Raw genomic sequence first — 52956 nt, 5'->3', positions numbered from 1 at the left:
GTACTCAGGAAAAGGGTGCATCTAGCTGGCTTACTGCTCCTCTACCTATGCAAGTATTTGCCTTTTCCCTCTAGAAGACTGCCTTTTGGGATGCTTTTGCTATGGATGGCTCATCTCAAACACTTTCTAATGATGTATGTGGCACTGGGGAGAGAAACCACCATTTTATAATGAAACAAATGAACAAAATTACTTACAAGTGTGGTGCATCCCTGGTCACACGCAACCACAACATGGCAAAAGTCAAAAGTGCATGCATGGGCATGGCAAGGAAATTATATATAAATACAATTAACTATAAATTAATTATGCGTCCACTCCAAACAGCTTCTAGCAAAAATCTTCTGTGAAACTGAGATAGAAAATCCTGCTGCCTTATTAAGTAGTCTCCTCTACATATTGAGCTTTGAGATAGTTTGGTGGAAATATATAGTGAACAGTTTTACGCAGCGATGTTATTGTAGATGGCAAGCAGTGACCCAATATACTAAACTCAATTGTGTCATAATGGGGAGGAATTCCCAAATGATCTAACTCAGACAGAATTTGATAGTGCTCCTCCTTAGATTGCTTATGATTCTTGCAGCTTCCAAATGCTGCATGGAATCCAAAGGACAAATTAACTCAAGGGATGCCACAAAATTGCATGTTTCATTGTGGCAATATCTGGACTGTAAGGAGTTACCATAAATGATGAAGAAATAGTTCCCTGAGGAGACTCGCTTTTCCGCCCAGTAGATCATGCATGCTCTCATGAGGGGGTCAATATGTCACAATCATGTACAACACCTCACAGCTGAACTGCTGACTGAAGTGTGCTGTGATGTAAACTGACTTACACTGAGCCACTGAATGATGGAACATTTCAATACCATGCAACTGAGAATTGCTAATGTCCAGGATGCACATGGTTCTTGTTTAAAGTTGGATGTCTCAATGAACAGCTTTTGGGGTGGTCATTATGCTGATATTCAAGACTTTAAAACTCACTTGCTTTTCCAACAGCGGGTCCAGGCTCCAGTCTTGTTACTGTAACAAAGCCAGCTAAATGGTGAAGAAGTGGGCTTATGAATCACAAATCTGGGAATCACGAGAGAATAATAATATAGCTAAATCAATAATAAATGCTCAAACAGTAGGCAAAGAGGTACTGTCTGATGAGTGGAATGAACCATGTGCTGCTGTACAATAGCCTGAAACTGAATGGGTGCCAGCTCTGCTATACTGAACTAGCTACCTACAATGTAGTAAAAAGAGCCAGTGTACAGCCTGTAACGGACTCCTGTGAAACAGTTAATTAATCCCTCAGTTTTTTCCCACTTTATTTAATTGTGTGATTAATAGCTGTATAGAGGTTTTGCAGGAGTGTTCACCGATCACGTGAGAATACTTGTTAGTGGATTGAGGGAGTAGGGCAAAATACCCAGGGATGTCCCCCAGATACCCGAATACATTAGAAAACTCGCAACTCGATCAGATTTTCTCGAGCCTCGGAATTGGTTGCTTTTTTTTTTTTTTTTCTAACCCGAGCTTGATGGACTGCCCCTGCCTACCACCCCCAGCACAAAGAAAGGCACGTGCTGGACAACTGTAAAAGACAAAAGAAAAACAGAGTAACACAGCCAGCATGTTTAATACTCGATCTGACAGGCGGGACTCCACTTACACTAAATCCACAGACTACAGAAAGCTCGAGCCTCGGTATTAGGCCACTCCACTGAATTGGTAATTATGTTTCTGGTCCACCGCCCGCATCCTTTTTTGGAGAATGTGAAATTTCAGAAATACATGGGTAAAATGCCCGCATGAGCTTTTTGAAAAACCTAATTTTCAGAAACAAATATTGGGCTGCAACAAGTAGCTATGCTAAATCTAACTATCTAAGTCGTTATAATTTGTATTCATAATCAGTGAAAACCTGCAAGAAATAGGCAAAGTGCATAGTACGGATCGATATATTCTAATAGAACAGTCAGTAAATCACAAAAAAATACTCTAATTGAGCAGTCGCTTTGTTGCTGAATTCCGCCCGCCCGCACCTAAAACTAATTTTCAAAGGACCAGAAACATAATTACCAATTGGAGTGGCCTTAGGGTAAGGTATATACTATCTATGGTATTATTTGCTCTATAGACTACAGAAAGCCTCTGTACCTGCTATAAAATTTTAATAATAACTGTAGAACTCACTGTAGAACGCTCCATTTTGTTTACTCATTACACGAAAAAATCCGAAGTTAATCCGTATTCGTATGCATACACGTGACTCGGGAACGCCTACTGCGTGGATCATTGATTCCCAGGATCCCTAACCATAGACACCACGTTGTGTACGTTCCCCTTGTGTACGTGGGTGTAACAGGAGTACGATAATCTATGGTGGGAGTTGGTAGAGTAGTCAAAGGAAGTATTAATCAAGCGTTGTAGTGGCAGCCGGGGAGGTCGAAGTATGTTTGACAGATATTTACGGACTATGCAACTATGCATTACCGGGATGGTATGCGTAGTGGTGGTGGTATTACTAACGTATGACTGGTCTCCGGAATCATCGTCATCAGTATTTGTTCATTCTGTAAGTGTATCACACGTACATGGTTGGGCCTAATAGGTGCCCAACCCTTATTATGGCACCTATTAGGCCTCTATTTGGTGATTATTAGTTTCTCATCCACCGCCCGCATCCTTCTTAAGCTACCGCATGGTAAGCCATGAGAGAATAAACGTCTTAATGATTAAGACAAAATATACATTACAAGCATACAGGGGTCTTGACACAGGGGTACCATGTGCTGATGGATCAGTACAGGAGCCTTGGCAAGACTTACATTAACTAAAGGTAAATTAAATTACAATAAACAAAAAAAAGCTATATCTACATATATGTAATACTTAAAGTTTACCTAAGGTGGTCTAAAAGATCCCAGCCTGGGGAGGCTCTAGAATTAAAAATTCTGTAAGAACAGGACACGGCAATGCGAGCTGCCTGCTCAAACAAGGATCTTATGGTTTTCTTTGGCACTTCACAAGCAGTAGCCATTTGAGCAATTGTTTCTGACAAAAAGTGGCCTAAACAACCAATTTCAATATTTACTCTGAGCATGCTCAGAAGAACACGTGATACCAAACTGTTATAATTTTTGTTGATGAACGCTACAATGCGCTATATATCACCAGGAGAACTGTTGTTTTCCTTAGCAAACTGCTGCAGTGCCAGTTGCAATCGTGCTCTATCGACTTCAAAGCAGGCTTTCAGTTGACTGTCGAAAAACAGTTGGCGATCACGAAAAGTGGTGAAGGAAATGTTTGTAGTAAGAAAGAAAGACAATTTGGACAAGGTCTGTACATCAGTGTGTTAATATTATAAAATAATGGCCTAATGGTAGTACCCTCCCACCCGCATCATGATAATTAGAAAGGCTGGATGAGAAACTAATAATCACCGAATAGGGGCCTTACTGGGAAAGTGACATTTTTCAAAAATCAAATTCCCCACCCGTGGGGCATGACGAGTAGTCAAATCCCGTACTTTGGGAAAGTAGGTTATTCTTGCAGGAGGTGCATAGCTTAGGCCACTCCAAATAAATTCTCTGTTTCCCGTCCTGGACTCAAGCATATTTGTATGCGGGCGGGCAGTTCATTTCCATTATTTCATTATAAGATTGGCAGCTTTTCAAGCCATTATTTTCCTGGCACAACCATAAAAAGCTACACAAAAGCATGCTTCAGCTTTTCAAGTTGCAAAAATGGTGCAAACGTGAAGTTTGTGCCAACTCGATAGCACTGCTGGCACGTGAGCTGACACTGTTTCAAGATGGCTTTTACTATGCCTCTCAGTATGCAAGAATAACCAGAAAATAATGGAAGAATACAGAATAATGGAATATTTAGAGCTGTCAGTAAATAGATGCGGGTGGTGGATGGGAAGCAGAGAATTTATTTGGAGTGGCCTTATAAGCGTCAAGCAAGTGTTAAAATTTTTGAACAGTCAAATGCCCCACTAGTGAGGCCATTTTTAAGATCTAATTGAATCAAATCCCCCACTATTCCCCCATGTATGTCTGGGAGGGGGGTAGTGGGGCTTATATGTATTGCCCCACCACCCCCCCTTTCCCTCTCGGGCGTAAGTGGGGCTTTACAGGGGGAATTGACACAAAACTTGCTGTCCCACTATAGGGCATTTGACGATTGTTCATTAAGCACCCAAGTATTTTTGTTGTAACTTTCCGACTATGCTATGTCAAATCCCGAGTAAAATCCCCGTGTTGCAACTGGGGCCAACAGTGGGGATTTGACACAATAGGTTTGCTCTACTATGGGGCATTTGACATTAGGCTGTGTCAAATCCCCACTACAGCCCCATATATGCCCGAGGGGGAGGGGTGGGGCAGTACATTGATAGGTGCATTATTAAGTGATCTGAAAAGTGTAGGCTGCGCCAGACTAAGATTACTAAATAGCTATTTCAAGGGGAAATATTTTTGAGGTTGCAATATTTGCAAACAATTCCAAATACAATTTTAATAGAGAGGTCAAATGGTTTTTTACCAGTAGAATTAACTACAACATCTTGTAGAGCTGCATAGGTTTGCCACAATTGCTTTTGTAATGGCTTAACATAGGTGGTTCTCCAGATATCAGTCTTATTATGCTCCATTGGTAGCCATGGCATAGAACAATAACAAGTAACGTATGTGTGATTACGTCACTAATTGCATATAGCATTACCAGTAAGCTAATTATAGCTGAATAGATCTCAATGACCAAAAACCATTCTGTTCATCAGCTGGAACACTTTACTATGTGGCGAATTATGAAGCATAAACCTTTCTGCTGTGATTGCCTTACCATAAGAGCACCACCTTAACCAGGTCTATGCTATGAATAAATCTAGCTACGTAAGCCATCTACAGAACATGTCTATAATTGTGACCACTGAGGTAGCACTGGGTTTGAATGAAGATAATTTAATACTACGGTACTAAAATAGTACTTAACGTAAGGCAGTAATATTATAAATCACTCTGGTAAAGCCAGATGAGGTAGAATTTCAGTGTTTGAGAAATTACACAGCTTAAGAGAGGCCCAAGCAGATTGGCAGTGATTTCAATCAATCCAACATGTATATGAAACTGTTAGCTTACAACAAAATGACTTTCAAGTATATTTCTCACTTTTGATAGAACAGCTATTTATGTGTAATAATCTTATTATCACAAAGCTATCACTACTGGTAAAGCCTACATTCCATGCAGTATATGGCTGTGACAGAATTCTGTTTACACCGAGTAAAAAAGCAGTGGGAAGTCCTAGTTACAAAACTGTAATGTGTTGTTCTGACAATCTCTATATTAGAATATTATATCGTCAAGATTGAGACACCCTAATAGAGCAGTCAGATAGTTAACAGAACAGTGAGAAGGTAATTTCTCGTAGTTTAGTGTCACCAAAATTCTAACTCAACAACCATAAAATGATCATTTTTTTACCATAATTTTGTGTGCCATTAAAATTTTGATAGCATGAGGGATAGAAAATTGTGTTATGTATAATGCATGATTCAATAGCTCTTTAGCCAAAAAAGTTCCTTTACCCATAAAATCACTATTCTGTATTGTTGAGCCACTATTCAGCCCTAAAGGTACAAATCAAGCTTTTACTGGAAGTTAATACTAGTTCTGAGCAATCATTTCCATAATTCAGTACACCTAGCTAAAGGTACTAATGTGCATGAGGTTGCAGTTTTTATTGAGTCTCTTGAGAGCTGAATTGGATGATCTGGTCTCAGCCAGATGGTCAACAAACTTCAATCCACACCATATTCTGCACACAGGTACTACTACTTGGCTCAGAGGTGATCACTATGGTAAATGTTGTAGTATTTCCTGCTGTTGTGCTGTGCTCCAGATCACAGAACATTGTTTTTACATAACATTACTATCTGAAAAACTCACTGCAGGAACTTTTGTGAGCCAAACTGCAAGTTTACTTCTTGCCTTCATTCATAGAATTGGTTTGTCAGTTTTTCTTGCGAACTTTAAACCTGCCAAAAATGCCTTTTTCAACCAAGTTTTACTGTGTAGAAGAAATTTTGGATATCAAATGTGATGTTTTAAACTCTAACTGTATCCATGGTTAGTTGTATTCATCCGTAGTGTGGCTCTGGAAACTCTCTTAGCAAGGTCAAACCCACCAATAATGCCGATCTTGCTAATTTTAGAAAGTTTTGCAAGTCAAATGTGCTGATCTGATACTCTAAATATTATTGCTGGACCTTTCGATTGCCTTCATCCATACAGGGTTGATTGCATGACAACTTTCTCTTCAACCTGTTGGCAATTCAGAGCATGCCAAACAGGCTGAACCAAAATACTACCTACTGGTTATTTTGTTACATACAACTGTGGTGGTGTAAATAAATGTATTGGCAACAAGTGATAATGTCACTATCCTTACGATATCTGCAAAGATTTTGTTCAGGATTTCCTAAATAGTAAAATTTCTAATCGTTTCAGGGCTAGTGTGGTCAGTTGACTAAGTAATGTGGTATGAACTACATAGCTATAGGCTATAGTGTCAACGTAAAACATTAAACTCACAAAGCCGAAATTCTCCATTATATCTCTAGGATTTGTCCATTCATCATAACCGAACGTAACCAGAGCGTACTAGCTGCTGACCCATAATTGAGGGAAATTTTAGGCATATAAAATATCCAGTAGTTGCACTCGTATTGGCTTGGGTGATTCATCACTCTGTGCATGTCTTCATGTGTACACAAAAATCTGCTACTAAAGTACCTGTGATCGTAAAAACTTGTATGAGATGCAAGCTATAAGCTACACTACATGCTAAAAGTGGGAGAGTATCTGCACTTCACAAGTGCTTTTATTAGTGATGTTATGGTTAAATATGTAGTATCATTGTAGTCGAATCGTCTGGTTTTTGTTGGAAATGATGCTGCCAGCTACAGTGGGACCTCCCTTACATGAGCTACTGTGCCAGTAATACTATTCAGATAAGTGAATTTGTCCATATAAATAAAGCTCATTTGTGTTATACGGAGCACTGTTCATTTACTGCAATAGAGCACTTGACAAAATACTCTAATAGAACAGTCACTTCCTATCATTCTAAAAGTTGATAATTGAATTCAACTGTACCAGCTGTAGTGTCTGTGTCTCCAGCAGAGATACAATCTGTAAGAGTTACTGATGAGAATTGGCTCCCCTTGAGTCTACCTTATATCAGATAATTGTATTATAATATTTGAGTTCTAACTGTTAGTTATGACTACCTCTTTTCAACAGTCTAATATCCCCCTCCCTATATAATTGTACTTTTGCTGATTTATAATTCATTGTGTTTAGGACATACTTGTAGTTGAGCACACCACAATCAACAATTTTGGAAGTTTTTCTGATGATAAACTTGATCACAATCAAGAAGAACCTGATCACACTAACCTCACACCACAAGAAGTGAAGCCCACTTCTACCAATCAAAATGATAATAAAAAGGAAGCACCCAATTTACCTGATCATACAAGTCCTACTTCACAAACTGATGGTAAAGTAGCAGAGTCCACTTCTACTAATGAAAAAGAAACTTCTCCAGAAGTTACTTCCATTAAAATTAGTGGCAAACCATTGGAAAAAGTTAATGCAAACTACACTCATAATATATACTTTTCTGTGAAATCATCTGGGAAAAATTACAAAGATAGGCTGTTCCCTTCGATGTTGACTTGGTTTCAACTTTTAGATAAAGACGAGGTACGTACAGTACATGTTTACATTGATAATACATTCTGCCACTGTTATTCAGTTAACAATAACCAGTGATAATGCTTCTGCAGGAAAACCATATCTTGATAGAATTAAGAAAGCAGGTACATGGAAATATTTTCTCTATGTTTGTTATGCTATGTGTACTTATTTATGTACAGGGTTTAATGTAGTTATTTCATCTTGTCCAGATGATCACTCATAGTAAGAATGTTTTATAAGGCCATTTTGTGTAGTGTTGGATAAAAGCATGAAATTTGGTAGTACTGTACTGTTGTAGCGTACGCCACCAATTATCGCTATCAACTTTTTAAAACACCATAACACTTGAGCCATGTAAACTTTCAAGATTCTGTTTTCACCCATCCCAACCTTCATTATCAGTAGCTAGGGCTAAAACGAATATACCGAATATTCGAATTCGTATTCGATTCGACTTCGTTCGAAGGAATTATTGAATTCGAAACATCGAAATTACAGTAAAGATGGCAGACACTAGTAATGAGGAATCTTTGTCAGTCTCTACAACTTCAACATCAGACACTGGACTAGAGATGTACCGATAATCGGATTGGTGATCGCGAGGGTGATCAGATCGGTTGCCGATATGTCTTCCATATTCAGTAATAATGGGCACAAACGCTCTATGAATCGATTAGTTTTTTTGCTCACTACAAACGAACAGAAAGCCTCTCTACACTATTCTATAAAACGCTAAGTTACGAGAAGCCATATGACGACGTGTGTGAGTACTGCTCTTAGTGTTAAAATATTCTTACCCAGAACAGTAGCTGTTAGCTGCACTTTAAGAATAAAAAACTGCACTACAGGAAAACTAAAGTGATCACCTGTGTATAACAGCCATCTTGGTAACTACTCAAAACACGGAGTAATCCGGACAAAGGAGCATGTATTAAAATATTTGCGGTGCCTAATTGTCTGGGTTGTGTAATAGAGGCCACACCACCATAGGTAGTTGTGCAATATAGTAAAGTTACATCACTTCTCTTTTCTCAATGCTACAAATCATTAGAATATACATCATGCAGTAGCTACACCTGTAGTTCTATTTGATTTACGAATATACAATAATTTAATCGGTATATAATCAGTATCAGCTCTTTTAGGTACAAATTAATCAGATATCAATACAACTGAAAAGTCCTTATCGGTACACCTCTAGTAGCTACATCATTACTTCATTTCAAAAGCTGCCTACTGTATCAAATTTTAATGATGTTTTACAATTGAATACAAATAATAAGAAATAACACATGTACACTGTATAAGAGCATTACACTATATACAGAATATTCTATTATTCTTTCTTGACTAAAAATATTCGTTCTCTTTCATTTAGAATATTCGTTTTAGCCCTAATTATCAGTCTACCCTTCCCAAAAGATTTGAAAGAATCCTAGTAGCCATGATGAAGATATGGCAGTTAAAGTAGGCATCTTCAATTGCCATTTATCGCCACTCGGTACAATATATTGCCACCACGTATATTTGCGTAGACTAATTATCACCACTCACCCACACTTTGCCACGTAACAGATGATGTGTTTGTTTGGCTTCCACAATTAACATATTGACTTTCACACCTATCACCCACTCAACCATAGAAGCCATAAAGTTGATTATAAAAATTCCCCTATAGACAATTTAAACTCATTACTGATTGTACAACATTACTGAAAAATAATAAAATACTACAATTAGTGTTTCATGCACACTACATAATCAACACAGTTGGAGCAACATCTAACTACACCATTCATATCAGTAACAGCATTCTCCACACACTCCTCATGAATCCATTGTCCACAGCCACGTTTTTTACCCATTCTGCTCCATTCCCCATGTCAATGTCTTCCTGGTAAGTCCCTAAACACTCACAACACTCATAATCAAGCTCTAAAGCATCCTTAGTAGTATCATCCATATCAGTCAGTGGCAGGGAAACAGTTGTAAGGGTTACTGCATGGGGTTGTACCTATATCCTGATAGGTAGAAGGCTTCTCTTGATCTTTGGAAGGCTTACATTTGGTCTCTTCTGCCCTTTACTACCAGCTTTACTAGCCTTTTCTTCTGCTGTCTTCTTGGCCAGCTCTTCCTTTTCCTTTCTCTTGTCCATTCATTCATTCATTCTTTTCTCTTTTTCTTCTTTCTCTTTCTGTTTCTTTTCCCTTCAAAAGCACAAGGCCATCTGCACTAGTTAATACTCGTGAACCAGTGACTCTATACTAGTTGATGAGCTTTTATCCTTTCTAGTGGCCACTGGTACACACTAAACAAGGTTATTTTGAAATTACACTGACACACTGAGTACCTGCACTGGGTATTGAAGCTGAGGTAGAAGGGGCACTTGAATTACTAGAGACTTTAGTCGGAGGCGTCGACGTTACATTGACAAACTGCTGAGTACCTGATCTGGGTGTTGGAGCTGAGGTGGATGAAGTACTTGAACTACTTGAGACTGCACCAAGGGTAGAAAAATTTAGCCTAGCTGGAATTGAAGCATTGTCACTGCGACTAGTAGTAATTCCAGCACAGTCAGATGGCAGATGAACAGGCACGTCAGCATCATTTGTAGACGAAATAAATCCAGATCAGGACTGGGGTCTGAAAGACATAATGCATCAGGTGTAATATCATCTGGAAAGTACTCTGCCAAGGGAAAAGAATTACTGCTATCTTCCTCAGGATGGTTAGCCTCAAGCCAAGCTATATACCTCGGATCGCGCAAATTGTAGCCTTCAGCAAATTGTGTAACAAATTTAAGTTCTTCAGCTGTGAATGCTGGTGGAATCTGTGACATCATCAAACTGTGAAACTTCACCTGTGTTATCTTCTTGTGATATTTCTGCAGTGCTATCAATGATGGGAACTTCAGCAAAAGGATCGTGATCAAGAACTGCTCTTGGATTAAAAGGTTATACTCCACAATGTTTGAAGTCACTGATGATATTTGCTGAAACAATTGTGTTCAGCCAGGCTTTTGAAAATAGCTCACTGTATTGATACTTGGTGATAATCCTGCCAGGGTGTGACTGAATGTAGTCATGACAAACACTTTGTCAGTTGGATTTGAGTGGCCCATACACTGCAGTGTGGAGTGTTTGCATCTCATGGGTTGTATGTGGAACAAGAGTAAACATAATAATTCCAGTTTCCTTTGCAAAGGTAACAACCTCTAAATTATAATGGAAGCCATGACCATCTAACAGCAATAACAAAGGTTGAACAGTATTAGTATGGGGAACAAGGTGCTTATTAATAATGAACCACTGTTTGAATAGCTGCATGTCCATCCAGTCACTGTCACTTAAGCCATATGTGGTTCCCAGTACCTCCTTTTCAGTCCACTCCATATTGAGATTCTTAGCATCGAAGATGACAAAAGGTGGCAGAGCTTGCCCTACTGCATTAATGCATCCAACAACAGTGGCCTGAGATTTGTTGCCTGATGTGGCATATCGCACTTTCTTTTGTCCCTTCTTTGCTATAATACGAGGGGCTCTGTGGTCAAGGGTTTCATCTACATTGTAATTGTGCTCTGGTTTATCAAGCAACTGGTGTTTATCAAGAATGTCCTTCAGCTCCCTGAAGTAGTTACTCAAAGCTTCATTATTCTGCATGGCATCCATTCTAACGAAAGTTGTGCGATCGCCCTTGCGAAAAGTAAGTTGTGGTTGTCTTTCAAGAAAATGTCTAAACCACCCATCTGATATCCTTTCCTTCCGTAATGCCCCCTTTTCTTGAGCTTGACCTCTCCTACAGCCTTTATCTGCTTCCTTGTTTTCCCATATCCCACACTGGATGTTACTTCAAGAAAACCTGCTAAATCTCTTTCTTATACCTCGTTTAAAATATGGTCTGGGGCCAGGCTTGACTCCATTCTGCACTCTTCCTGATAGACGATCTTGAAGGGTCCTTTGAACACCATACTGCACAGAAGCACGCTTAACATTCATGTTTCCTTGCTTTATCTCCTCCATAGCAGCAATCATTGATGTGTTGTCCCACTTCAGCCTTTTCTAAGGCGATTGCAAGCAAGGAGGAGCCAATGTAGCACGACGTTTCTGTCCATTGGCCCTCTTTCGTGACCATCCTCGTGCAGTAGAGCCCATGTAACTTACTGATTTGTAAGTTAACATTAACAGAATTACTTACGTAGTTAGTAACTATGCTTAAACAAAGTGAAAATAAGTTTATGAAGTGATTCAAACAGATAACCTTCGAAATGATTTCTTTAACTACTGCACAACCTGTTCGTTTTCGTAAAATTATGTAATTTTTGCATAGCGATAATAGATAGCAAAAGTGACAATAATAAGTAGATGGCAATAATTGACAGCCTACGCTATAGTTTATGTGTATAAAATGTCTTTCCAGATATGGAGCCACTGACCCTCCCAGCTAATTGTATGTGCAAAAATTGTAGCTATTTTGCTGATATATCATTTAAAATGCCAAAATGTACTATTGTATACAGCAACTGCCACATAAATGATAAAACAAAACTCTTAAGCCTTCATTGCTGTAATGGCATGCACAAATTATAACATGGTTCTAAATCAAGAGGTTTATCTTTTTGTTTTGTATACTATTCAGTTCATGTGTATCATATAGTGTCTACATACAAACTACCACTTTATAAGTAATGAAACAATGGGTGCATGATTGGATATAGGTGTTTCTGCTCTAAACGTGAGAGCTATATAGAGCAAAATGGACATGGCTTCATTGTTAAAAATGTTTACAGTAATACTGCAGTTCGATTTTGAATGTTAAGGCAGTTTTCCACTTTTAGGCATAAGAAGGGGTAGATCCAAGGGAGTGCTTGCTCAGGTAGTAGAAGTAAATGCAAAGGGAAGGGTAGGGTTTGCCTACCTGCAGACACTAGCTGTATAGAGATTCTGTCTTGAGATAATGGCAATTATTTGTGTATTAAATGCTAAGAGCATTATAGGCAGTGTAAAGGGTGCAAGAGCCCACTATTTTATCATATAAGATTATAGAGCAGTCAAGCTCAAACATTTATATTCACTCATCCTTTTAAAAAGTGTGTAACCTAGTACTTTACAACAACAAAGTGAAACTCAGAACCTGTATAATTTCTCACCTCAAAACAGCAAGAATACTGGTGCATTCAATTTCATTAGCAATAGTGCCCCTCCCCTCCCCCTTCCTATTCTTTAGCCCTTTCCTCTTACTGCCTCTGACTGAAAAACAGTTCCCATCTTTATGAAACAATCATTACATGCCAAGCTTTGTGCTGGTACACAAATCTCACTACTAAGCAAATCTTCACTCATTTATTGTTATATAGTAAAGCTTTGTGCTGTAAAACTGGTATGGAGTTCAGTTCATACTACAAAGCCTTAGAGAAACACAATGGTAACAAGGACAGGTGTGGTTGTTAGATGTCATGAACAGTGTGGTATTGTCATCACTCCATAGATACCAATGGTATTGTCATGTTGATGATGATATATATGTGAATGTTCCACAACTCAGTCATGTTCTACAACAGTATGATCCTAGTAAACCATATTACATTGGGCAATACCCATGGAAAATACGTCGTCAGTATGACAAACACCCATACCTACCAGTAAGTGAAAGAGTTTAAATCCTGCAGGGACTATTATAATTCCCTGTCTACATTCTAGGTTAAAGAAGATGCAAAGAACCGTATCCACAAACGGAACTTGGTATGCCAGTAAAGAATGTCTTTTTATGCAATCATTATTTTTGTTTTTAGACAGTTATGGCTGATATCTTTCAATATGCAACTGGTGCAACCTACTGTGCAAGTCGTGCACTGATTATGAAAGGAAAACATTTATTGAAGTTAGGAGCTAATCTAATACTCCTCATTAACAATAGACCACCTTAATTACCATACTCCATGCATACGTAAGCTTCTATATGACTTCCTACTATTTGAACATAGGTACATGTGTATTCTAAGTTTCTGCTTGCAGAACCCAAGCTATGAAATAAAGCTCAGTATACTGATTTTTTTTTGCTACCACAAACTACTAAGTTTTATTATTGCCAGCGGTTTGTACATGCTTAGCTTGTTTAGTGTTTAGTTAGTTTCTTTTTGAGACACCGTTTTTAGGGGTTCTGGGTAAATACGTACTTCACTACTATGGATACTCATGAATTTATTCTATACAAACTGGCATAGGCTACTTTGTCTTGTGAAATGACACGCTTAGTAGTTAGAGTAGTTCAAGCTATAACTATGAAGTGACAAAACAAGTATTAAATGTGAATAAACCATACTAGTGTAATAAAATAAACAGAAGAATGGAGATCACTGAAAAAAAGCAAAAAAAAAAACAAAAAACAGAAGAAGCAAGAGTGTTAAAAAGTCAGCATGTTAAACCATTGTAGACCTAAAGCCTACTACTTTGAATTGCCACACATGGATCTCTCTTCAAACTCAAAGATATGGTAGATGCCCTGTCTTGATAAGTAGAAAACCCTAAAAGAGTTTGCTGAGATTACTGCTATGTACACAATATTCTCATATTGGTAATTGCTTGCTAGGATGTATACCTGGTAGTGTAGCTACCTTTACCACGTCAAAAATACAACATATATTTATAATAATTGCAGTGCTTAACCATTTCTTGACATACAGAACTTTCGTCCAATGCTGGAGTCTGAATAGAGATCTGCATGTGTGTGTGGCAATTGAAAGTTAAATGAGTTTGACATGCTCCATCATAGCTTCATGTTGACCTGCTTGACTCTTCAGTGATCTCTATTCTTGTACTAAAATTATTCTTACTCTAGTTTGTGCACTTTTTATAAATCACAATTATACATGAGAAATTGTACATAACATAGTGATGATTACATAACAAATATGTCTGTGTGTCTATGTTGCTGATGTTGCACAGCTAGTGCTAAATGTGTCCATTATTATTCAAGCCAAAACATTGCAATTTAGATTTGGATTTTATTACTGTGTAAGACAGCTGTATGGCTGACACAACACAGGAGGTGCAACTGCACAACCAGAAATAATAGACACAATACATTGTAAAACTATATGACTGTTAGATTATCTAAATGTTCTGTCTAGCCGCTAGTCATACATAATCCAAAAACTTAGGTGATGTGAGAATTCATCTAGGGTTGAGCATTCAGTTATTTCATTCTGTAAATCATTCCAGTCAGTAATGGTTAGAAGCTTTGTTGAATGATGTTAAAGGTCACTGATGGTGTGATAAATGTGTTGGTATGTGTTGTCTTTTGCAATCGAACAGCTTTGATCTATATCTAACTTTAGGTGGTTGAGGTTTGTGATGTGTGTATTATGGTTCTAGTAGCACACATACATATAAGTAAGCAAGTCAAGCTGGAAGTGGTAGGCAACCACATTTTTTGTGAACTTAATTATACTCTAGTTAAAATGATATTATTGGTTTTCAACAAAACATGTTTACTTGTTAGATTGGGTAAATATTTAACTCATCTATATAAATAAGTGATTGTAGGGAGTTTAATTTTGAAACCACTTTGCTGCTGCTGCTGTGTTTACAAGTGGCTTTTGTGTAACCCACGTGTTACATGTGCATGTACTTCCAGTGGTAAAGATAATTTCATCGCAAGCTGTCAACTCGCCGGCAACTTTGATGACATAACAGTTGGATTTATCTTCGGTAACTACATTCCTATAGTGTTTGTGTGTTATAAGGTATAAATACTATAGGGGCAGTACTGGGATGTAATCTAACAGAAGTTGATGGTATTTATAATCAGTTTTACAAATTGGATGATTTCTCAAAAGAACAGATATCAAAATTTGTTAGTTTGTGTTTGCTTAAATTATTGATTTCATAAACATTTCTCCATACAGCTTACTGTTAGTTACTTGGTGAATGCAAAGACTCATCAAGCTACCCATACAGTACCTCTACAGTCAAATATTCCAGGAGATATAACAAGGTGAGAGATGTTTCATTTGTGTCATTCAGATTTATCCAGTTTGTACAGGTTTATGGCTTATCATTGTCTACTGTATCCAAGTGTATCATGGTGTCCGAGATGAACAATGTTTTTAGTATACTTTTTGTATATTGGTAAATACATAGGCAGAATTTCACTTGTACAATAATAAGCTAAGCTTTAGATGATCTTTCTTCCAGCCTCAGTGTAGAGTGTGTGCATGCATGTGTCTTATTTACCCAATGTTTGTATCCTTATTCTCTGTGGTACACATCTATATGCACAACACACAACATGTACCACTAATGCATATCGCACTACTCTTTGTTTACCTGACAATTACCAACCACCATTTGTAGTGAACCACAACTGTATAGCAGTAGCAGTTTCTACAGCAAGATAAGTAGATCTGTACATATATATAATCTACTTTGTGGTTGACTCAGTGCTCTATTAGAGCATCTCAATCTGAATGTGACCTCACAAAAAAAAACCCTAGAACTGCCCCTGGTAATATCAAAACTGTCTACAAGGTGATCATGAGACACCAAGTGCAAAAGGCTTTAAAATGTTATTGTACAAATTTGGGAAATAGCCTTATAATGTCACATTATATATTTATGATTAAAATAAGGCATTGCAAACTTCTACTCAGCTTCACAGTGACTCAATCATGCAATAGTTAGTACGCTGAACAAGAAATTCTGTGAAATAATTTAACTGGTGCATAAGTACTTCAGTTGTGACACATAATATATGTTTTATAAAATCGGGACAAATACCACTGCTGTGTTAAGAGAATTAAAGGCATTATATAGTATAATAGTATTATTTATCAATAACGTATTACGGTAATCAGCTGCAGTTTCATCATCATAATAAGGTTTCTTCATTGCATGCAGGACAGCAGCTTTGTTTCCAGATACATGCACAATTGCATGGAACCAGCAGCAAACTGCAGATAACACAGTTTTAGCAAATGTACACCTATACAGTTTTTCCCACACCAATGAGGTCTCTTATATCCAGAGCCATCATTTGACCATGAGAAATAACGACAAGATCAACAAGCGTGGTATATAGTTGACATGCCATGCCAGCAAGGCTATTATGGCAGAGCACAGTTTATCCAAAAGGAAGAACACAGTCTCCTCCAACCATGAGCATCAATGCCAGAAGGATGTAGAGCATAACAGGACCATCCAAAACATCAAAGATTACTAGATCCGGATGTACAGGGGACACAGGAATATCATCAGGTACAGCACTGAGGGTCCTTTTACTTGAGAGTATCAACTAAACAAAAAATGCCTCCACTTCTGGAGTGTGGAGGACAAAAGTCAGAATAGCAGCAGCCAATGACCCAAGAACATCAATCTTAGTAATCTTGCAAAGGATTGTGCCAAGTTTTAGTGATCATTAGTTGAGATATTAGCATGTACATATTTGAAGGCGACTCTGGATAACCCTACCCTAAAGTACTCAGGAAAAGGGTGGCTTACTGCTCCTCTACCTGTGCAAGTATTTGGCTTTTCCCTCTAGAAGACTGCTTTTTGGGATACTTTTGCTGTGGATGGCTCATCTCAAACACTTTCTCATGATGCATGTGGCACTGGGGAGAGAAACCACAATTTTTATGAAACAAATGAACAAAATTACATACAAGTGTGGTGCATCCTTGGGCACACGCAACCACAACATGTCAAAAGTGGGCGTGGCAAGGAAATTATATATAAATACAATTAACTATAAATTAATTATGCGTCCACTCCAAACAGCTTCTAGCAAAAATCTTCTGTGAAACTGAGACAGAAAATCCTGCTGCCTTATCAAGTAGTCTCCTCTACATATAGACTTTGAGATAGTTTGGTGGAAATATATAGTGAACAGTTTTATGCAACGATGTTAATGTAGATGGCAGGCAGTGACCCAATATACTAAACTCAATTGTGGAGGAATTCCCAAATGATATCTCAGACAGAATTTGAAGGTGCTCCTCCTTAGATTGCTTATGATTCTTGCAGCTTCCAAATGATGCATGGAATCCAAAGCCGGGGCAAATTAACTCAAGGAATGCCACAAAATTGCATGTTTCATCGTGGATGACAATATCTGGACTGTAAGGAGTTACCATAAATGATGAAGAAATAGTTCCCTGAGGAGACTCGCTTTTCCGCCCAGTAGATCATGCTCTCATGAGGGGGTCAATATATGTCACAATCATGTACAACATTTCACAGCTGAACTGCTGACTGAAGTGTGCTGTGAAGTGAACTGACTTACACTGAGCCACTGAATGATGGAACATTTCAATACCAACTGAGAACTGCTAATGTCCAGGATGCACATGGTTCTTGTTTAAAGTTGGATGTCTCAATGAACAGCTTTTGGGGTAGTCATTATGCTGATATTCAAGTCTTTAAAACTCATTTGCTTTTCCAACAGCGGGTCCAGCCTTCAGTCTTGTTATTATTATATTTATATTTGTTACTGTGCAGAAATCAAAAAGATTGTTGTGCACAGATGTGATCATAATGAATGTTCAGGTTAGTACAAAACTCATCTAAGGTAGGGGAGTGAATTACAAAGGGGGGGAGTGTGTTCCATAGTCTGATTGTAGAAGGGAAAAAGGAAAAAAGGATTGTTTCTGGAACAAAGCTAGCTAAATGGTGAAGAAGTGGGCTTATGAATCACAAATCTGGGAATCACGAGAGACTGCAGCTACATGACTAGTTTACTTAATATAAAAGATAATAATACAATAAATCAATAATAAATGCTCAAACAGTGGGCAGAGAGATACTATCTGATGAGTGGTGTGCTGCTGTACAATAGCCTGAAACTGAATAGGTGCCAGCTCTGCTATATTGAACTAGCTACCTACAATGTAGTAAAAAGAACCAGTGTACAGCCTGTAATGGACTCCTGTGAAACAGTTAATTCAGCCTTAAACTCAGTTTTTTCCCACGTTATTATTGTTAATTGTGTGATTAATAGCTGTATAGAGGTTTTGCAGGAGTGTTCACCGATCACCTGAGAAGACTTGTTAGTGGATTGAGGTAGTAGGGCAAAATACCCACCATGACTATAACTGGTTATTATGGAACTTTGAGACAGTTTCTATCCGTGTTAACCTCCTGCAAGTTACTAGTCTTGTCCAAGGTGGATTTGCCCGCACATACTACTCAAGTGCTTAGGACACTTTCCCCAGCAGATTCAAGCCTAATAGAGCTCTATATGACATGCTTAATATAATGCTGCAGAAATGTTCATTTGATATCATTTCTCTTGTAATGCTGTGTATATACCCCCGGACACTAAACAAGACTATGGGACCGGCCATAATTGACGCAGTAAGATACATGAATTATAGTTTAGCTTTTTTCATTGTACCAGTAATAGACATGATGTCATGCACTCATCCAGTATTTTCTATAACACAAACTGAGTACGTATGCAACAAAATTTAATATTTTATCTTCAAATGTTTAGTAAAACACTTGTTCGTATTCTTCCTATTGTGTTGTGCGTATTGTCCAATCTTATATCAATTGCTTTATTTTACAGATTATTAAAACAAGATGCCACAGAACTTGCCAGCTTGAGCAATCTTAGTGTAAGTGTATTTTGTTTGTGATCTTACAATAGACCATATGCAATCTTGGGGGCATGGCTTTGTAGTATTGATCGTGTGCAATCTGTAACCAGAATGTCTTGAAAGAATACTATAGTAACTTCTCGGATGTTCCTTTCATCAAGAGTATGAGCATTTAAAATTTTTCCAGTATAGAATTTCTTGCTCTCAGGAATATATGAGACTATGCTCTAGATTGCACATAGTCTATAACAACAAATACAGTGTCCTCAGTAAGGAGATTGATTTAAACCCCCTACCCCACCACCAACATACATTCACATTTGTACCACCCTTTAAGCAAGGCCTAAACTGTTGGTCATCACAATCCTAGAAGGGAAGGTCTGAAAGCTACCGTACAGTAGATAACTTAGGCAGTGTAAAACATAGGTGAATTTGGCAAATAGTCCAAGTTTTTTTCCTCGCCTATAGCCATTGTTAGCTATGTCACTGTGTAGAGATATGTTACAAAACACACCGGGGTGTAGCTAGCTTTCTGAATTACCCGGGCACAAGATCTGGCTGTCCCCTTTAACAAGCAATGTGAGCCCATCTCTGTGGACGCTTCATTACAGATTTGCTTTAAAAGAAGTTATGCCTAGCTAGCTACTACACTGCTGTTTGTACAGCTTAACCCTTAAACCCGCATAATCCAGAAAACTGGATTTACACTTAATAAATACACATGCTTTGCACAAAGCGCTGTAACTTTCGAAGCTTTCGTCCCTCCTATGGCTATGCAATTTATATCATTCTACTCATGATGTAGCAAGGATCAAAATGATACCTAGGGTTTTACCCTAACACTAAAATTAATGGTGAAGCCAAAACTAGTCGTGAAAATAACTTTTCAGTAAGGAAACACACAAACCATTTACATACCTTTATAAAATGGTTGATAACTCGATGGTAGTTGATCCTATCGCTTTGCAACAACTTTCATTCCACTCTTCGTGAAATTCACTTTCATAATTTATTGTGTTGATTTTTAGTTAAGACCAGCAACTGTTGTCACAAGTGATGAATGTTCCTCTTATAATGGGTGCTAGTGGCACACAAATGTTTATTCATTGGAGTCATGTGCATACTGCTGAGGTAAGTCTATTGTCAGCTGTGTATATACTGTACCATATGGATATCAAATCATCAATCGAGCATTGTCATTTGCTTAGTTCATTCAGTGCTATTGTAAGAATGATGTAGATTGTCACTTTTCTGCCTTACAATGTCACTGGAAAATTAGCGTGGTTTCAGAGTGACCTAAAATGCTTCTGGGAAGTTCTGCAATAGTGTTGATTTGGCTAGTGAGATTTTGGCTTCATTTGCTGATTTGATTGTCCAATTTCTGTAATGTGTTTAGTGGTCTTTTATTTCTATGATTATTAGCAATTGTCATCTTGATATATAGGTGTTCTGGAGATTATGGGAAAACACCACACACGATGCAATTGGTTTATAATAGTGTGTATTCTAACTTATTCTGTAACTAAGTTTTGTTTGTCATATCGATTGAGTTGTGTATATTTTTATCACTTGTTCAGACCTGTTGCATATTACAAGTTTAATCGAAGGTTAACTTGAAGGTGGCCATAATAACATTAATAGATGGGAACTAGCGTTGAACACTATGCACTATTCAGTAAATATCTAAACGGTAGGGTTAGCTTGATCATATGCATTGGGGTATTCATTAGAAGGTATCAACAGGTTTGGGGTAGTACCATATGTAGCAGCCTGCCTGTTCTAGATCATTCTATGCTATAGCGGGCAGTAAAGGAGCAGCATTATCACTAATTGTTTGCAGTGCTGTAAACTTTTTATCCCACCAAAGGTCCATAGTACCAAACTACGGCTGGTTAGTAGGATATGGGCTGCATTGTAGCATATCAGTTAGGAGGGATCATATAGGGCATCTGGTGTTGGGTAAATTGGCATACCACCAAATGTACCAGCCAGAGCTTTATCATAAATGTTGGGGTACACATTTACCATGACCCAATCTCGGAGGGTCATGTGATCTCACATGACAGATTAAGGGCCAGGTCACAAGGCTACAGCGCTCCAGCCCATTTTCCCAATCTCAATGTCTTGTTGTATTATGGTCATTGCCACGCACTGGTATACAGAATGTTTGTTTCAGCTCTATAGTCAACATCATCTTCATAACACTCACTGCTGTGATGCAATGGTTCTTTCAAAATGATGCACTTGCAATAATCAAGGCTTGCAACACAATAAATGAAATAGTGGTGAGACAAGCATATCAAATGTACTATCAGTACATGTACATCAACCAGATGTGTAAGCTTCATACTTGGAGCACAAAACTTCTGACTGTGTAAATATTATTGCAACATTCAAGTATGTGTTGCAAATGACGATTGCAAGTCCCTAGATGGCTCCACAAACACTTCTGTACAATACAAGTGAAGAATAATACCAACATATAAATGGACACTTCATTATGTTTTTTCACTCCTTGCATTGTATCATTACAGTACATTATACATAAACATATTATGTATTACACACTTAGATATGCTACAAAGGAATTGTCAGTTTCATGTCGTAATTGGCTAATTCATAATTAAGTCACCAATTGCTGCAGATTGATTGCCGTCTTAAGCTTCTTGGTATAAGGACATCTACAGATCATCTAAGGCTCTTCATCATAATATAGGCAGGGGGCTTATCAGTGCTGAAGCGAGTGGACTGACTAATAGGCCATCATCATCTATCACACAGACTTCTCACTTCCTGGAATATAAATGCTAACAATAAATTAAACAATAATAATTATTATTGTGATATGTAATGTGTAAATAATATGAGGCGGTATAAGCAGTGGACCTGGAAATGAAGAACTCAATTGGTACTTCACATTCATGCCTGTTACCTCTACAAGTCACAGCATCCCATCTTGCATGGCCAGATCACTTATTCTATATCATGGTGCCTCACACAATCCCTAGCATTTAATGCCTACACTGAAAGAGGGTTTGGACTGCTTAGCATAGGCCATTCTGATGGGTGCTCATTTTCACACCTCCAGGTACCATACGCACCATTAATATTAATAAATACTAGAAGTTTAACTTCTCATGCACCACATGAAGCACACAAGGCTATTATAATTTTGTCAAACTGCTTGTGTAACCAGCAGCTCTTGCCAGCAGTCACCCTTTCACTGAAAATGTTTCCTGGAAAAATTGTTACACAAAATTTCTCCAGTTAAGCAATACTAGTGTACTTGTCATACAGAAAGCCAGCTGTAACCAGTGAGTAGCCAGTCCAGACCTGACGATAGACGTCATGTGATGCATGGTGCAGAAGTGCTATGACTATGTAAAATGAGACACTGTGACTTGCAGAGGCATCTAATACAATAGAATGCATAAACACTAGAAAACATATAAAATTTCTGGATCCCTGCAGGTCTTTGGTCCTGGGTTTATTAATTCCTGGGGTAGGGAATTATATTAGTACTAACTTGTGTACAATAATCTGTATGTGTAGCTATAAAATACCTTAAGGGAACATCTGAGAAGTTTGACTAGTATTCTAGGGATGGGAGGGTATTGACATTTCTGTCGTACGATTATTGTCATGAGCCATTATCACAATTATTGTACACTAGCTGTAGTACCTGCCCTATCGTGCAGGGCAGTATGTACAATGACATGGAAATTAAATGAAATTACAGTTGGTAATATACTATTATAGATACTTTATAAAAGACTAAGGAAACAATGTGGTGTAAGGATTGCATGAATGCAATAATTGTGGAGAAGTGCACTCTTATTGGAATATTTTGTGACTTAAGTTGCTCAAATTCTACCATCAACCAAACATACCATGAATTACTGTAATCTGCACTACAACGATTCTGTTATGACAAAATATAACGGCTTTATAAAATATAACAGCATGGGCACAGAGTGGGGGCTAGCAAGAAATAATAATAAATGAAAACAAAAAATTTTGAGTCATCCAGCCCAAGACAGCTTATGGAAAAAACCTGCCAGCCTTTTCTTTTGTTTTGCTGCACAGGAAAAACCGAAAAATGCTCCACTCTGCTTTGTATGCATGTGTAGAAAGAGTTCAAATCATTGCTGCAAAGTCTATAAATAGCTCCCATTTTCACAACGTGCCCCACGTTGTGAAGAACAGTCTGCCACGGGACCGTGTCATTTCACTGTGTAGCTGCAGTCATCCCTCCTCCGAGCAAACCATCCAGGATATGCATAAAGACAAAAGAATAGAAAAGATAAATAGTTTCACACATACATAAATATACAAAGTAACCATCTGATACATTTTTTTTCACCATAATACCTTCCTTACCACCATCCACAGGTGCTGATCCACAATATCACAAAGCAGCAGTAGCAGCAGACAAACCTAACTAAAGTGCATGTGTTTGCCTATCTAAAAACCGCACTATAGACTACATTACGTGTTTTGCAATCCCCTCTAACTAAAAGTGTCAATCTATCTGCTGAACCTACCCTAGACAGTGCCACATAAAGCATGCCGTGTGTGAAGCTTTCGTCCATCAAATCTAATCCTACAGCCTTAAAAGTTTGGCCCTGGCTTTTGTTAATGGTCATGGCAAAGCAAAGTGCAATTGGAAATTGAAGCCGTCTAAATTCAAAAGGCAAAACCGAGTTACTCGGAATGAGAGGAATGCGTGGTATTATAATATCGTGTCCTGCATATCTACCGTGAGAAATCTTGGCCTCTACTGTGTTAGCCGACAGTTTAGTAACTACACACCTAGTGCCATTAGTAACCCTTGGAGGATCTAGAGAGCGTAGAATAATAATAGGAGCGCCTACTTTAAGTAAGAGAAGATGCTGAGGTAGTCCAGATACCTCTAAAGAGTTCAAGAATTCTGTTGGAAAGTGAACAGCCTGAGATTCATCAGGTATGGTGTCCAAGGACCTGTAGTCACAGCAGTCACCAGGTAACTGCTCCACCAGAGTCATGTTGATGGAATGAGTGGTCTTGTTAAGAGGAGCAAGAATGCAGCGTTCAGAAAGCCAAGCCAAGCCAAGTCGCTAAAGTTAGAGAGCAAATCTGGATACACCCTGGAAACCAGTTCCTCCTTGCTATCCACAAAGGTTCCCATGGTGTCAGGTAGCTGGACAACATCAGGTAGAGTGTCAATAGGAAACTTCCCATCTCCAATGGCCAATAGTTCTTCAGCGAATTGTCCAGCTGCCACATCCCCACACAGGTGCACTCTCATGTTAGTGTGTAGTTGTTTAACCACCATACTGTCCCACAGATGAGATCGCTTGAGGCAAGCATCAACAATGTTACCTCTAGTGCCACCTTGAATGACAGGTAGAATCTGCCTGAAGTCACCACACAGTAGCATGCACTTGCCTCCCATTGGATTATCATTCCCTGTCAGATCCCTCAGGGTACGGTCCAAAGCTTCAAAAGCACCTCTATTGGTCATGGGGGCTTCGTCGACTACTATGGCTTTAGCCTCTATGATCACCCTACATAGTGCAGTTCCTTTCTTGACGTTGCACATGGGGATGTCCGATGCATGCAAGTCCAAAGGGATCTTAAAGGTGCTATGCAAGGTACGTCCTCCAGTCAAGAGAGTAGCAGCTATTCCGCTAGAAGCAGTAGCTAATGCTATGTCACCTACAGACCTAAGTTTAGCTAGAATAAGATTGATCAAGAAAGTTTTGCCAGTTCCACCAGGGGCATCCAAGAATAACATGCCTCCCTCGTCTCTATCTATCATGGAGCAAAAGGTGTCATAGACATCTTGCTGGTCAGCAGTAAGCAATGGAACATTACGATTTACGTATGCCTGTTGCTCTTCACGATTATAGTCAATCTCCCTACGGTACACACGTGCAAACCTATCGCTATCCACTGCCTGAGGCTGGGGTAGCCCATACTCAGACAGTTCCCTACCTCCCATGGAAATAACTTTTTCCTGCAAGTCATTGAGAGCCACATTGAAGATGTCATCATTGAACTCGCAGTCATCATCCCTATGTTGAGTACGTTGCTGGTGCAAGAAGTCCTCTGCCATTGCTTCCTTGTGGTTCTCGTAAATCTCCAGAGGGTTGGATGGTTCACACCAATTAAGGATCACTGCAAACAGGGTGCGAAGACTTGCAGGTGAGTTGCTGACTGATGCCTCTTCCATAGCCAAGTGGTACTGATTATCATCCTCAAGAACACCTAACCTCAAACATGCATCCCTAAAGGAACTACAGAGGTCACCCTCAACAGTTCTCAAGTCAGCAAAAGACTGGGGTCCCCTAACATGATGAAGCAGCAATCGAAGGTAGAAGCATTCTCCCTGACGTGGACTGATGGTGTAGACTCTGCCTATAACCTGAGCCTCCTTAACTCCAGGATGGTCAGCGACATCCTTTCCCTGTTTTCTCCTGTTCCAAGTCTTCCTGCTCCACGTGTAGTACTGAGGCACTTCTTCATACAACAGAGTCCTGGCAAAATCATCAGATTGACAGAGGACAAAGAACTCTGTCAACATAGTCTTCGGAGGGTCACCAGAAGCCTGTTCTCTTGCAGTCTCCTCAGTGAAATACACTCGTTGGCCATTCTCCAAGTGAACAGCAAGCTGTTCAACAGGAGGGAACCTTTCATGTATGGGGAACTCCAGTATTCTCCAGGCAGCCTCACTGCTGCTGATGTAGCGTGCATTCTGGAAGTCTGAGATCTCATCCACCTGATCAGACCTCAGAGCAAAGGTTGCCTGATCACAACCCTTGTGTATGTATTTCAGTACATACTTGATGGATTTGATGGACACGCAAAGCTCGACATTACAGTGACAGTTTAAAGAACGAAGCAGAAGTTTGTTGTAAGGCACAATCCACCTGTTGTCAATCTCTTGAGTAACTCGAGACCCCATCACCCTCATATTAATGGTAGCCACTTGTCCACCATCCTCAGGGCTCCTCCTCCTGTACAGTGGGTAACTGTCTGCACGTAGTTGGGTATCAGCCTTGAACTGCTTTGGGTAGCTCTTACTGCAGCGGCCATCTTCCATGCAGGGTGAGTCAGGGTTGATGCTCCCACAGGGCCCATGTACCATGTTGGAAATCACGATCTGATGCAGCTCAGGACCACCAAGTCTGGACGGTCCAGAGGCTCTTGACCTGGTAGTAGATTGTTCCTAATCTCTGACCAATTAGGATTGGTGGTCATGGTGATAAAGAGGTTGGGGTGGCCATACTTCCTAACGTAGGTCATTGCATCCTGCTGACGCTCATGCATGTAGCGTGGTCCACCAGTAAATGACGATGGTAGGATCACCCTACGACCAACATTCCTGGGGTCACCATCCCCATCTACCATTGCATCCCGCAAATCCTGGTAGCAATCAGCACGTAGTGCCTTTTGCTCACGCCTGAGAAACTGTAAGCGCTCAGTTTCAATCTTAAAGTAGGCATCAACCAGGAATTGCTGGAAAAGCTTTTTAGCCTTAAGCAATACAGGCACTTGCTGCCTGACCATGATGTGGCAGCGGTAATACACCATGGCTGTCAATTTCCTACCATTAGCCAATTTTAGGTTGATGCGCCATCCATCGGTGCCATAAGAAAAGAGTAAAGGATACTGTAAAGGATCATACCCCCTATGAAGTTCAGAAATGCGCTGCAAAGACCCATCCCTATAGTGCAAAACTATGTCCCTATTATTTACATTATCATTAGGCATTAGCACTCCTACCTCGTCACACATCGGGCTATTGTACCTCCTAGCATGCTCTCCTACAGGCCGTTTGTTCTCATTAATCACTACCCTAATATTTGCTGGCTCATCATGCTGCTCAAATATTTCTTTAGCTACCTTAATAAGTTGAACATAGTGATTATCGTCATGCAAAAGCTCAGTAATACCCCTAACTATGTCAAGCCTTAACCCATCAACTATCCCACATCTTGTAGCTACTTCAGTTTGCTGGTTGTCGATAAAATAAATTTGGGAAAATTTAGGAGACTCACCTGTTGATGGAACTAAACTACCTATACGATGATAGACTTGACCCTGTACTCTAAAAGAAGGATTGAAGCCAGCCATAGTTATCTCGTTACAGCCAAAGCTTGTCATTTGAAATGCACTATTATACTTACGTATGATAGCTAGAAAATGTTTACCTGCTGTGTTTGTACCTTCATACAGGTGTCTCAAGAATGACTGGGGCTGTGGAAATGCCTCTAACTGGACATTACCCTTCAAGCAACAAAGGGATTCGGTCTCCTGGGGAAATTTTAATGCGCCGCAGTGTGTGCATTCTACACTAAGTGTGCCTACATCTGTAGTGTTGAAGAAGTTGTGTGGCTGATAGTTAAGCCCCCTAAAGCTTGGGTGTGTGCTTGCACGTACCTGTTGTCTGCGTGCTGTGTTAGCCTGCTGCTCCAGAGCTCTGTAGAGTGGATCAGCTCGAGCTTGTTGATGGGAAGCTGTATCTTGTTGTTGCTTTTCCCTCCTTGTTACTGGGTCTTCACGCGCAAGTCGACGGGCAGCTGTATCACGCTGCTGTTCTTCTCTGGTGGCCGGGTCCGCACGCGCAAGTCGACGGGCAGCTGCATCGTGGATCCGTTCCTGTGATCTTCTTTCTTCATCCTGGCGGGCCACACGATGGGCTTCTGCGTCACGTTGTCGTCGTCTCTGTTGTGAGTCCAGTTCACACCTAGCACTGGATGAGGTGGTAGCTCCAGTTGAAGCCTCCTGGCGGCGCAGTATTTGTCGTTCTGCTTCTTCCCGTCTCTTCTCTGGATCCAATCTTTGGTTCTGCTTGCGTCTCTTTGCTTGAAACGCACAAAAAGTAGACGATCGTTTTCGCTTAGGCGGCATGCTCGGGCATGATTACACAGCACATCAAATGAATTTGAATTAGAAATATCACGTGTGTACAGTTGGCAAAAACACATGCAGTACAGTGCAAAAAAAGGTGTACTGAAAAGGTGCCCAAAACGAAAAAAAAAAATTAACACCAGCTGGACTCGAACCCACAACCTCGCGCACGTAAGACAGGCACCTAAACCATTAACCTATCTACTTCACCACATTGTTAAAGCAATCTTTTTGTCTTATAAAGACTTGTACAAATGGACTGAGATAGGTGTTTACTTGCGGTTTGCATGCGGTTTATAGAAAGAATTCAAGCGAATTTTAGTCTACACACCTGCCTTTAACGGCCCCTAGACGACTAACGATAGCTTGCACGAACTTTTCGAAAGCGTCATTGTTGAGCTCAATAATCAGCGCTTCCGTGACGCCAAAGACACTTCGAAACGCGCAGCGGTTCGAGAGTACAATGCGTGACATCAAATGGAATGCAGACAGACGGACAGACGGCTTTTCACTCTTATAATATAGATTTAACTACTGTACTGTAACAAAACCCCTAAAATATTCAACTAAACGGCAAATATTTAAGATGATCGATTATTATGTGATAATTGCCAATTTTAATTATCACTAGTTAATGAAAATTAGACGATTGCCAACTAAATAATCATGATAATTGGATAATTGCCCATCTCTATAATATTCTTGCATCAATACTACAAAGCCATGCCCCCAAGATTGCATATGGTCTATTGTAAGATCACAAACAAAATACACTTACACTAAGATTGCTCAAGCTGGCAAGTTCTGTGGCATCTTGTTTTAATAATCTGTAAAATAAAGCAATTGATATAAGATTGGACAATACGCACAACACAATAGGAAGAATACGAACAAGTGTTTTACTAAACATTTGAAGATAAAATATTAAATTTTGTTGCATACGTACTCAGTTTGTGTTATAGAAAATACTGGATGAGTGCATGACATCATGTCTATTACTGGTACAATGAAAAAAGCTAAACTATAATTCATGTATCTTACTGCGTCAATTATGGCTGGTCCCATAGTCTTGTTTAGTGTCCGGGAGTATATACACAGCATTACAAGAGAAATGATATCAAATGAACATTTCTGCAGCATTATATTAAGCATGTCATATAGAGCTCTATTAGGCTTGAATCTGCTGGGGAAAGTGTCCTAAGCAATTGAGTATGTGCGGGTAAATCCACCTTGGACAAGACTAGTAACTTGCAGGAGGTTAACACGGATAGAAACTGTCTCAAAGTTCCATAATAACCAGTTATAGTCATGGTAAGTAGTGCAAGAAACTGCAACAGCATGAACCGGCCAGCATCGTGGGGCATATAAGCCACTGTCCTAACCATTTGGTTATGTTGTTTCACCGGTAAGAATTTACGGTGAAACTGCAACAGCACAAAGCAGAGATTCAGTCGTGCTTATCATAGTTCAAATCTCAACCTTGTCCTCGACCTTGCCCCACGTATACATAACCAGTGAGCTTACAGTTTAAATATGCATGACACTGTCAGGCGCATTGGTAACCACCTGATAGCAATGCCATACATTATGTTCAGTATAAGTTACAAGCTCGAGACAAAAATTAATAGTGACTCACTCGCTCATCACTATGAATGTGTGCATACACAAGTCACTGCAAATTTAGTTGTGAGTTACCGTACCTTCCATCAAGGTGCTTTCCATATTCATAACAGTCACCAGTTTATCTCCTTTATAAAGTCACTCACTCGTCATTGTTACGGAGAAAACGTGGTTGACCACAACAGCAATGTGCGGTGATCACGTGATTAACCAGTTTCCTGTATTACGTAACTTTGTGGTTGAGCAAGTCTGTACATAACGAGATTGCATTACAATACTCGCAACTCGATCAGATTTTCTCGAGCCTAGGTATTATTGCTTTTTTTTTTCTAACCCGGGCTTGATGGACTGCCCTTGCCTACCACCCCCCGGAGCACAAAGAAAGGCACGTGCTGGACAACTGTAAAAGACAAAAGAAAAACAGAGTAACACAGCCAGCATGTTACGCTGACAGGCGGGACTCCACTTGCACTAAATCCACAGACTACAGAAAGCTCGAGCCTCGGTATCAGTTGCTCCACAGACTACAGAAAGCCTCTGTACCTGCTATAAAACATACTGCTTGTTTAATGGTTTTAAAAATAACTGTAGAACTCACTGTAGAACGCTCCATTTTGTTTACTCATTACACGAAAAAATCCGAAGTTAATTCGTATGCATACACGTGACTCGGGAAAGCCTCCTGCGTGGTGGATCTTTGATTCCCAGAATCCCTAACCATAGACTCCACGTTGTGTACGTTCGTTCCCCTTGTGTACGTTGGTGTTGGACCCCTATGTCAACAGGAGTACGATAATCTATGGTGGGAGTTGGTAGAGTAGTCAAAGCATAGATAATACACGTAATAAAGGATTGGCAACGCGCCTATTAAACCTGTAGTGACGTCACGTACAATCCTCGTTACGGTTCGTCATCCAGTTAACGCGTCCTCTCACCCGTTGCTAAACGCACTAGGCTGCTTCATTCCTTGTACCGTAGCAGGGTATTACTGAGTAAAGACGTAAAGCTTAGTTCAAACGAACGTACAACTACTAAGGTGAGTATCTGACGTAATAAAATAGTGAAACGCACTGTCAGTTTTAACCCAGCGCAAGATAAGTCCCACTGCTTCATGGCTTTTCGCAGTTCTGGAGTTTTAACAAGGACACTAAAGTGCTTTTTTCCGAACAATACATGAAGAATTAATCGTAACCATTAGTAGAGTGTCATGCTTTGTTTTGTGTAGGCGTACCACTTACCCAAAGTATGGTTTGAAGCTGTTTCATTGTGCTGGGTTTTGGAGTTTTGTCGTGGTACCATGAGGAGAAGCATCAAGTTACTATTCAGCACAAGAAAGCTCAATGTTATGGTGGTGTTATGCAAATATGCATGAGCTCAAATTCAGATGTGGCATTAGCCATCGAAGTATGTGAAAATGGGATATAAAAGGTGTAGTGGAACAGAGCATGTTATCAACATGAAGGAGCTGTTGGTGGTAAAGAGTAGTGTATCGTGACTTCAAGCTTAGACAGGGAATGATGAGCATATCTATAAATGTAGCAGCTCACAGCAAATACCATCCACTGGATATCAAGTGACGTCCTTGTGTTTTGTCACAAAAATAGACATTTCCTTCAAGTGCTGGAAACTAAGTCTAGCTAGTTCACTTTGTTATAATAACTGATATAAACAATGGACACATATTATATTAGTTATCTGAACTCCTAGGCACCACCTGCAGCTCAGATACCTGATAACTGAAGTTTGTACAAAATCTCTTTACACAATGTTAGTCAATTGCAAAGTATGAAAAATAACTTCTCTAATAGAACACTCGCTACTCTAATAGAGTATTCAATTTTGACATACAGGTTTGGATAACTGAGATTCCACTGTACACCTGTGGAGCATTTGCCAGTAGGTCCCACATCCTAGTGTATAGCAGTCAAGGTAATTACGACTGTGTTACATTCATTGAATTCAAGCACTAGTAGTAGTATTCATATCAGATAAAACAGCAGCAACATCACAACCCTCAAAGTCAGAAATGACATGGGATTCTCACACACAATCTCATAAAGAAATCTTAAATTCTGAACTCTGGAATCACACAAAATCAGTGAGGCTTCCAGGTCCAGGATGGCTTGGAGTTAGCTAGATAAATGACTGATGGATGTTCCATTAACTGATCTGTGCAAAGCACACCTGCATCTACTCCATTTTCTGCAATAATAGAAGTGTGAAATCCAAGTAAAACCTAGATAAAGATTTATATTATTGAAATTCTAGCAAACACTTGAAATCCCTAAACATTACACAATTTAGAGATGTTGGTTGAGAGGTCTGTCACTCAGTGAAATTTTGTTGATCAAAGTTCAGAAATTTGTCAAACGATTACTTTTTTTTGGATACTTTCCACATACCTAAAACAACAGCCATTGCGAGATCTTTCATGTAAATATGGCCCCCTTGGCATGGTTTCCTACAAACAATTAGCCTCAGATATAAAAGGAAACCTCACCATTGAAATTTGCTTACTGCACTATTTAGTTGTTCACTTTACATGGTCATAGCACACAGTAACAGTTGTCAACAGCACATGCATTATTAAGATAGCTGAATTTTGAGGATTTTCTGAGTGACTGACCCCTGGCGCTATACGACACACATGTGAACAACACAACAAAAACAGAATGGAGTGTTCAGTGAACTCTTGTCCACCACACACACAGCCTAAGCCGGCAGCTGTACCTATATTGCCACCCAAAAAACCAACACTGGGATGCCTGTGCACCACTCAGGCACTATAGTATCCTCCTGGGACTATATAGATCTCACAGGGAGAGGTCGCAGAACCCAAAGTTCCACAACGACCACTAAGTTGGGACAAGGACAGTGAGGCAGCATAGCCAAGTGGCTAGAACACTAGCCTGGTAATTGAAAGGTTCCAGGTTTGGTTCCTGGGTTTGCAAATTTAGTGTTTCCTTGAGCAAGAAACTTTGTTCACATTGCTCCAGCTGTATACAGTTGGGGACCTGGTGAGCTGTCACAGCAACATCAATGGGTACCTGGCGTTTACTGGGGAAGTAAATTCCCAATATACATACAATATCCATCTCGAGCTCTCCATTAAAAAAACATTGCCACTGGATACATAAGGTATTTGCTGCTGAAGTCCTAAACGAGCATACAATCGGCTTAAATTCTGGTTTACATAGTCCATCCTTATTATGACCTACTGTAGCTGGCTACCAGGAGCGCATCGAATCCTTGATAGAATTCGATGCTCATGTGAAACGGTAAGACTCCACGACTCACCAAGTTGCTGCCGCGCCCAAAATCCGCTGGTTGATAGCTCACTACGATCGATACTGGTTACATGAGTAGTTCCTCTCTATTACTGGATAGCGAAATAACAGCACTGGGAACGATAAAGCGGAGCATTCATGTCGGGTAGCCGTATCTATGACAATAGACACGCATAAGTTACATAATAAGTCACGCGACCGTAACGAGGATTGTCTAAATTATAGTTAGACGTCAAGAACCCAGTGGTTCTTGACGTCTAACTTATTTAGTCTACAACTCGTTATTGTACCAGAGTTGACAGCTGCTTGTAAATGGGAAATGTATGGCTAATTACTAGAAACAAGCCCTCTACACCTCCCTACATGGCGGGACCTCAGCGTGGCTGTTGCCACCCGTTTAAACGCCCATGCGTTGCCAATGTTACAGGCGCGTGCTATGTATCGAAGTACTGGACTCAGCGACTGGACTACAACCGAGGGGTCAGCAACGCAACCTGAATCTCGTACACCTTGAGCCTGAATCTTTGTGAATCTTTGAATCTTATCACGAGATTTTCCGGAGATTTTCGATAATTTCCCGGATATTGATCACGTGATCTACGAAAAATTCGCGATTAGCTGTAGGTGTTACCTCGTGTCGTTGCACTGACTTGGCTAACGCAAGAGCTCACCTTTGTCTGTTGTTAACACTGGTACGTTGTGATAGCTGGCAATAGCTCATGTGTTGACTGTGTTGTACAATAGTTGGTTATTCGATCAGTGCTAGCTCGATGTCTGAAGCTGCAGTGGATTTGGCTCAGGACTTGGACAGATGCGAGGGCAGCTCGGAGCGAGGTGTGGAAGGCAGACTAAATGATGACAGGCACATAGAAAACAAACCACTTCGCGTATGGACGCGTATGGAGGACAAAACTTTGCTGTCAGTTAAATCGTGTTAAATCCACGTTTCATCAAGAGGTTTTGTCAAGCTAGGTTAAAAGCCTAATCCTTGAATAAAATCAACAGGCTTAATAGTGTTGAGACTAAATTGAGGACTGAATTGCATGCCATGTTGTGTTTTTTCAATAATACCTAGCTATCAGTCAAGCTAACAGTCAAGGTTGAAGTGCCAATTTCCTCATATTCATTCTTTGCAAGCAAGATTTACAGAAAATGACACCAATGCCCACAGGATCTACATCGTTGCAGATACTTTTGGTAAACCGTAATCATTGGGTAGTAGCATCAGCTAGTGGAAATGCTGATAGTGCTGATGTTATTCTATATGATTCTAAGTACTCTTTGCTCCATGAGCACACAACTAGATTATCATATTATCCAAGCTCCATCTCTTGATTTATTTAACAATTATATAAATTTGTAAATAAGTAGCTAACTACATATGTACGAATATACTCATGATTGTGTTTGTACATTAACAAATATATATATATACAAGATTACTGCTATCGCAACTTGTGTTTACCAAGAACAAGTATTTTACCATTGGAATTGCTAATGTTAACAAACAATCTGGAGACAATGATTGTGGACTGTTTGCAGCCGCTTATATTACCAGTATTGCCCATGGAAAAGATCTATCATCAATTGTGTACAATCAAGGCTTGATGAGAGAACACTTACTTACTTGCCTTGAGACTAAAAGAATGGCCCTATTTCTGACTATCAGGGAGAGAAGAGTGCTTCAATCAAAGATTGTGAAAACAAGTGTATTCTAGTGTTACTGTAGGTCACCAAATGACAAGAAAAAGGAAATGGTGATGTGGCCAAATGACGTGTAAAGAATGGTTTCACTTTGAGTGCATAGGCACTGATAACAATATTGTACCAGGACAAAAATGGTTTTGTAAAAACTGTAAATGAAAAGTGAAATCCTTACAGTTAATATGTTATGTTAGTGTACACATGGCATGATTACTTGTCATGCATGATCTTGATGTCAGTGTATAGATGCATATAGTGCATAGTTTTATTCTGAATCTCAGTCCAACTTAGCCATCTCCATGGCATGTACTAAAAATGGTGAGGTATATTTATATACATGATACATCTGCTACAAGAAATATTACACTTGTATGATACGAGCAGCTACAACTGCAAATTGCCTAATGGCACTCTAGTCGCAGCCTATATATATATATATATATATATATATATATATAAGCTGGACATTCGGTAGTTAAATTTTGGTACAAGGAATCATCACACTGAGTCAGTATGAAGAGCTAGCTAGCTACTGAGTCCATGCTGCTTGATCAGTGTTGTCCAAGTTACATAGCTACAATGCCAAACTTATTATATTCACTAACTGAAGAGAGAGAGAAAACCATCATTATTATATGAGACACAAACATTTACACTAACATTAAGGAATCCTCGGTCACATGCGACCACCAGACAGGGTTGGTTAAAAATGCATGGGTGGGCATGGCAAGGGAGTACAAAACATAAAGAAAGTATACATGCATGTACATTTAACTAACTAAAGAGTCAGTCTGGGGAGGCAGGAAACCACTCACGACAATCCCTAGCCATAAATATTCTTTGAGATGCTGTGATACACTTCAGCGAAGCAGAATCCAAAACTTCCGTTATAGAGCTGCTTTTGACACTAATATATCCTGGTGAACATATTTAGTCGCTAGAATGCCGACCTCTGAGCTTTGGCCGGGCTAAATTTGATTCAGTGAATCCTCGAATCTCGGGTGAACCTCACTGCCTGAATCTAGGGTGAATCTCACTGAATATAAACTGAATCTCGGGTGAATCTCACTGAATCTCGAGTGAATCCCACTGAATCTCGAGTGAATCCCACTGAATCTTGGGTGAATCCCACCGAATCTCAGCGAATCTGCATGAATCCCGGGGAATCTTAGTGAATCTCGACTGAATCCCTCGGAATCCCTGAATCTCCGGTGAATCCGTAAAGATTCTGAATCTCGTACGCGATTTCGCTGCGTTGCGGACCCCTCGACTACAACTCATTGTTGCTGTTGTTGTGCCCCGACAGCTGCTTGTAAGCAAGTAATGTAGTGTTGATTAGTACAAACAAGCCCATTACACCTCCCTCTAATTCAGTACGGCTGTTACTAGCCATTTAAACGCCCATGCGTTGCCAATGTTACAGGCGCGTAATTATCGTGTTTCGTATCGCCTCAGAGCGTGGTCTCTATTGGACATGACCGTGGCTCTACGAGATTTAGAGACCACGTTTTCAGCCAATCAAATTTCAGTATCAAACTTGTTGTAGTCTAATAGTTGCTATGCGCGTTGCCAATCCTTATTACGTGTATTATCTATGGTCAAAGGAAGTATTAATCAAGCGTTGTAGTGGCAGCCGGGGAGGTCGAAGTATGTTTGACAGATATTTACGGACTATACAACTATGCATGACCGGGATGGTATGCGTAGTGGTGGCGGTATTACTAACGTATGACTGGTCGCCGGAATCATCATCAGTGTTTGTTCATTCTGTAAGTGTATCACACGTACATGGTCAGTTCGCCCAACCCTTATTATGGCACCTATTAGGCCTCTATTTGGTGATTATTAGTTTCTCATCCACCGCCCGCATCCTTCTTAAGCTACCGCATGGTAAGCCATTATTTACTCTGAGCATTTTTTTCAGAAGAACACATGATACCAAACTGTTATAATTTTTGTTGATGAACGCTACAATTAATGCGCTATATATCACCAGGAGAACTGTTGTTTTCCTTAGCAAATTGCTGCAGTGCCAGTTGCAATCGTGCTCTATCGACTTCATCAAAGCAGGCTTTCAGTTGACTGTCGAAAAACAGTTGGCGATCACGAAAAGTGGTGAAGGAAATGTTTGTAGTAAGAAAGGAAGACAATTTGGACAAGGTCTGTACATCAGTGTGTTAATATCATAAAATAATGGTAATACCTTCCCGCCTGCTTCATGATAATTAGAAAGGCTGGATGAGAAACTAATAATCACCGAATAGGGGCCTTACCGGGAAAGGTGGGGATTTGACATTTTCAAAAATCAAATTCCCCACCTGTGGGGCATGATGAGTAGTCAAATCCCGTACTTTGGGAAAGTAGGTTATTCTTGCTGGAGGTGCATAGCTTAGGCCTCTCCAAATAAATTCTTTGTTTCCCGTCCTAGACTCAAGCATATTTGTATGCGGGCGGGCGGTTCATTTCCATTATTTCATTATAAGATTGGCAGCTTTTCAAGCCATTATTTGCCTGGCACAACCATAAAAAGCTGCATAAAAGCATGCTTCAGCTTTTCAAGTTGCAAAAATGGTGCAAACGTGAAGTTTGTGCCAACTCGATAGCACTGCTGGCACGTGAGCTGACACTGTTTCAAGATGGCTTTTACTAAGCCTCTCAGTATGCAAGAATAACCAGAAAATAATGGAAGAATATGAAATAATGGAATATTTAGAGCTGTCAGTAACTAGATGCGGGCGATGGATGGGAAACAGAGAATATATTTGGAGTGGCCTTATAAGGGTCAAGCAAGTGCTAAAATTTTTGAACAGTCAAATGCCCCACTAGTGGGGCCATTTTTAAGATCTAATTGGATCAATTCCCCCATGTATGTCTGGGAGGGGGGTAGTGGGGCTTAATATTGATAGGTGCATTATGCACTTATCAATGTATTGCCCCACCACCCCCCTTCCCTCTCGAGCGTAAGTGGGGCTTTACAGGGGGAATTGACACTAAACTGCTGTCCCACTATAGGGCATTTGACGATTGTTCATTAAGCACCCAAGTATTTTTGTTGTAACTTTCCAACCATGCTATGTCAAATCCCGAGTAAAATCCCCGTGTTGCAACTGGGGCCAACAGTGGGGATTTGACACAATAGGTTTGCTCTACTATGGGGCATTTGACATTAGGCTGTGTCAAATCCCCACTATAGCCCCATATATGCCCGAGGGGGAGGGGTGGGGCAATACATTGATAGGTGCATTATTAAGTGATCTGAAAAGTGTAGGCTGCACCAGACTAAGATTACTAAATAGCTATTTCAAGGGGAAATATTTTTGAGGTTGCAATATTTGCAAACAATTCCAAATGCAATTTTAATAGAGAGGTCAAATGGTTTTTTACCAGTAGAATTAACTACAACATCTTGTAGAGCTGCATAGGTTTGCCACAATTGCTTTTGTAATGGCTTAACATAGGTGGTTCTCCAGATATCAGTCTTATTATGCTCCATTGGTAGCCATGGCATAGAACAATAACAAGTAACGTATGTGTGATTACGTCACTAATTGCATATAGCATTACCAGTAAGCTAATTATAGCTGAATAGGTCTCAATGACCCATGTTCCAACTAGTCCTACTGGTGACATACAGAGTTATGGTGCCATTGTAGTAACACTCACACTCAATAACTTGTTCAAGTTACACTGTTCATCACTTATCTCTTCTCATACAAATTAAACAAGCCAGAGCTGTTCTTATATGTGGCCATTTTCCATTTTTGTTGTTTTCCTATAACTAATTGTTTTACTATAATTTAATATTGTGCACTACTCCAGCTTGTTTCAGTACCTTTTATCGATGTGCTATGATCCCTACTCTAGTTGAAATTTCAAAAAACTTTTGTGTAGTACTGAATAAACTAGCTAGTCTGAGGATTTCAGACCGGTTCAGGTGGCATGGATTCAGGAGATGGAATATGATATATGGACGGTTTGTGCTGGGCTCAGTGGAAGAGGAAGCTGTCCACAATTGGGGGGTGAAGGGCTAGTCTTGCCAGCCAGCCTGTTTTGTTTTTTGATTTTGTCGTTTGGTTGGAAAAGACACTTTGGTAACATAGTCAATAGCTAGTCGTACAGCAATCCAGATCTTTGATGGACCAGAAATTGAGTTGGTTAGCCCTAAACCTTTCAAGCTCAACTGCACACCTAACAAATGCTGTGGAGAAACAATCATATGAATACACTCTTTACCATAACTAAGAGTACAATAATGATATTCATAATCAATTAGCTGGTCATTCAATTATCATAGGTTAAAAGCTGCTGCATGCACAAGTAACTATTGGCCATGTTACCAGACAGTCCTTTTTCCCAACCAAATGACGAAAAAAAATTACAGGCTGGCTGGTGAGACTATGGGGGGTAGTAGTCAAACGTGGCCAGACCATTTTTCTTGGCACGGCGCTTATCAATTAGAATTATAAGCGCCCTGCTTGCTTATTGATTAGAATTATAAGTGCCTGCTCAAAAAAGCTAGGGAGCTTATAATTCTAGTCGACCAGCCGTACTGAGAAAAGCGGTCTGGCAACAGGGGAAGGGGGGGCACTTACGGGTATCCCAAGGCAGAATTCTGATAGTATTCAGGCTGGCAGTAGAACCTACAGTTTGATTTTGCATACATTTTGGAGCCCCTCCTAATAGAGTAATATAAAACTAGTTGTACCAGCGCAAAATGTGCTTGATACTAAGACAACTGTTATGTGCTATTGTGTGAATATGCTTAAATTTAAACATTACTAATGATCAGGGAGTAATCACATCATTACATACCAACAAAGACATGATTTGGCATAGCTACTGATGTGCACGCATAATTTCTTCTGGTGCGTGGCACTAACATCTAGCCATAATGTTGGTGACCTTGCATCAACAAAGAGTGACTGATTTCATAGTTTTTATAATGTAAGTTGGCCTTGTGCACTGGAATTTCTCTGCATCTGTGCAGTACTTCTGTAAATGGCTTATCAAGACGCATGTGTCCAGTTACAGGCTCTACACATGCAGTGAGTAAAGGAGTAGGTATGGCCCACAAAGTAACATCACCCAAAATCCACCCTCAATTTTCTCTGTCGAGGATGAGGTTATGTAAAACTAAGCCCAAACAAGCTTTCGAATCGACTTAAAGTGCTTTCAACAAATTGCTATGGAATTTTTTTTAATTATTTAACAGACTTTTCTACTGACTGACTGATGCATTCAGACAAGCGTAACTCAATAATGGCTAAGGCTACGAGCTTGTTTTTCACTGTTTGACATTGCTTCAGCCTGAGAGGTGCCTTTTGGCATATTGCAGTATGTACAATGCATACTTCATGGACTTACCGGTGTCCTCCTTTGTGTCCCATTCATCTTTGCTGACAGCAAAAAGTGTCGATTTGACGGTAGCACATGATGGCTTCCCTTCATAACGGATATCGACTGTACTTTTCATAGTGGCTGTTTGGTGCTTATCGAGCAGTTCTTGATTCATACTGCTGTGTAACGGGTTAAACATAGCCAACAACAAAGCGTAATGTTTTCAGACAGTAATTGATATAACTGGGGCATGCGGCACCATTCCTTTCTTTCAGTATGCAGGGATTGCAGAGGTGCTTTTTGAACAGTTCTTGATTTGAAATGCTATGTAACAGGTTGAACATAGCTGACAACAAAGCATAATGGATACTTTACTTTTCAGACGATGATTGATATAACTGGGGCGCACGGTGCCATTTCAGAGCATGGGTTCACCAATCATAATAATTATTTACAAAAAAGTCAGCAAACAAGTACACAAATGGAATAGAGACCATAGCACATCGATAAGAAGTACTGAAACAAGTTGGAGTAGTCCATGATACTGAATCACAGTAAAACAATAAGAAGTGTTATGTGTACTTGTTATATATCTATAATAAGTAAAGCTGAAATTCATCTGTCTGTCTGTCTGTCATGCATCCTTTGGTGTTCAATGTTTATCTCGCTAACCATGCACATCAAGTCAGTATGGTTTTAGCATCAAACAAAGAGCTCATCATTTAAGAACAGGCATGGGCGAAGTACATGTGAAAGTACTTAAGTAAAGTACAAGTACTTTGACATTTGTTGAAGTACAAGTACAAGTACGTGACATTGTTTTAAGATATAAAGTACAAGTACTTTTGAAAGTATTTAAGTACAAGTACAGATTATGCTTACAGTGTTCATGATTGCATTTATGTAGTTTTGGTTGCACCTAATAAAATTGTGAAAATCTGCCATCTGTAAGGTGAAATCTTTCAGGAGTAAATACCTTTCCTGCAATGCTGAAGAGTCTCTTGACAGGTACAGAGGAAGATCATGGTACTCCTAGGATGTTTTTTGCCAACCTTGAAAGCAGAGGATATTTCTTTTGGTTATCTTATTTGCTGGATTTTGGGCCATTGTTACTGCGTCAGTTTCAATGTATTCATCCACCTGCTTAGTGAGTGTACTTCGTTGTTGTTGACTTTCTATTCGGGACATAATCTGTCTTCTTACCTGCTATAGCTGCCTGCTTCTTATAATAATCATCTAAATCTTACAGGCCAAAAGCAGTACAACTGTTTCTAAGATCAACAGAGAAATAAATCAGAAGCTAGGAAACCTTTTAAATTCTGTTTTCAGAGTAAATGCAGCAATTGTGACTTCAACCAAAAGCTGACCATGTCAATCCAGGAATATATTATCTTTGAGCCAAATTCAGCCTATATTGTATAGCTACAACTTATTTCACTTGTACATATGTAAAAGGACTTCATTGTACTTCAAAGTACTTTAAGTACCTTAAGTACATTACTTAGAACTTAAGTATAAGTACAAGTACTCATGAAGGTGTACTTAAGTGTCCTTAAGTACAAGCACTGAAGTACTTCACCCCATGCCTGTTTAAGAATTGTATTGCTTTTAAATGAAGCTTCCAATTGCCGTCATTCATCATTTACAATGCGTTGAATGTAAGGATGTAACCTAAATCTTGCTGAAATTCTTTCTGTAAACCACATGCAAACCGCAAGTAAACAGCTTTCCACTTAAGCTGGCCTTATAAACAACTTATAGGCTAAAATAAATCACAGATCACATTTGGTCAAAGTGGTAGAGCATCGAACTTGGGGTGGTTCTATGTAGTTATAACACACTTATGAGGGATATGACTAAAATATATGCATGACTTCCTGAGAACGCACAGCGCTTGAGGGAGAGTGCACATATTTAGTCATATCCTGAGTAATAGCTGTCAAATTCTATACCCCAGTAGATTAAATGATTATAGATAGCAATTTATAGTGAAACAGTACCTGTTGAAGGTTGAAATCAGTAGAAATCCTTGATGGATCAGACATTTTAGACTCTTTAGTCATGCCACGTCCACCTAGTCGCAATTACTGAGTTATCTATGAAGAGACAAGAGTATTTCGAAAATCCTTCTCCTTGTTCAGGTGAATGATTGTTGATTGATTGAGGCACTTGTTATTAGAAACTTGTTTACCATTTAGATAAGGATTTCACGGAATGTGTGTAAAGTTACACCATATATGGTAAGCGTAGCCACAAAGCGTGGTATATCAGTTATACCACAGTGCAGTGCTTTTGATCTCCACCACATGGTATATATATATACATACACACTAGCAGTGATACAATGTTTACAGGAGTTGGCTGGTCAAAACCTTGTGCTATTTTTGACAATCCTATATCTGTCACTTCTTGCTGTGTGTGTGCGTGCGTGTGTGCGTGCGTGCGTGCGTGCGTGCGTGCGTGCGCGTGTATGTGTGTGTGTGTGATGTTACATCTCTCCATCTTGCAGGACATACTTATGGCGGAGTTTAGTGAAGACCTGTCTAGTACAATTGACAAAGTTAACAATCTTGGGAAAGTAGTCAACTCTTCTAGAGATGCACCACAAATGGATGGCAAACTAGTGGAGTCCACTTCTACTAAAAGCAGTAAAATTCTGTCCATTCCTCTGGAAAAAGCTCCCATCAAAATTAACGGCAAACCATTGGAGAAAGTAAATGTAAACTACATCCATAATATATACTTTTCTGTGAAATCATGCTCGAGAAATTACAAAACTAGAGTGTTCACTTCGATGTTGACTTGGTTCCAAGTTTTAGACAAAGATGAGGTATAATGCTAATGGTTAAGGTGGCTATTGATGTATGTTGGTATAACAATTCAGTTGGCAATAATCAGTGATAATTCATCAGCTGTAAAACCATATACTGATATAGTAAGAAGATCAGGTATTACTTATTTGTGTGTGATGGTATTATGCGTACACTACATATGTGTGCTAAAATGTATAATGTTACTGTAGGATTTAACTTGATTATATCTTCTTGTAAAGATGACCATTCACGGTAAGTTACACTCAGGATGAAAGCATGTTAGTTTTAAGATCCCGCTATACATAATACTCAGTTTTAACATTTAGAATTGCCAACACTAATAGTTCCAGGCATTGCTACCTCGTCATCATCTATCCTATATATTATATGTCCTTATATTCTATATCAAAAAGATATTACAGGATGGCTCTGGATGTTAAAGCTTATTATAATACATTATAGGATTACTGCATGATTATATAGCTGCAAAATCGACACAACAGAATAACCTATGACTAGAGCTGGGATGTTGGCTCACCAAAATCAAAGGACCAGGTAGCATGGATATAATCTTACACAAGACAATTAGGATTCTAGGGGCATACGCAAGAACTTTGAAAAAATGGTGCTAAGTGACTGCTCTAATACAGTACTGAGTTGATATAGCCTAACCACTTTTTCAAACTTTTTACTCAAGTTTTGGTTCAGAATAATATCATGTGAGAAATCATTGCCTAACTTAGGTAGAGGTTTTGTAAACCTGAAGCCTCAGTTTCTTAATAGGGGCAGTGGAAGTTGCAATTTACTGGTCAGGCCAGGTAATGGTGGGAGTAATGGTTACCACTAAATATGTGAACAAACCACTTTCTTGTAAAATGTACTATTCTAAATGTTGTAAAACATGCTATCCTAAATGGGCTGGGTAATGCCTCCATCCAAGAAAATAATCAAATAGCATCTCTGAGATTGCATCTGGGTGACAGAAATCATAAATGTTTAGCATTTTAAAGCTATATTTATTTTGTGACTTGTATTAGAGTATTTTGGCTGACTGTTCTATTAGAGTATATCGACCTGTAGTGTTCAACTAACAAAACCTGCTACACCTGCTGCTATAGTGGCTATAGTGCTTATACCAGCCCTGTCATAAATCCAGAAGAGTTTCCTGAAACCCTTGATGCTAGGGACCCACTGATTATGCTGCCATAATAATGAGCATGATAGGTGCCTGAAAGCATTGAGTATAATGCTAACATAATAGGCAGAACACTTGTGCATTAGCTACTATAAATTCTGCTTATCTAAATACATATCACAGAAAATTAAAGATCAATATATTCTAATAGAACAGTCAGAGGATAATCAGACAGCTGACTGTTGTATTAGAGTATATCAAGCAAAGATTTAGAGTCTGTGCTTCAGCAACGTACTGTTTTCCCATAAAGTGCAAATTGACTAGAAAAACATGGGAACTGAGGTATAAATATTGAGCATTAATTTAACTGTAATAGGCAAAATTTTGAGCAGTGCAACATATAGCATAACAGGTAAAATAATGAGCATAATCAGCAGGTCCCTACTTTGATGCACAAAACTCATGGCACTTCGTCTGTACACTTAATAATAAGACTACATGCAGTAGTAGTTTAGTGATCTAATCAATTCCCAATCATTCACACATGCAGTACACTTCATTATCACATATTCGATAGTTACTACTTATCTATTAAACAGCTATGGATTGTGCTGTAAAACTGGTATAGAGTTCAGTTCATATTACAAAGCCTTAGAGAAACACAATGATAACAAGGACAGGTGTGGTTGTTAGATGTCATGAACAGTGTGGTATTGTCATCATTCCATAGATACCAATGGTACTGTCATGTTGATGATGATGAATATGTAAATGTTCCACAACTCAGTCATGTCCTACAACAGTATGATCCTAGTAAACCATATTACATTGGGAAATTCCCTTGGAATCTACGTCGTAAGTTTTCTGAAAACCCTTACATACGAGTAAGTGATTAAGCTGTTGTCTGTGAAGTAATTTCACATGTGTGTTTCTAGGTTGATGATGATGCTAGGGTCCGCATCAAACAAAGGAATTTGGTATGATGAACAATAGATATATATGTTCATTCATTTGTTGAATTATTCTATTTAGACAATGATGGCTAATCATTATCAATACGCAACTGGTGCATCCTACTGTTTGAGTTATGCTCTGATGATGAAAGGAAAAGATTTCTTCAAGTCAGTATGCATAAGTTATAACTATCCATACATCTATATATCAAAGTGAAGTTTCTTTTGGTATATTTAAGGCGACATAATGTTTAGAGAGAAAGCACAAAATTGCTAATTGTTCAGTGCAACTACACCTGGCTACCTAAGGTTGTGACCTAACCACAATTAGGCACCACAAACATTAATACATGCTCCCACAAAGAATTACTCCACATTTTGATGAGCTATCAAGATACATTTATATGTTAAATGGCATCTCATAACTCACCACTTTGTTATCATAGATGATAGAAGGGCTTTCTAGATATGTTTGTGTTCTTTTAAACATTTTAAAAGCTGATAAAGATGCAAATAATGATGTTTCTACTTGCCATACAAATTGGTAGCAATATCAGTTCTCAGAGGGTTTGTGCCAATGTCGTATCAGTATTGGTCTGCTCTATATATAGCACGCAGTTTCAGATGGCTGGTTGGTCTGGCATCTGGTTAACCACTCATATATTTCTCCACAGTGGTATAGAAGAACTTACCTCAACTTGTGAGCTTGCTGGAAACACTGACGACATAGCAATTGGATTTATTATAGGTAACTACTCAGGGTTGGATCCAAGGTTTGGCAAGGAGGGGTGCACCAGGGTAGTAGGTATATGGAGCATGAAGTCTGAGGGCATAGCCCCCCCCCCCAGAAGCTAAAGCTATTTCATATGTTTCAGAACTAAAAATTTTGATGTAGAGTGATAATTGGTGGAAAGCTGCCATTGTGAGCAGGCAGTTACCTTTTTTTGGCTCTTGGCCTTACCAAATCAGAGAGTCTAGAAATTCCACTGGTGGTTTATGCACAAATATTCCATACTGCTTTCTATGTGGACTACATTGATCTAGGGTTCAGTTCAGCTACAGTAGTTATAACAGAATTCTCAATAGTGTTATTGTTATGTGTGTTGACTGTTCTATTATGGTATTTGAGTGGCTTTTGGGGGATGGATGGGGGGTTGGATCTGCCACTGCCACTATAGATATAATGTAGGGATATGTATGGTACCCCTGTGGTGAGGATCAAAAGTGACATGCTGTTGTATAAACCAAAGCAAACTGTGGTGTAAGTCATATGCTGTGGCTATAGTTACCATGTATGGTGTAGCTTCACAAACATCTAAATTGGCTCACTATTCTAAAGTATTCTTTACCTGGGCAGTTGAGAGCATCGTCAGTAAAATCCTATCTCCTTCATGGATATTATATATATATTCAGGATCAATTCATGTTCCGTTGATCAAAAGTCATAACCACCAAATTCACTAGACAAATAAATCTAATCCAAAACAGCCAAGCTGTAAAAAAAGTGTGCGGCCCTCAGAAAGGCTATGGTGAAAAAAGATGTGAAATCCAAGGTGGCGGCCAAGAAATGGCTGTGATGGTAGGTTAGTGGTAAAAATTTTAATAATGACAATTCAGGTGAATTTTTGTGCCGCTTCACAAAAATTCACCTGAATTGTCGTTATTAAAATTTTTACCACTAACCTACCATCACAGCCATTTCTTGGCCGCCACCTTGGATTTCACATCTTTTTTCACCATAGCCTTTCTGAGGGCCGCACACTTTTTTTACAGCTTGGCTGTTTTGGATTAGATTTCATTTCTTTTTGTATTTGTATACCCCAAAGCCGGCCTATGGCCAGCTTTGGGACTTTTTTAACCTATGTTTTTTTCTTTACTACAGGAAGAAGAAAAGATGAAGTAGATGTACTTTAAATATTTTATCAGTAAATGTACAAATTATATATACTGTATAATACATATGTGACCGGATTTGCGAAAAGGGGTCCAATTTGCCAACTTTGACAATTGATAACTTCAGATTGGAAAGAGCTATTGCCTTGATATTTGGGCAGTGGTGAGCACCACTATAGCTGAATACATGGTGAAATGTTCAGGTTAATATGTTACTTGAACACTGAGTTATGGTCTCCAACATTTACGGAATTGGATGTGTGTGGAAGACCCATTTTCGCAAATCCGGTCACATATATTGATTACAGAAATCTCCATGGTGGTTTCTTTGTAACTGAACACTCTACAAGGTGACTTCTTCTAATTGCTCTCTCTACAGGGTGAATTGTTTGTAGCTGAACGATCTACAAAGTAACTTCTTCTAGCTGATCTCTCTACAGGGTGATGTGTTTGTAGCTGAATTTTGTATAGGTGATTTGTTTGCAGCTGAGCTCTTTACAGAATGGTTTCTTTGTAGCTGAACTCTCTAAAAGGTAACTTCTTCTAACTGATCTTTCTACAGGGCAATTTGTTTCTGGCAGAATTTTCTACAGGGTGATTTCTTTGCAGCTGAACTCTCTACATGGTGGTTTCTTTGTAGCTGAACTCTCTACAAGGTAATTTCTTCTAGCTGATCTCTCTACAGGGAGGTTTGTTTGTAGCTGAACTATCTACAAGGTAACTTCTTATAGCTGATCTCTACAGGGTGATTTGTTCGTAGTTGAATTCTGTACAGGTGATTTGTTTGCAGCTGAGCTCTTTACAAAATGGTTTCTTTGTAGCTGAACTTTCTCCAAGGTAACTTCTTCTAACTGATCTTTCTACAGGGTGATTTGTTTGTAGCTGAACTATCTACAAGGTAATTTCTTCTAGCTGATCTCTCTACAGGGCGATTTGTTTGTAGCTTAATTCTGTACAAGTGATTTGTTTGCAGCTGAGCTCTTTACAGAATAGTTTCTTTGTAGCTGAACTCTCTACAGGGTGATTTGTTTGTAGCTGAAATCCCTACAAGGTAACTTCTTCTAGCTGATCTCTCTACAGGGTGATTTGTTTGTAGCTGAACTCTCTACAGGTGATTTGTTTGTAGCTGAACTCTACAAGGCGATACTTCTAGGTGATCTCTCTACAGGATTCCTTGTTTCTAACTGAACTCTCAACAGGGTGATCTGTTCATAGCTGAACTTTCTACTGGGTGATTTGTTTGCAGCTGAACTCTCTAAATGGTGGTTTCTATGTAGCTGAACTCTCTACAATGTGACTTCTTCTAGCTGAACTCTCTACAAGGTGACTTGTTTCTAGCTGATCTCTCTACAGGGTGACTTGTTTCTAGCTGAACTCTCTACAGGTGATTTGTTTGTAGCTGAACTCTCTACATGGTGGTTTCGTTGTAGCTGAACTCTCTACAAGGTAACTTCTTCTAGCTGATCTTTTTCACTGCATATTTGTTTGTAGCTGAGTTCTCTACAGGGTGATTTGTTTGCAGCTGAACTCTCTACATGGGAGTTTCATTGTAGCTGAACTCTCTACAATGTGACTTCTTCTAGCTGAACTCTCTACAGGGTGACTTGTTTCTAGCTGAACTCTCTACAGGTGATTTGTTTGCAGCTGAACTCTCTACGTGGTGGTTTCTTTGTAGCTGAACTCTCTACAAGGTAACTTCTTCTAGCCGATCTTTCTACAAGGTAATTGAGTTTTTTGCAGCTGAACTCTTTACATGGTGGTTGCTTTGTAGCTGAACTCTCTAAAAGGTGACTTCTTCTAGCTGAACTCTCTACAGGATGATTTGTTTGCAGCTGGATTCTCTACGTGGTAGTTTCTTTGTAGCTGAACTCTCTACAATGTGACTTCTTCTAGCTGAACTCTCTACAGGATGATTTGTTTGCAGCTGGATTCTCTACGTGGTAGTTTCTTTGTAGCTGAACTCTCTACAATGTGACTTCTTCTAGCTGAACTCTCTACAGGGTGACTTGTTTTTAGCTGATCTCTCTACAGGGTGACTTGTTTCTAGCTGAACTCTCTACAGGTGATTTGTTTGCAGCTGAACTCTCTACATGGTGGTTTCTTTGTAGCTGAACTCTCTACAAGGTAACTTCTTCTAGCTGATCTTTCTACAGGGTGATTTGTTTGTAGCTGAATTCTCTACAGGGTGATTTATTTGCAGCTTAACTCTCTACAAGGTGACTTCTTCTAGCTGAACTCTCTACAGAGTGATTGATTTTTTTTGCAGCTGAACTCTCTACATGGTGGTTTCTTTGTAACTTAACTCTCTACAGGGTGATTTGTTTGTAGCTGAACTCTCTACAGGGTGATCTGTTCATAGCTGAACTCCCTATAAGGTAACTTCTTCTAGCTAATCTTTCTACAGGGCGATTTGTTTGTAGCTGAGTTCTCTACAGGGTGATTTGTTTGCAGCTGAACTCTACATGGTAGCTTCTTTGTAGCTCTACAATGTTACTTCTTCTAGCTGAACTCTCTACAAGGTGACTTGTTTCTAGCTGATCTCTCTACAGGGTGACTTGTTTCTAGCTGAACTCTCTACAGGTGATTTGTTTGCAGCTGAACTCTCTACATGATTGTTTCTTTGTAGCTGAACTCTCTACAAGGTAATTTCTTCTAGCTGATCTCTCTACAGGCCGATTTGTTTGCAGCTGAACTCTCTACATGATGGTTTCTTTGTAGCTGAACTCTCTACAAGGTGATTTCTTCTATAGCTGATCTTTCTACAGGGTGATTTGTTTGTAGTTAAACTCTCTACACGATAGATTCTTTGTAGCTGAACTCTCTACAAGGTGATTTCTTCTATAGCTGATCTTTCTACAGGGTGATTTGTTTGTACCTGAACTATCTACATGATGGTTTCTTTGTAGCTGAACTCTCTACAAGGTAACTTCTTCTAGCTGATCTCTCTACAGGACAATTTGTTTGTACCTGAACTCTCACATGATTGTTTCTTTGAAGCTGAACTCTCTACGAGGTGATTTCTTCTAGCTGATCTTTCTACAGGGTGATTTGTTTGTAGCAGAACTCTCTACAAGGAAACTTCTTCTAGCTGATCTCTCTACAGGGAGATTTGTTTGTAGCTGAACTCTCTATACATGATTTGTTTGCGGCTGAATTCTCTACATGATGGTTTCTTTGTAGCTGAACTCTCTACAAGGTAACTTCTTCTAGCTGATCTCTTTACAGGGTGAATTGTTTGTAGCAGAACGATCTACAAGGTAACTTCTTCTTACTTATCTCTCTACAGGGTGATTTGTTTGTAGCTGAACTTTTTACAAGGAAACCTCTTTTAACTGAGCTCTGTACAGGGTGAATTGTTTGTAGCTGAACTATCTACAAGGTAACTTCTTCTAGCTGATCTCTCTACAGGATGATTTGTTTGTAGCTGAACTATCTACAAGGTAACTTCTTCTAGCTGATCTCTCTACAGGGTGATTTGTTTGTAGCTGAATTCTGTATAGGTGATTTGTTTGCAGCTGAGCTCTTTACAGAATGATTTCTTTGTAGCTGAACTCTCTACAAGGTAACTTCTTCTAGCTGATGTATCTACAGGGTCACTAGTTTGTAGCTGAATTCTCTACATGGTGGTTTCTTTGTAACTGAACTATCTACAAGGTGACATCTTCTAGCTGATCTTTCAACAGGGTGATTTGTTTGTATCTGAACTCTCTACAAGAAATCTTCTTCTAACTGATGTTTTAACAGGGTGAATTGTTTGTAGCTGAACTCTCTACAGGGTGATTTGTTTGTAGCTGATCTCTATACAGGTTACTTATTTCTAACTGATCTCTTGAATTCTGTTCAAGGTGACTGCTCTATTAGGATGACTGCTCTATTAGAGTATCTCGATCTCGCACTTGCTACACCAAGTTGGATTTCGTGTTATAACTCCGTGGCTTTAAGTCTGATTCTTCTACACCATTGAAGAGCCTTTCTAAGATGATAATTCCATCTGTACAGCGATTTTGAAAGCATTACCCCAAGCGGTTTACCTGGTAGGCGTGGCAAGCATAATAATAATAATAAAATAAAAATATTAAAAATTAGCTAATCTCGATTGCGTAATTGTTACACACTGTTGATTTTTTCGCTGTATCTTCCTGGTTTTTAGCTCGATTTCTTTCAAACCACAAAAGGTTTGAGGTTCAATAGTTAACCTATTCACCCACCGATTTTCAGCTTCTTCCCATACGCGGTTTACCCTGTAGACGTGACAACATATTGGTGTTATTTTTCGTGCATAATTGCTCATAACTCTTTGTCTGTTTATGGTATTCCAGCCAAAGTTGGTACCGAGATGCGCCTTTATATCCCCCTTCTGTGTGCCAAATTTCAAGGCAATCGGATAACGCTTTCGACTTTTATAGCAGTTTTTGTAAGTGTGCGACAAGAAAAAGAAAAATAAGAAGAAGAAGAAGAAGAAAACGAAGAAACTCAGCCAATTTTTGAAGTCGCATATCTCGGGAACGCGCGAAGCGATTTCGCTCAAATTTGGAATGTAGAGTGCTGCAGTTGGGGGGCATGTCCACAGCAAAAATCGTCTTGTTTCATCAAGGAAGCACAGAGCTACGGAGGTGCGAAAATTGCGTTTTCTTTCTTCCTGTCAATATACTCACGGGTGTTACGCGCCGGCTTCTTGGGCCGCACGACACACTACCGTGTGTCTTGATTTACCTTTTTTCAGCATAAAAAGGTACTTCTCTTTAAGATGCTATTTCTAATCGTTTAATCTACTAGAGTATATTATTATAATATTGATAACACAGAAATATAGTGCGTGCACTGTACCCTTGTACATTGCACACGCTTGGGTATCATGTGTATATTTCAGTCATATCTCTTATGAAACATGTTACAGTGCTCCATAATAATTGGTTATCCAAACAGTAGAAATGATTGCTCTATTAGAGTATTTGAACAGGGCTTAGTATATAAATGAATGGGCTTTGATTATACGAACTTTGTGATTATCTGAACATGTATTGGTCCCAATGGGTCGGATAATCAAGAGAGCACTGTATAACTATAATAATTATCATGTGTTTGATCTTCATGTAGTGCATGTATATATTATACTATAGAAGTGATCCTTGGATATAACCTAACTGATACAGAATACATGTTTAATCAGTATGATGAACTGGATGATTTCTCCATTGAACAGATTTCAAAATTTGTTAGTTTGTATTAGTATGTTAAACTGCTATTTTATGCGTAAATATATCTCCATACAGCTCACTGTTAGTTTTTATGTGAAAAAAGGTAAAACTATCCATGCAGTACCTCTACAATATAATATTCCAGGAGATAGATCAAGGTGAGAGATGTTTCATTTGTGTCATTCAGATTTATCCAGTTTGTACAGGTTTATGGCTTATCATTGTCTGCTGTATCCAAGTGTATCATGGTGTCCAAGATGAATGTTATACATGTACTATTGCCGTTAGTATTTTCTGTTGTAAGCTTAGGTTAATAATATATTCTAGTGTGAAGCCATTGAAGACTTAAAAGTATGGGTTGTTTACAATTTTGGTGTACTATAATCGTTATAAATCACGTATTAAAATTTTACATATTTTAACTTATTGTGTTTCATTTTATTAAAGCACTAGTTTGGACAGTGCTGTTATCAGTCACGTCTTCTGTAACACAAAGAGTAGTGCATCTCTGCTTTGCATGCACATCTATATTGGGTATACTGTAGTACAGTGAAAATTAATGGTTGCAGTGGCCCATTATATAGATGCGCTTGTATCTGCAAATATTCAACAGATCCAAGTATGTTAAGCTCCACATATTTAATCTGCACAGTCTTCACTTCTTGTTTACAAAACATTACATAAGCCAGGTCATGTGATTTTAATGAATATCTAATCAAAAACAGCCAAGCTGTAAAAAAAGGAGTGCGGCTCTTGAAAAGGCTA

The 52956-nt window shown here is 39.2% G+C and overlaps 2 protein-coding genes and 2 long non-coding RNA genes across 4 annotated transcripts; 3 read left to right on the top strand and 1 right to left on the bottom strand.

The window, feature by feature from the left end:
- Nucleotides 1–2310: 2310 nt before the first annotated feature.
- On the top strand, nt 2311–16110 carry LOC136254322 (beta-1,3-N-acetylglucosaminyltransferase radical fringe-like). The gene is made up of 12 exons (XM_066046999.1): nt 2311–2572; nt 7368–7772; nt 7825–7888; nt 7946–7988; nt 13120–13200; nt 13251–13404; nt 13463–13504; nt 13555–13643; nt 15399–15472; nt 15523–15617; nt 15670–15758; nt 15807–16110. Exons 1-12 carry the CDS (start codon nt 2450–2452, stop codon nt 15859–15861), a joined length of 1314 nt encoding a protein of 437 aa, XP_065903071.1. The 5' UTR covers nt 2311–2449; the 3' UTR covers nt 15862–16110.
- Nucleotides 16111–18929: 2819 nt separating this feature from the next.
- Nucleotides 18930–22241, top strand: LOC136254311 (uncharacterized). Its single transcript, XR_010700431.1, has 3 exons — nt 18930–20487; nt 20801–21641; nt 21690–22241. It is a non-coding gene; the product is annotated as an uncharacterized lncRNA (long non-coding RNA).
- LOC136254310 (uncharacterized) lies at nt 21840–30501 on the bottom strand. The gene is made up of 4 exons (XR_010700430.1): nt 30470–30501; nt 29952–30417; nt 29030–29078; nt 21840–22149 (listed from the first exon to the last, which is right to left on the bottom strand). It is a non-coding gene; the product is annotated as an uncharacterized lncRNA (long non-coding RNA).
- A 5638-nt stretch (nt 30502–36139) lies between these two features.
- LOC136254319 (beta-1,3-N-acetylglucosaminyltransferase manic fringe-like) lies at nt 36140–52608 on the top strand. The gene is made up of 12 exons (XM_066046994.1): nt 36140–36631; nt 42709–43029; nt 43084–43147; nt 43222–43264; nt 44747–44827; nt 44878–45031; nt 45083–45124; nt 45180–45268; nt 45775–45848; nt 52114–52208; nt 52267–52349; nt 52398–52608. Exons 1-12 carry the CDS (start codon nt 36422–36424, stop codon nt 52450–52452), a joined length of 1311 nt encoding a protein of 436 aa, XP_065903066.1. The 5' UTR covers nt 36140–36421; the 3' UTR covers nt 52453–52608.
- The last annotated feature ends 348 nt before the right edge of the window (nt 52609–52956 follow it).

The sequence above is a fragment of the Dysidea avara genome, chromosome 4 (genome assembly GCF_963678975.1).
Source record: "Dysidea avara chromosome 4, odDysAvar1.4, whole genome shotgun sequence".
NCBI classification, from domain to species: domain Eukaryota; kingdom Metazoa; phylum Porifera; class Demospongiae; order Dictyoceratida; family Dysideidae; genus Dysidea; species Dysidea avara.
The sequence above is the reverse complement of the archived record's forward strand: the minus strand, read 5'-3'. Positions and strand labels throughout refer to the sequence as shown.

Excerpts from the sequence above, each read along its gene's own strand:
- LOC136254322 (XM_066046999.1), top strand. The coding sequence starts at position 2,450 with ATGTTTGACAGATATTTACGGACTATGCAACTATGCATTACCGGGATG. Across the intron at positions 7,989-13,119 it reads TGTCCAGATGATCACTCATA|TAAAGCTTTGTGCTGTAAAA; the intron begins GTAAGAATGTTT and ends ATTGTTATATAG. Across the intron at positions 13,644-15,398 it reads AAAGGAAAACATTTATTGAA|TGGTAAAGATAATTTCATCG; the intron begins GTTAGGAGCTAA and ends ATGTACTTCCAG.
- LOC136254319 (XM_066046994.1), top strand. The coding sequence starts at position 36,422 with ATGCGCGTTGCCAATCCTTATTACGTGTATTATCTATGGTCAAAGGAA. Across the intron at positions 36,632-42,708 it reads CATCAGTGTTTGTTCATTCT|GACATACTTATGGCGGAGTT; the intron begins GTAAGTGTATCA and ends TCCATCTTGCAG. Across the intron at positions 44,828-44,877 it reads CACAATGATAACAAGGACAG|ATACCAATGGTACTGTCATG; the intron begins GTGTGGTTGTTA and ends ATCATTCCATAG.